The sequence below is a fragment of the Lolium perenne genome, chromosome 4, assembly GCF_019359855.2.
Source record: "Lolium perenne isolate Kyuss_39 chromosome 4, Kyuss_2.0, whole genome shotgun sequence".
In the NCBI taxonomy this organism is placed as follows: Eukaryota; Viridiplantae; Streptophyta; class Magnoliopsida; order Poales; family Poaceae; genus Lolium; species Lolium perenne.
Genome location: NC_067247.2, coordinates 395,226,433 through 395,298,521, shown reverse-complemented (window position 1 = coordinate 395,298,521; position 72,089 = coordinate 395,226,433). Strand labels below are relative to the sequence as shown.

General features: G+C 45.8%; 3 protein-coding genes across 3 annotated transcripts; all 3 read right to left on the bottom strand.

The window, feature by feature from the left end:
• Window positions 1-2,142: 2,142 nt before the first annotated feature.
• LOC127297654 (non-specific lipid-transfer protein 2G) lies at window positions 2,143-2,703 on the bottom strand. Its single transcript, XM_051327969.2, has one exon. The coding sequence runs from the start codon at window positions 2,583-2,585 to the stop codon at window positions 2,295-2,297; it is 291 nt and encodes a 96-aa protein (XP_051183929.1). The 5' UTR covers window positions 2,586-2,703; the 3' UTR covers window positions 2,143-2,294.
• A 33,337-nt stretch (window positions 2,704-36,040) lies between these two features.
• On the bottom strand, window positions 36,041-38,398 carry LOC127297655 (uncharacterized). Its single transcript, XM_051327970.1, has 4 exons — window positions 38,171-38,398; window positions 37,620-37,846; window positions 36,725-36,982; window positions 36,041-36,579 (listed from the first exon to the last, which is right to left on the bottom strand). The coding sequence occupies exons 1-4, from the start codon at window positions 38,349-38,351 to the stop codon at window positions 36,268-36,270; spliced, it is 978 nt and encodes a 325-aa protein (XP_051183930.1). The 5' UTR covers window positions 38,352-38,398; the 3' UTR covers window positions 36,041-36,267.
• A 445-nt stretch (window positions 38,399-38,843) lies between these two features.
• Window positions 38,844-46,907, bottom strand: LOC127349338 (uncharacterized). The gene is made up of 5 exons (XM_051375071.2): window positions 46,825-46,907; window positions 39,941-40,669; window positions 39,685-39,858; window positions 39,472-39,582; window positions 38,844-39,354 (listed from the first exon to the last, which is right to left on the bottom strand). Exons 1-5 carry the CDS (start codon window positions 46,905-46,907, stop codon window positions 39,021-39,023), a joined length of 1,431 nt encoding a protein of 476 aa, XP_051231031.2. The 3' UTR covers window positions 38,844-39,020.
• Window positions 46,908-72,089: the final 25,182 nt, after the last annotated feature.

Below are 72,089 nucleotides of genomic sequence, written 5' to 3'. Positions count from 1 at the left end.
TAGACAAGCTATTGTATCAGATTTTTTTTGTGATGGCTATAGCTGACTTGTCACAGGCTTATAGCCAGCTGCCCGGCGTTGCTACTGTCTTTGCTCTAATTAGGAGACTTGTCTCGGCATGATTAATCTAGGCCCTCTCACTGATCGATGTGTTTGCACGATTGGCGTATGACATATCAACATTTTGTTCCTACTAATCCACTGCTACATGAGCACACGTAGTATTATGAAATGAAAGGCAACCGTTCCTACATGTGCACTTGAAAGTATGCCCGCGGTGAACTTGAAAGCACGTCGGTGTTACACTTGGATGTACGTCACTCTATAACTTGAAAGCACGTTGGTGTTGGACTTGAAAGCATGTCGCTCTATATTCTAAAAGTATGTTGGTTTATAACTTGAAAGTACATTGGCGTCAGGGGCAGAGCTAGAGAAAAAGTTCACCTGATGCATCTCTCGAACAAAACACAAAAACTTCAAGGCTTGCACCCTTACAAGCTAAAATTGTGCCCACCCTGATGCACTTTTTTCATGAAAACCTGATGCACTTGCCTTGTAATTCTCATACTCACCAGGAAATTTTATCTTTACCCTGATGCATGTGCATACGGGTCAGCACAAACAGCTCCGCCCCTGGTTGGTGTTGAACTTGTATTCTGAAAGTAAGTTGGTGTATAATTTGAAAAGTACGTCGGTGTTGAACTTGAAAGTACCTCCTCTGTATTATGAAAGCATATTGGTGTTGAACTTTAAAGTACGCCGCTCTGTATTATGAAAGCACATCAGTATTGAATCTGAATGTATGTCGCTCTATATTTTGAAAGTACCTCGGTGTATCACTTGAAAGTATGTTGGTGTTGAACTTGAAAGTACATCGGCATTACACTTGGAAGTACGTCGCTCTGTATTCTGCAAATACGTTGGTGTTGAACTTGAAATTACGTCAGTGTTAAACTTAAAAGTACGTTGGTGTTGAACTTGAAAGTACGTTGGTGTTAAATTTGAAAGTACATCAATGTTACACTTAAAACTTGAAAGTACATCTTTTTTGAAAAGCACACCATGTAGATGTTGAAGTATACAACTATGCATTTTAAAAGTGAAGTACACCCGTGATACCCTATAGTCCTATACGTCATGTTATACTTGGAAGTACATCGCGTGTTGCATCTCATAGTAGACATCTCCATGCTATACCTTAGAAGTACACCCGTGCGGAAGTACACTCGTGTGGGGAAAGCTCCCAGTGCTAAGATGCTACACCAAGGTTTCAGGAAGATTGGCCTTTTACTAGTGGTACCCAAACGTCAGCTCTCTTTTATTATCCTTTAAAACATTGCTTTTTACCCGGCGTTGGCTGATAAGCGAATCGAGCCCATAGTGTTTCTAGACGGACATCCAAATCCAGCAACAGCAACTGCTTGCTTGCCTGCTTGGCCCAATAGACTGCTTAGCCCAATATATAAGAACAGAGGCGCTTGAAATCATAAACCAATAGGCTCAAAAAAGGCCATACTTACGCAGCCCAGGCATCCAGAGGGATAAGGTTTTGTTTATTCTGGAAGCGTTAAGGTATCTGAGTGACTAAGTCCTAGACGAGACGAGGCAGTAACTTATACTACTCGATGGATTCGCATATTCGTGTTTCTTTTTTGGTCCGTATGTATTTCGGTTTTGGGATGATGCGAATCCATCGAGTAAGACTTTTTTTAAAGTTAATTTTTTTTAAAATTAATTAAACTTTTAAAAAAATCGTTAACAAGGACAATACAAAATTAACACAGTTAGATGCACCATGAAATATATTTTTTACGTGATAACTATATGATTTTGTAGTTATTGATAATTTTTGGTAAAATTTTGATCAAACATCCCTTAGCTTGATTTTACTTAAAAGAATCAAGCCTTGCTTACTGGAACGGAGGTGGTATTTTTTTTTATTCAACTGACTTTTGGTACCTAGTGCAATCAGGTGTGTTTGGTTACTTTTGATTTTTAGACTTTCACGTAAGCCAAAAAAATTTGTTTGGCTTTAAGCTGGCCAAAAGAAGCAGAAAATAAGTCTAACCAAAACTAACCGAATAAGTACTAACAAAGATTCAACACAAATTAGATCAGGCAGAGGCGAGCTGTCAGACGACATAGCAAATCATCATTTTATTCCAACAATACGAGCATATAGCACTCACCACATGCGAGTACGCGCTCACTCACTCAGTCACTCAGCTAGGCTTGCTAATCTCGTCACAGACAGACGGATATAGCAAGAGTATGTGGGTGCTAGGCTCAGGCGCCTAGCAGGTTGGGACGGCGAGGTGGCAGGACTCGAGAGTCTTGCGGGCGTTGGGGCTCTTGATGTAGCGGCCGTAGGCGGGGTCCTTGGCGTACTGGCAGAAGCACCCCTGCTGCGCCTTCAGGTTCGCGCAGCACACGGTGGTCGGCGGCGCCCCGCCGGTGATCGCCGACACGCACACCGCCAGCTGCGACGCGTCGCACGCCGCGCGCGCCCCGCCCGGCGCCGCCGCAAGCACCACCAGCGCCAGCATCAGAGCCGCCAGCACCGCCTCCTTCCTCAGCACCGCCATGGCCGTCCTTGGTCTTCGCTCTCACTCACTCTCAAGTCTCAAGTTGTGGCGATGATGGAGTAGGAGTACTCTGCTGTGCTGTGCTGTGCTGTGATGGTGGTGACTGGTGAGGAGTGTACTGGGGCATTTATAGCCGGCCATGCTCCGAGCTCGTCCTCCTCCATGTGGCGACACGTACATGCGGCCGCCGACGCAGGTGGTGGGTCATTAATGCAGGGGCCGTCGACGGCGGACTGTACGAGGTACTGCTCATTAACGCTGTGGAATCTTTTTCTTTGTTACTCCTTAATGAGTAATAACTCAGCAGAGTTAATGTTCATGTGTAAAATTGCACTATCTCGTCGATCGCCAAGATTATGGTCAGCAAAGCTCGGATCGATCGCCGCGTGGTCGATGGATGGACGTGCTGCATTGAAATGGGGTAGGTGGAGGTCAGCCGGGTAGGTCGCCGGTGTTTGCTGCCGGCTGGCTCGCTGGACGGTAGCCAGAACTGGACAACGGCATTGAAGCGAATGATCCAAATTCACCCGCTCCTCTCGTCTGTTGCATCGCCCTGATGTTTTCTGTCCGTTGTTTCGACATGGACCTGAGGCGATCATGTCTGGCGCTGGCGGTGACTGAAGATAGCTGGCGCCGTGTGCACATCGCGAGCTCGGAGCGTGGCCGCCGTATAACAGATACTCACTCAGTGTGGAACTCAGGGTGGACGGTAGTCCTATGCTTCAGACCTGCACTTGCTGCCATTCTCAGAATAAATTGACACCCATCTTCGGAGCCTGCGATTTTTTTTTTTAAAGACCTTTGCGAAGGTCTGGGCTCTCTCTCCCTTCGGAGCCTGCGATTTTTTTTTAAAAGACCTTTGCGAAGGTCTGGGCTCTCTCTCCGTGTGATACGCTCGACGATATCTAAGAATCCGATGAACTGCTATAAAGTGAACTAAGCAGGAGTTCGATGATAGGTAGTGTGACTGAATGGCCCGTATCCTTGCCACTGTCCACACCGCGGTGCTTCTCAATGGGGTGCCCGACGATTGGATTCGGTGCCGAAACGGCCTTTGGCAAGGTGATCCGCTCTTCCCTTACCTCTTCGTCATCGTGGTGGATGTCCTCAAACGCCTCATCCGCAAAGCCTTTTCCGACAGCAAGTTGTCTGACCCCCTCTCCCCTACCACCTCGTGCCATGTGCCCCTGTCCTCCAATATGCTGACGACACGCTTATTATCTGCAAAGCTGATCTAGGAACAGCTTCTTTCCTAAAGGAGGTCCTAGATGACTTCGCTTCCGCGACTTGGCTGGCCATCAACTTCCATAAATCATGTTTCATCCCCATGCATGTTTCCCCTGCGGATGAACGCCTCATGGCATTCTCTCTTGGGTGCCCCATTTCCTCCTTCCCTCAACCCTATTTAGGGTTGCCCCTTTCCCCTACTAAACATCCTATCTCGGCCTACGCTCCTCTAATTTTGTCCTTTGATCGTCGTCTTTCGAGATGACGTTCTCTTCTTCTATCCTCGGGTGGGTGCCTGGTGTTATGTAATGTTGTGCTAAATAATCTTGCATCCTACTATATGTGCTCGTATTTGCTTCCACGGGGTGTGCTCGAAAGTATTGACAAAAGGCGTCGTGCTTTCCTCTGGACTGGCAAAGACTATTGCTCGGGTGCTCGTTATCTAATTTCTTGGGATAAAGTTTTTTTTGTCTAAACATGAGGATGACTTTGGCGTCAAGGATCTCCACGGTCAGAACAGGTGCTTCCTACTCAACTTTATTCATAAACTCCTCCAAACTGACACTCTCCCGTGGAAATATTGGTTTCAGCAACACTCAGGCAGGACCACAGCGATGTGAATTCTGCCCCTTCCTTCCTCGACAAAATAGTACGGGAATGCCTCCCGCTCTACTGCTTCGTCACCCGCGCCACTGTTGTGAGTGGCACCTCTACCGCCGGCTCGACAAGTGGCTTCCCGGCAAGCCACTCGCCGAGCGGTACCCTGCACTCTTCTTGCATGTCACCCGGCCGAATGCTATGGTGGCTGCGGCCATCTCGACTAGCCTCTCGCTCCAGCCCCGCCTGACTGGTGGAGCTGAGCGTGAGCTCAGTGTTTTCCAGTCCATCGTGGGCTCCACCACTCTGACCGACGGGCAGGATTTCCGCTGCATCGACTCGCCATCATCGTCTCCTCCGTTCAGCTCCAGGGAGGCATACCGCATGCTCCCCCAGTCTTGACCTCGACTTGTCTGCTTGCACTTCCCGGGGGGCTTAGGTTGCCCACCAAGGTATGGATCTTCGCGTACCTCGCCAACCTCGACAGGCTCATCACGCGAGCCAACCTCTTCTTCAGGAGTTGCGCGCCCTTTGATGTGTGCGTGGCCCGCCCCTTGCCCGAGATGGGGATGCACCTCTTCTTCAACTGTCCTCTTGCTTCCAAGGTGTGGAGCCCAAGGTAGTCAGAATCCCGATCATACTACCGGAATCCTACGATTTGACGATCTTACATCACCGTATCGATCCAAATCAAACTATGAATCCCAATCGCGTAGAATCCATGTTGAGTCCCGATCCAAACCATAGAATCCTTTACAATAATGTAGAATCTCGATCCCTTTTATGGATACCCGAGCCTCCATCCACGAAAAGGTCTGTCGCGTCCGCCATCGCAGAACCAATCTCGGGGGGTTCTGAAGCTCTTCCCAGCACCCTGCCGGAGGGGGAAATCATGACCGGAGGCATCTACATCATCATGCCCGCCTCCGAAGTGATTCGTGAGTAGTTCAACCCTGGACTATGGGTCCATAGCAATAGCTAGATGGTTGTCTTCTCCAATTTTTGCTTCATGTATATATCTTGTGAGCTGCCCTACATGATCAAGATCATCTTTATGTAATCCTACATGTTGTGTTTGCTGGGATCCAATGAATATTGTATACTATGTTGAGGTCGATTATATATTCATGTCATATGTTATTTGTGATCTTGCATTCTCTCTGTTGCTAGTGGCTATTATGGTCAAGTAGATGCTTGTGACTCCAAGAGGGGGTATTTATGCTCGATAGTAGGTTCATGCCTCTAGTTTTCTAGAAGAGTGACAATAACTTGTAAGATTGTATATGTGTTGTTGCTACTAGGGAGAAAACAACAATGTTTTATCCGAGGGTAATTTATTGTTTACTTTACACACATTGCTTAATGCGATAATTTGTTGCTTTCAACTTAATACTGCAAGGTTCGGACGATAACCGGAAGGTGGATTATTCGTCATAGACGCAGTTGGAATATGGTCTATGTATTATGTTGTAACGCCCAATCAAATCTCATAGTAATAATCTTGTCATGTATGATCGATATTCTATCAATTTCCTTGTTGTAATTTGTTCACCTAACATACTATTTATCTTTATGGAGAGACACCTCTAGTGAACCGTGGACCCCTCTTCGTTTCATTTACATTGATAAATTCATCTACTGCAATCATGTTCTGTTTACTTACTGCAAACATCTATTTCCACTCGATACGTCTAATCCTTTGTGTTCAGCAAACATGTGAGATTGACAACCTCACTGCAAATTGGGGCAAAGTACTTTGGTTGTGTTGTATGCAGGTTCCATGTTGTTGCTGATGTCGGTAGTGCGCCCTGACACTAGTTAGCTAACAACACCTTCAGAAGTCACTTCTTTGTCCTACATGTCTATTAAACATGGTTTCGTACTGAGGGAAAACTTGCTGTTGTGCTCATCACACCTCCTATTGGGGTTTCCCAACCGCTTCCACAACAACGCTCAGCAAGATTGTCTGCCGCCATCACCGGAGCACCATCAGGCTTCACCGACTCGGATTGGGCGGGAGACAAGGTTTATAGGAAGTCTACATTTGACGCTTGTCACTTCATTGGGAGATCTTTGGTGTGTTGGTACTCGAAGAAGACAAATTGTGTCTCCATCTCTACCGCGGAGGCCAAATATGTTGCCGCGGCGAGTAGTTGTGCTCAAATCTTATGTATGAGGCAAACCTTGCGGGATTATGGACTTGAGTATAGCAATGTTCCTCTTTTATGGGATAACGAGAGCGCCATCAAGTTCGCCTACAATCCGGTAATCCATGGCAAGACTAAGCACATTGAGATACGAAATCACTTCATTCGGGATCACATTGCTAGGGGCGATATTGTTCTATCTTTCATTGGCACCAAGGAGCAATTGGTAGACATCTTCACAAAGCCCTTGGATGAGAAGCGTTTCATCGAGTTGGGGCATGAACTAAATATCATAGATCCATAGAACTTTGCTTGACCATCATGCGCACATACCACTATTTAAATAATGTCTTGATGGAAAGCACGCATGAACACAAGGGGAGTGCGGTTTAAACTTATTAAGCTATCCCTCCCCCTGATGTCTACGGGTGCTTCTATTCTTGTAGACAGTGTTGGGCCTCCAAGAGCAGAGGTTTGTAGAACAGCAGCAAGTTTCCCTTAAGTGGATCACGCAAGGTTTGTCGATCTCAGGGAGGAAGAGATCAAAGATATCCCTCTCAAGCAACCCTGCAACCACAAAGCAAGAAGTCTCTTGTGTCCCCAACACACCTAATAGGTGCACTAGTTCGACGAATAGATAGTGAAATACAAGTGGTATGAATAAGTATGAGCAGTAGTAACGGCGCCAGAAAAGTGCTTTGCTGTCCAGGACTGGCGTGTGGTTGATGGTGATAATATTGCAGACAGTACAGATGCAGTAGAACAGTAAACAAGCAGCGATAGCAGTATTTAGGAACAAGGCCTAGGGATTATACTTTCACTAGTGGACACTCTCAACATTAATCACATAACAAAATAGATAAATGCTATACTCTACACTCTGTTGTTGGATGATGAACACCACTAATTGCGTAGGATTACACGAACCCTCAATGCCGGAGTTAACAAGCTCCACAATATTCGATATTCATGTTTAAATAACCTTAGAGTGCATGATAGATCAACACAACTACACCAAGTACTAACATAGCATGCACACTGTCACCATCACACTATGAAGGAGGCATAGATCACATCAATACTATCATAGCAATAATTAACTTCATAATCTACAAGAGATTACAATCATAACCTACGCCAGGTACTACATGATGCACACACTGTCACCTTTACACCGTGCAAGAGGAATAGAGTACTTTAATAACATCACTAGAGTAGCACATAGATTAATAGTGATACAAAACTCATATGAATCTCAATCATGTAAGGCAGCTCATGAGATCATTGTATTGAAGTACATAGGAGAGAGATTAACCACATAGCTACCGGTACAGCCCCTTAGCCTCGATGGAGAACTACTCCCTCCTCATGGGAGACAGCAGCGTTGATGAAGATGGCGGTGGAGATGGCAGCGGTGTCGATGGAGAAGCCTTTCGGGGGCACTTCCCCGTCCCGGCGGCGTGCCGGGACAGAGACTCCTGTCCACCCAGATCTTGGCTTCGCGATGGCGGCGGCTCTGGATGGTTTCTCGTACCGTGGTTTTTCCGTATCGAAGATTTAGGTCAGGAACCTTTATATAGGCGAAGAGGCGGCGTCAGAAGGTCAACGAGGCGACGACACAACAGGGGGCGCGGGCCCCCCCTTGGCCGCGCCAGGGTGTCATCTGGTGGCCCTGTGGCCCCCCTCTGGCGACTCTCGGGTGTTCTGGAAGCTTCGTGCAATCCTAAGATGCTGGGCGTTGATTTCGTCCGATTCCGAGAATATTTCCTTACTAGGATTTCTGAAACCAAAAACAGCAGAAAACAGCAACTGGCCCGTCGGCATCTCGTCAATAGGTTAGTGCCGGAAAATGCATAAATATGACATAAAGTATGCATAAAACATGTAGATATCATCAATAATGTGGCATGGAACATAAGAAATTATCGATACGTCGGAGACGTATCAGCATCCCCAAGCTTAGATTCTGCTCGTCCCGAGCAGGTAAACGATAACAAAGATAATTTCTGGAGTGACATGCCATCATAACCTTGATCATACTATTGTAAGCATATGTAATGAATGCAGCGATCAAAACAATGGTAAATGACATGAGTAAACAAATGAATCATATAGCAAAGACTTTTCATGAATAGTACTTCAAGACAAGCATCAATAAGTCTTGCATAAGAGTTAACTCATAAAGCAATAATTCAAAGTAAAGGTACTGAAGCAACACAAAGGAAGATTAAGTTTCAGCGGTTGCTTCCAACTTGTAACATGTATATCTCATGGATAATTGTCAATTTAAAGTAATATAACAAGTGCAATATGCAAGTATGTAGGAATCAATGCACATTTCACACAAGTGTTTGCTTCTTGAGATGGGGAGAAATAGGTGAACTGACTCAACATAAAAGTAAAAGAAAGGCCCTTCGCAGATGGAAGCATTGATTGCTATATTTGTGCTAGAGCTTTGATTTTGAAATCATAAAGAGAGTATAAAAGTAAAGTTTTGAGAGCTGTTTGTTGTTGTCAACGAATGGTAGTGGGCACTCTAACCCCCCTTGCCAGACAAACCTTCAAAGAGCGGCTCCCATTTTATTTTATTTTTGGGTGGCACTCCTTCCAACCTTTCTTTCACAAACCATGGCTAACCGAATCCTCGGGTGCCTGCCAACAATCTCATACCATGAAGGAGTGCCCTTTTATTTTAGTTTTATTATGATGACACTCCTCCCCACCTTTGCTTTCTCAAGCCATGGCTAACCGAATCCTTCGGGTGCCGTCCAACAATCACATACCATGGAGGAGTGTCTATTTTGGTTAATTAATTTGGGACTGGGAATCCCATTGCCAGCTCTTTTTGCAAAATTATTGGATAAGCGGATGAAGCCACTAGTCCATTGGTGAAAGTTGCCCAACAAGATTGAAAGATAAACACCACATACTTCCTCATGAGCTATAAAACATTGACACAAATAAGAGGTGATAAATTTTGAATTGTTTAAAGGTAGCACTCAAGCAATTTACTTTGGAATGGCGGAGAAATACCATGTAGTAGGTAGGTATGGTGGACATAAATGGCATAGTGGTTGGCTCAAGGATTTTGGATGCATGAGAAGTATTCCCTCTCGATACAAGGCTTAGGCTAGCAAGGTTATTTGAAACAAACACAAGGATGAACCGGTGCAGCAAAGCTTACATAAAAGACATATTGTAAACATTATAAGACTCTACACCGTCTTCCTTGTTGTTCAAACTCTTACTAGAAATTATCTAGACCTTAGAGAGACCAATTATGCAAACCAAATTTAGCAAGCTCTATATATTTCTTCATTAATAGGTGCAAAGTATATGATGCAAGAGCTTAAACATGAGCACAACAATTGCCAAGTATCAAATTATTCAAGACATTCTACCAATTACCACATATAGCATTTCCCGTTTCCTACCATATAACAATTAACGAAGCAGTTTCAACCTTCGCCATGAACATTAGAAGCTAAGAACACATGTGTTCATATGAACCAGCGGAGCGTGTCTCTCTCCCACACAAGCATTTATTCAAACAAAAACAAAAACAAAAGCAAACAGACGCTCCAAGTAAAGTACATAAGATGTGACCGAATAAAAATATAGTTTCAAGAAAAGGAACCTGATAATTTGTCGATGAAGAAGGGGATGCCTTGGGCATCCCCAAGCTTAGACGCTTGAGTCTTCTTAAAATATGCAGGGGTGAACCACCGGGGCATCCCCAAGCTTAGATCTTTCACTCTCCTTGATCATATTGTATCATCCTCCTCTCTTGACCCTTGAAAACTTCCTCCACACCAAACTCGAAACAAACTCATTAGAGGGTTAGTGCATAATCAAAAACTTACATGTTCAGAGGTGACACAATCATTCTTAACACTTCTGGACATTGCACAAAGCTTCTGAAAGTTAATGGAACAAAGAAATCCATCCAACATAGCAAAAGAGGCAATGCGAAATAAAAGGCAGAATCTGTCAAAACAGAACAGTCCGTAAAGACGAATTTCTAAGAGGCACCAGACTTGCTCAAATGAAAATTCTCAAATTCAATGAAAGTTGCGTACATATCTGAGGATCACTCACGTAAATTGGCAGAATTTTCTGAGTTACCTACAGAGAATTAGGCCCAGATTCGTGACAGCAAGAAATCTGTTTCTGCGCAGTAATCCAAATCTAGTATGAACCTTACTATCAAAGACTTTACTTGGCACAACAATGCAACAAAACTAAGATAAGGAGAGGTTGTTACAGTAGTAACAACTTCCAAGACTCAAATATAAAACAAAATTACTGTAGTAAAATAAACACATGGGTTATCTCCCAAGAAGTTCTTTCTTTATAGCCATTAAGATGGGCTCAGCAGTTTTAAATGATGCACTCGCAAGAAATAGTAGTTGAAGCAAAAGAGAGCATCAAGAGGCAAATTCAAAACATATTTAAGTCTAACATGCTTCCTATGAAAAGGAATCTTGTAATTAATCAAGTTCATGAGGCATAATGCAATAAGCATAGGAAGATAGAACAAGTGTAGCTTCAAAAATTTCAGCACATAGAGAGGTGTTTTAGTAACATGAAAATTTCTACAACCATATTTTCCTCTCTCATAATAAATTTCAGTAACATCATGAGCAAACTCAACAATATAACTATCACATAAAGCATTCTTATCATGAGTCTCATGCATAAAATTATTACTCTCCACATAAGCATACTCAATTTTATTAGTAATAGCGGGAGCAAATTCAACAAAGTAGCTATCATTATTATTCTCATCATCAAATATAGGAGGCATATTGTAATCATAATCAAATTTATCCTCCATAACAGGCGGCACCAAAAGACTACTATCATTATAATCATCATAAATAGGAGGCAAAGTATCATCAAAGAAAATTTTCTCCTCAATGCTTGGGGGACTAAAAAGATCATGCTCATCAAAGCCAGCTTCCCCAAGCTTAGAATTTTCCATAGCATTAGCAACAATAGTGTTCAAAGCATTCATATTAATAACATTCCCATTAGCATGCATATAAAGTTCCATGTGTTTTTTAATTCTCTCTTCAAACACATCATGTCCTAATTCAAGATAAAGTTCATAAAGATCTCTCATATTTTTGTTGTTTTCCATTATGCCTAACTAGTGTAAACAAGAAACAAAAAGATGCAATTGCAGGATCTAAAGGAAATAGCTTCGAGCACACACACAATGGCACCAGAAAAGTACTTAGTTACCTGGAACAGGAGTATGAGTGCCTTTTACCTTTCCTCCCCGGCAACGGTGCCAGAAAAGTGCTTGATGTCTACGGGTGCTTCTATTCTTGTAGACAGTGTTGGGCCTCCAAGAGCAGAGGTTTGTAGAACAGCAGCAAGTTTCCCTTAAGTGGATCACCCAAGGTTTATCGATCTCAGGGAGGAAGAGGTCAAAGATATCCCTCTCAAGCAACCCTGCAACCACAAAGCAAGAAGTCTCTTGTGTCCCCAACACACCTAATAGGTGCACTAGTTCGGCGAAGAGATAGTGAAATACAGGTGGTATGAATAAGTATGAGCAGTAGTAACAGCGCCAGAAAAGTGCTTTGGTGTCCAGGACTGGCGTGTGGTTGATGGTGGTAATATTGCAGACAGTACAGATGCAGTAGAACAGTAAACAAGCAGCGATAGCAGTATTTAGGAACAAGGCCTAGGGATTATACTTTCACTAGTGGACACTCTCAACATTGATCACATAACAAAATAGATAAATGCTATACTCTACACCCTGTTGTTGGACGATGAACACCACTAATTGCGTAGGATTACACGAACCCTCAATGCCGGAGTTAACAAGCTCCACAATATTCGATATTCATGTTTAAATAACCTTAGAGTGCATGATAGATCAACACAACTACACCAAGTACTAACATAGCATGCACACTGTCACCATCACACTATGAAGGAGGCATAGATCACATCAATACTATCATAGCAATAATTAACTTCATAATCTACAAGAGATTACAATCATAACCTACGCCAAGTACTACACGATGCACACACTGTCACCTTTACACCGTGCAGGAGGAATAGAGTACTTTAATAACATCACTAGAGTAGCACATAGAGTAATAGTGATACAAAACTCATATGAATCTCAATCATGTAAGGCAGCTCATGAGATCATTGTATTGAAGTACATAGGAGAGAGATTAACCACATAGCTACCGGTACAGCCCCTTAGCCTCGATGGAGAACTACTCCCTCCTCATGGGAGACAACAGCGTTGATGAAGATGGCGGTGGAGATGGCAGCGGTGTCGATGGAGAAGCCTTCCGGGGGCACTTCCCCGTCCCGGCGGCGTGCCGGGACAGAGACTCCTGTCCACCCAGATCTTGGCTTCGCGATGGCGGCGGCTCTGGATGGTTTCTTGTACCGTGGTTTTTCCGTATCGAAGATTTAGGTCAGGGACCTTTATATAGGCGAAGAGGCGGCGTCAGAAGGTCAACGAGGCGACGACACAACAGGGGGGCGCGGGCCCCCCTTGACCGCGCCAGGGTGTCATCCGTGGCCCCTGTGGCCCCCTCTCGGCGACTCTCGGGTGTTACGGAAGCTTCGTGCAATCCTAAGATGTTTGGCGTTGATTTCGTCCGATTCCGAGAATATTTCCTTAATAGGATTTCTGAAACCAAAACAAGCAGAACAAAGAAGCGGCCCTTCGGCATCTCGTCAATAGGTTAGTGCCGTAAAATGCATAAATATGACATAAAGTATGCATAAAACATGTAGATATCATCAATAATGTGGCATGGAACATAAGAAATTATCGATACGTCGGAGACGTATCACCCCCATAATGCATAGAGCAATCAAAAACATACTCTATTTTTCAATCAAGTGACTAATTAGCTTCATGTTGAGTCTTAGTTGTGAGTCCTAGATACATCTACGCGACCTCACGCTCTTATACTCTTACACGGTGGCCTTGGCCACCAACCTCCTCCTTGAGGAGTTTTTGTGTTCTCTTTGGTTCTTCTTGATTTTCTTTGAGTTTCTTTTGCTTCCGTTTGCATTTGTTTTTGGTTTTTGTTTGTGTCTATGTGAGATTCAACCAAGTTTGGCTTTTCATGTTGATTCTTGGAAGCCTGGTTGAGTAGTACCTTACCAGTTTCTTCATCTAATCCCAAGCCAATACCTACCTCTTGAGCCATTTCCATCTAAAAGCACAAGCCCACACCATAATCTGGGTTTCCTGAACTTTGGCAACTAGTTCTACCAGTGGCCAGGTCGGTACTACCGCCCATGTGCAGTGTCCTGATGACTGTCAGGATTTTGCCCGGGAGCGGTACTATCGCCTAAGATACTGGTTAATTACCAGGAAGAAGTACTACCGCTTTCGCAACCGGTACTACCGCTTCTGGCTTTGACTTAAGGTACCGGGTCGGGATTGATCTATCAAATCCCTCACTTTCTCCCACCCACCTCAAGTCAAAGGTGGCGCCCAAGCTTAATTAACTCGAGGAGACCAGCCCCGATCTCCTCCTCCTGCCATGCCCGGCCAAATCTCCTCCGTGGAGAAGCTTCCCCACCCTCTTCTCTGTCATGGCCTCCGGTATGAACTCGAACCTCCCTCTCTAGGGTTTGCTGGATTCCCTAGATGAATAGGCTAGGGTTTGTTAGAGTTCTTGGTGGAGATTCATCCTAGAAGGCTTTTCCATGTAGAGGGATACTAACTAGCAACATTATGTGAAATTTGTGCCTCAATGCCATGGACCAAAAACAAGATCTAGTGGTGCTGTGCTCGAGCGGTAGTACCGGTCATTCTTGACCGGTACTACCGGACCTGGTTGCGGTACTACCGCTTAGTGCAATTTCACTATTGTGGCCTCTTAGTGTCTGATACGTCTCCGACGTATCGATAATTTCTTGTGTTCCATGCCACATTATTGATGATATCTACATGTTTTATGCACACTTTATGTCATATTCGTGCATTTTCTGGAACTAACCTATTAACAAGATGCCGAAGTGCCAGTTGCTGTTTTCTGCTGTTTTTGGTTTCAGAAATCCTAGTAAAGAAATATTCTCGGAATTGGACGAAATCAACGCCCAGGTTCCTATTTTGCCCGGAAGCATCCAGAACACACGAGAACCGCCAGAGAGGGGGCACAGGCCCACCAAACCCTAGGCCGGCGCGGCCAAGGGGGGCCCGCGCCCCCCTATAGTGTGGCCACCCCTTCGACCTCCTGACGCCGCCTCTTCGCCTATATAAAGCCCCTGGACCTAAAACCTCGATACGAAAAAGCCACGGTACGAGAAACCATCCAGAGCCGCCGCCATCGCGAAGCCAAGATCTGGGGGACAGGAGTCTCTGTTCCGGCACACCGCCGGGACGGGGACGTGCCCCCGGAAGGCTCCTCCATCGACACCACCGCCATCTCCATCACCGCTGCTGTCTCCCTTGAGGAGGGAGTAGTTCTCCATCGAGGCTCGGGGCTGTACCGGTAGCTATGTGGTTAATCTCTCTCCTATGTACTTCAATACAATAATCTCATGAGCTGCCTTACATGATTGAGATTCATATGATGATGCTTGTAATCTAGATGTCGTTATGCTAGTCAAGTGAATTTTACTTATGTGATCTCCGGAGACTCCTTGTCCCACGTGTGTAAAGGTGACAGTGTGTGCACCGTGTGGGTCTCTTAGGCTATATTTCACAGAATACTTATTCACTGTTATGAATGGCATAGTGAAGTACTTATTTATATCTCTTTATGATTGCAATGTGTTTGTATCATAATTTATCTATGTGCTACTCTAGTGATGTTATTAAAGTAGTTTTATTCCTCCTGCACGGTGTAATGGTGACAGTGTGTGCATCCGTGTTAGTACTTGGCGTAGGCTATGATTATGATCTCTTGTAGATTATGAAGTTAACTATTGCTATGATAGTATTGATGTGATCTATGCCTCCTTTCTTAGCATGAAGGTGACAGTGTGCATGCTACGTTAGTACTTGGTTTAGTTGTGTTGATCTATCTTACACTCTAAGGTTATTTAAATATGAACATTGAATTGTGGAGCTTGTTAACTCCGGCATTGAGGGTTCGTGTAATCCTACGCAATGTGTTCATCATCCAACAAGAGAGTGTAGAGTATGCATTTATCTATTCTGTTATGTGATCAATGTTGAGAGTGTCCACTAGTGAAAGTATGATCCCTAGGCCTTGTTCCTAAATCGCTATCGCTGCTTGTTTCTTGTTTCTTTGCGTTACTACTGCTGCGTTACTACTGCTTGTTTACTGTCCTGGGCAAAGCACTTTTCTGGTGCCGTTGATACTGCTCATACTTATTCATACCACCTGTATTTCACTATCTCTTCGCCGAACTAGTGCACCTATTAGGTGTGTTGGGGACACAAGAGACTTCTTGCTTTGTGGTTGCAGGGTTGCATGAGAGGGATATCTTTGACCTCTTCCTCCCTGAGTTCGATAAACCTTGGGTGATCCACTTAAGGGAAAACTTGCTGCTGTTCTACAAACTCTGCTCTTGGAGGCCCAACACTGTCTACAGGAAAAGGAGGGGGCGTAGACATCAAGCTAATTTCTGGCACCGTTGCCGGGGAGGAAAGGTAAAAGGTACTCACACTCCGGATCTCGGCTACTAAGCTATTTTCCGGCGCATTGTAAGTACTCGAAGCTATTTCCTTTAGATCCTGCAATTGCATCTTTTTGTTTCTTGTTTACACTAGTTAGGCATAATGGAAAACAACAAAAATATGAGAGATCTTTATGAGCTTTATCTTGAATTAGGGCATGATGTGTTTGAAGAGAGAATTAAAAAACCCATGGAACTTTATATGCATGCTAATGGGAATGTTATTAATATGAATGCTTTGAACACTATTGTTGCTAATGCTATGGAAGATTCTAAGCTTGGGGAAGCTGGTTTTGATGAGTGATGACCCACAAATATAGGGGATCGCAACAGTCTTCGAGGGAAGTAAAACCCAATTTATTGATTCGACACAAGGGGAGACAAAGAACACTTGGAAGCCTTAACAGCGGAGTTGTCAATTCAGCTGCACCTGGAAAAAGACTTGCTCGCAAGAGTTTATCAGTAGTAACAGTTTTATAGCAATAGCAGTAGTGAAATAACAGCAGCAGAGTAACACATACAGCAGTAGTGATTTTAGTAAACAGCAGGATTAAAATACTGTAGGCACGGGGACGGATGACGGGCGTTGCATGGATGAGAGAAACTCATGTAACAATCATAGCAGGGCATTTGCAGATAATAATAAAACGGTGTCCAAGTACAAAGCAATCAATAGGCATGTGTTCCATATATAGTCATGCATGCTCGCAATGAGAAACTTGCACAACATCTTTTGTCCTACCAGCCGGTGGCAGCCGGGCCTCAAGGGAAACTACTGGATATTAAGGTACTCCTTTTAATAGAGTACCGGAGCAAAGCATTAACACTCCGTGAACACATGTGATCCTCACATCGCTACCATTCCCTCCAGTTGTCCCGATTTCTGTCACTTCGGGGCCATCGGTTCCGGACAGCGACATGTGTATACAACTTGCAGGTAAGATCAATAAACAATGAATATCATGATGAAACAATAACATGTTCAGATCTGAGATCATGGCACTCGGGCCCTAGTGACAAGCATTAAGCATAACAAGTTGCAACAATATCATCAAAGTACCAATTACGGACACTAGGCACTATGCCCTAACAATCTTATGCTATTACATGACCAATCTCATCCAATCCCTACCATCCCCTTCGGCCTACAGCGGGGGAATTACTCACACATGGATGGGGGAAACATGGCTGGTTGATGTAGAGGCATTGGCGGTGATGGCGGTGATGATCTCCTCCAATTCCCCGTCCCGGCGGAGTGCCAGAACGGAGACTTCTGGCTCCCGCGACGGAGTTTCGCGATGTGGCGGCGTTCTGGAGGGTTTCTGGCGACTTCGACTTCTCCCCGTGCGTTTTTAGGTCGAGGCCGATAAATAGTCCGAAGGAGGGCGTCGGAGGCCGGCCGAGGGGGCCACACCACATGGCCGCGCGGGCCCCCCTGGGCCGCGCCGCCCTATGGTGTGGGGCCCTCGGGCCTCCACCTGGTTTGTCCTTCTGGCTCCGTCAGTTCTCTGGGAAAATAGGGCCTTCTGCATAAATTCTGAGGATTTTCCCGAAAGTTGGATTTCTGCACAAAAACGAGACACCAGAACAGTTCTGCTGAAAACAGCGTTAGTCCGTGTTAGTTGCATCCAAAATACACAAATTAGAGGCAAAACAATAGCAAAAGTGTTCGGGAAAGTAGATACGTTTTGGACGTATCAACTCCCCCCAAGCTTAGCTCATTGCTTGTCCTCAAGCAATTCAGTTAACAACTGAGCGATAAAAGAACTTTCACGAACACATTTGCTCATATGATGTATATATTCTCATGCTATGGCTAATACTTAAGTAGTTCATAGTGAGATACATGCAAATAAGATCATCTAACAGCTATGTCAATCATGAAAAGGTACCAACAATTAATAATAAGCATCATGAATCATGTATGTAAGTAGGATTGCAATGTTCATAAGAGAGTATGATAAAGTGGTATCTCGCTTGCCTGTATTTGATTGGCAAAACATAAATGCCCGGGCACCTCTGGAGTTCATAGAAAGACTAGAAGTAGTGATTGTCAAAGATAAAAGCATCAAAGTTATACCACAATCAATCATATTTTGAGACAAGCATATTATACTAAGAATGACAGTTGTGCTCTCAAGATAGTGCTCAAAGAAATAATGGAGACACAACATAAAAGTAAAAGATTGACCCTTCGCAGAGGGAAGCAGGGATTAACATGCGCTAGAGCTTTTCATTTTTGAAATCAGGAGTAGAATCATTTTGAGAGGTGTTTGTTGTTGTCCACGAATGGTAATGGGTACACCAACTACCTCGCCAACCGGACTTCCAAGAGCGGCTCCCATGAATTATTGCATATTTATTTGGCACTCCTTCCAACCTTTCTTACACAAACCATGGCTAACCGAATCCTCGGGTGCCTGCCAACAATCTCATACCATGAAGGAGTGCCTTTTTATTTTAGTTTTATTATGATGATGACACTCCCCCCAACCTTTGCTTACACAAGCCATGGCTAACCGAATCCTTCGGGTGCCGTCCAACAATCACAAACCATGGAGGAGTGTCTATTTAAGTTAATTAATTTGGGACTGGGAATCCCATTGCCAGCTCTTTTTGCAAAATTATTGGATAAGCGGATGTGCCACTAGTCCATATGAGAGTCCGTCAAAAGTAAATGACAAGGTTGAAAGCTAAACACCACATACTTCCTCATGAGCTATGAAACATAAACACAAATTGAGAAGCATTTTGAAGGTTTTAAAGGTAGCGCATGAGAATTTACTTGGAATGGTTTGAAATGCCATGCATAGGTATTTATGGTGGACACTCTGGAATAACTTGGTTTTCATGTGTTTGGAAGCACGAGCAGCGTTCCCGCTCAGTACAAGTGAAGGCTAGCAATAGACTAGGGAGCGACAAATCAAGAGAGTAGTAACTGTCATAATCATGCTTGCGGCAAAATAAATTAATGGAGGCATAAAAGTGATACAAGAACTCTGAAGCAATATAGATCATCGAGGCTTAATTGACTTTTTGTTAAGTCATATGCATGCGTGAGCATGTGCCAAGTCGATATAAATGAATTATTCAGAGGAGGATACCACAATGCCATACTTACTTATGAATAAAACAATGCAAGCAAACATCCATGACATGCTACTCATATTAATAGATTGGAGCTAAACATGAGAGATCATAAACTACTAGACTTTCTCAAATAACATATACCTCACATGAACCAACTAAGCATGCTCACATGGATGAGTATATGTACAAAAATGAAAACAAATAGAGTTCATACCAGCCTCTCACCACAATCAGATTGTCGTAGATCGTCATTATTGCCTTTTCACTTGTGTAGCTTGGATAATATGAAATGAAAACCACGCTCTAGCCACCGAAGACCATTGAACTCATAAAGAACTTTACAAAATCAAAGAAGAACAGCAAATATTTTTGGTGTTTTCGAATTGCAAACAAGAACAAAAGGAAACAAGCAAACAAAGCAAAATCTTTTTGGGTTTTCTTATAGCAAACTAGTAATAGCAAATAAAGCGAAACAAATGCAAGAAACCAAAGCAAACAAATGGTGAAGAGGAACAACAAAAATATTTTTGGTCTTTTTATGTTTTGGGAAAGAAACAAAGCAAGAACAAGAAATAGCAAACTAAAAGAAACACAGAAAAGCGAGATGGCAGAAATCTGCCAAAACCTGACAGCAGTACAGAAATCGATTTTTACAAAAATCTTACGTTGCTCAGCTCGAAAAGTGTTGAACTAATGAAAGTTAGATAACAACCTGGGGAACCTGCACAAAAATTGGCAGCTCAAAATAACGTTCTGGTTGTGCGCACGAATTTTTCTAGTAACAGTCCAGAATCTGTTTTCAGGCAGCACTTCCCCAAATATCATCTTCCTCTCATTAGAAAACCACTCAAACGAACAAAACAAATATGTACAAGTATCCAGCAATCATAATATGCAAAGAATGAGTGATGCCGGTATACCTCCCCCCAAGCTTAGGCTTTTGGCCTAAGTGGAGTTCAATCCCATCGATCCCATGAGGTAATATCTCCGTAGTATGACGAAGATGGATCGTATTCCGGGTATGTGCTAGAAGAAGCACCGGGATACGTGACGGTGTAGTCGTGGGAGGCCTCGGCGTCCTCGGAGTCATGCTGCTGGGGGAAGTCTTGTATCTTCATATGTTCATCCACCTCCTCCTTAGTGTACGACCATGATTGCCTGTCAATACTGAACAAACCTGGTTGGGGAAGAGGAATTTCCTTCTCATCCCCATCAGAAAACAACATTCTATAGACCATATTATCTAAAGTAGAGTCAGCGGTAACAAAATGGTGACTCTTCATAGCAGCAATATCAAGTTTCCTAGGGGCCAATGGCACATCATTAGGATCAATAGGAAGCCTTAGATAAGTTAAAACACGCAGTGCAATAGTTCCTCCAAAAATAGGCCCTCTATTAGACAGGCGGCGAGCAATAAGAGAACCAAGGTGATAAGATGTCCGACCAGTAAGTGCAATATTCAAGAAAGCAAGATGGTAACTAGAAATATTGCTAGTGTTCTCCCTACCAAGAATGCTAGTAGCAATGTAATATGCAAAATACTTAATGGCGGGGAGTTGAATGTTCCTTATCTTGCCACGTTGAATGGTGCGACAATCATCATCGGTAATCCCTCGATAGAGCTCCAACAAGTCCCGGGGGTTGTCATCAATCCTACTTGCTGTACCTACAGGGGCAATATCCAATGCACGATAAAAATCTTCCAATCCCATAGTAACAGGATTACCATAGATCTTGAATGCAACTATCGGCTCATATTGCTTGTTGTGGAACTTGATGCTCTCGACGAAGATTTTGGTGAGCATGTAGTATTGCTCCCTTTCATCTTCCACATAGGTGGTTAAGCCCGCCCTGTTGACAAGGGTGAAGAAATCCTCCAATATCCCTGCATTCCTCAGAAAATCATAGCATGGAAAAGACGAAGCATTAGGAGCCCCGTTGTCCTCTTCGGGCGTGAAGCTAGGCGCGATGATATCCTCGTTGTACGATCGCCTAAGCCGGGTGGCGGCCCTAGAAGGCCTCCCGGTGCTGGTTGTTCCTTTCTTGAACAACTCTCCAAAGTTGAACTTCTTCATCTCTTCTCTGAAATTTTCAACAAACAATATAAAAATTTGATTTGGTGACATATAATTGAGGGAAACTACCATAGGAACTTGCTAGAGTACTAATCATGCATCAAAACTAGTTTCTACCACTTAGAACAAGCATGCAAGCTCACTAAACATGTTACCTACAGCAGCAAAATATTCAAGATATACTCAACCAAACAAAATTCTACTTGGATGGGTGGAGGAGTCACATACCAAGGAGCAAATGTGCCAAATTTCAGAAAGAAATCTGGGCTGAGCAAAGAGATCGAGAAATCTGGAGCTCTGGAGCAAAAACGCGAGTGAGAGGAACCTGGTACGAGTTTTTTCGGGAGAGAGAAGGTGCTGGGAGAAAGAGATGACAAAGTGGGGCAAGGAGGGGCCCACACCACAGGGTGGCGCGCCCACCTCCTTGGCCGCGCCGGCCTGTGGTGTGGCACCCTTTGGTGCCCCACAGGTCATCCTCTAGTGCTCCCAGGTGCCTCGTCGAAAAATAGGACCAACGGTATAATTTTTGTGAATTTTTGAAAACTTTGAAAAATGCACATTTCTTGGTATTAAGTTTATTATTACTGGCCAGGAAAAATTTTGAAATCTCCAATTAACTAAGGAACTTTGCAAATTAAAAATGCTACAGCAACTAGAGCATGTGGAGGAAGAAAGAGATGTTGTTTACCTCCTCTATGCATATAAAAAGTATTCGTTAACAAGGTTGATCAAGTCTTGCCACCAAATAAATTTTACATAGCATAAGAAGAAATAAACCTCAAATCAATCATGTTACCTTGAATTGTATTGATATGGATCCAATCACGAGAGTTTGATATTTCTTTAGGCTCATATATAGGACAATCAATAGTTCCCACTTTGATAGTTCTCACATTAGAAATAGTATTAACTCCACACGCTTTCTCAATCCTTTTGGGAAAATAAACGGTATGCTCCCTATCATCAACATTGAAAGTAACCTTTCCTTTATTGCAATCAATAACAGCCCCTGCGGTGTTAAGAAAAGGTCTCCCAAGAATAATAGACATATTATCATCTTCAGGCATTTCCAACACAACAAAATCAGTTAATATCAAGCAGTTAGTAGTAACTTGAACAGGAACATCCTCACATATACCAACAGGAATAGCAGTAGATTTATCAGCCATTTGCAAAGATATATCAGTAGGTATCAACTTATCTAAGTAAAGTCTCTTATAAAGAGAAAAAGTCATAACACTAACACCGGCTCCCAAGTCACATAGAGCAGTCTTAACATAATTATTCTTAATAGAACAAGGAATAGTAGGTATACCTGGGTCGCCCAACTTCTTTGGAAATTTGCCATTGAAAGAGTAATTAGCAAGCATAGTGGAAATTTCCTCATTGGGGATTTTCCTTTTGTTAGTAACAATATCTTTCATATACTTTGAATAAGGTGGCAATTTAATAGCATCAGTCAAAGGGATTTGCAAGAATAAAGGTTTCATCCAATCACAAAATTTATTATAGTGTTCTTCTTCCTTTGATTTTAGTTTCTTAGTAGGAAAAGGCATTTGCTTTTGCACCCAAGGTTCTCTTTCATTACCATGTTTCTCAGCAATAAAATCTTCTTTAGTGTACTTTTTATTTTTAGCATGCTTTTCAGGTTCTTCTTCAACCTCTTCTTTATCAGGAGTATCATTCTTATCATTATCTTTATCATGTTCATTACCACTTTCAGTTTCAGCATCAGAAATAGAAATACTATTAGGATCATTAGCAGGTTCAGAGGATTCTACAACATTTTTATGTTTCTTCTTCTTTTTCTTCTTAGAAGGAGCACTAGGTTCAATGCATTGAGAATCTTGTTCAATTCTTTTGGGATGCCCTTCAGGATATAGAGGATCCTGGGTAGAGACACCACCTCTAGTTGTTACTTCATAAGCATGTTTCTCTTTAGAATTATTCCCTAACAAGTCATTTTGCACTTTAGTGAGTTGATCAATTTGAGTTTGAATCATATGAAAATGTTTAACAAGCATCTTAACATCATTGGAGGTTCTCTCTACAATATCATGCAATTCACTAATAGCTCGAGAATTTTCCATTAAATGATTCTCTACTCTCATATTAAAATTTTCTTGCTTAACAATATAATTATCAAACTCATCTAAGCATTGTGCAGGAGGTTTCGAATATGGAATATCTTCCCTAGTAAAGCGTTGAAGGGAGTTTACCTCAATCATGGATGAAGGGGGAATTATCTCACATATATCTTCTATGGGAGGAAGATTCTTCACATCTTCAGATTTAATACCTTTCTCCTTGAGAGACTTCTTGGCTTCCCTCATATCTTCATCATTCAATTTAATTAAACCCCTCTTCTTCAATATTGGCGTTGGAGTTGGTTGAGGCGTAGTCCAATCATCATGATTCCGGCCTATTTTAGCCAATAATTCTTCAGCGTCGTCTGGAGTTCTTTTCCTGAAAACACAACCAGCACAACTATCCAGGTATGCCCTAGACTCAATGGTTAGTCCACTATAAAATATATCAAGTAAATCATGCTTTTCCAAATCATGATCAGGCCGAGCTCTAATAAGAGAGCAAAATCTCGCCCAAGCCTCAGGCAATTTCTCTCCATCCTCCTGGTCAAAATTATAAATTCTCTGCAAAGCAATATGTTGAGCACTAGCAGGAAAGTATTTACGGAAGAAAACATCAAGCAATTCTTTTGGACTTTTAATAGAATTAGGTAGCAAACTATTATACCAAGTTTTAGCGTCATCCTTTAATGAGAATGGAAAGATTTTAGCAACAAAGTAAGTACGCATCTTGACATCATCAGAAAACAAGCTACTTAGAGTAGATAACTCAGTCATGTGTTCAACAGCACTTTCTTTTTCAGTACCACAAAAGGGTGTTTTCTCAACAATAGCTATATGAGATAGATCAAGAGAAAAATCATAATCTTTATCCTTAATGTTTATGGGAGATGTGGCAAACTTAGGATCAGGAGACAGTTTATATCTAACAACATGTTCTGCAAGCAACTTTTTAATTTTTCTTGCATCAGTAGTAGCATTGCATTTTTCAATAAAATCATCATTAAGCTCCACATAATCTTCATCAGGATCATCACTAAAATAATCAAGTTCAGGTGAATTAACAGGTGTAGTAGCATTAGGAGTTTCAGTATTTTCAATTTGTCTAGACCTAGCAATTGTAGCATCTAGAAAAGATCCCAATGAACCACTATCATCAAGCACAACAGAAATATTATCAATATTATGAGAGTTTTCAGATTCAGCAGAAGTACCCGCATGTGAAGCATGTGGCGGTGAAACAAGTTTATCAATCACAGATGGTGAATCAAGTGTAGTGGAGGTACTCAGGATTGTACCTTTTCTTGTAGTGGATGGTAATATGGCGATCTTAGTATCGCGAGGTTTACCCATGATGGAGAATTTGCAGCGAACAATATTAATCCAAGTGAACTTCCAAATAAAGCTATGCTCCCCGGCAACGGCGCCAGAAAATAGTCTTGATGACCCACAAGTATAGGGGATCGCAACAGTCTTCGAGGGAAGTAAAACCCAATTTATTGATTCGACACAAGGGGAGACAAAGAACACTTGGAAGCCTTAACAGCGGAGTTGTCAATTCAGCTGCACCTGGAAAAAGACTTGCTCGCAAGAGTTTATCAAGAGTAAGCTTTATAGCAATAGCAGTAGTGAAATAACAGCAGCAGAGTAACACAGACAGCAGTAGTGATTTTAGTAAACAGCAGGATTAAAATACTGTAGGCATGGGGACGGATGACGGGCATTGCATGGATGAGAGAAACTCATGTAACAATCATAGCAGGGCATTTGCAGATAATAATAAAATGGTGTCCAAGTACAAAGCAATCAATAGGCATGTGTTCCATATATAGTCGTGCGTGCTCGCAATGAGAAACTTGCACAACATCTTTTGTCCTACCAGCCGGTGGCAGCCGGGCCTCAAGGGAAACTACTGGATATTAAGGTACTCCTTTTAATAGAGTACCGGAGCAAAGCATTAACACTCCGTGAACACATGTGATCCTCACATCGCTACCATTCCCTCCGGTTGTCCCGATTTGTCACTTGGGGCCATCGGTTCCGGACAGCGACATGTGTATACAACTTGCAGGTAAGATCAATAAACAATGAATATCATGATGAAACAATAACATGTTCAGATCTGAGATCATGGCACTCGGGCCCTAGTGACAAGCATTAAGCATAACAAGTTGCAACAATATCATCAAAGTACCAATTACGGACACTAGGCACTATGCCCTAACAATCTTATGCTATTACATGACCAATCTCATCCAATCCCTACCATCCCCTTCGGCCTACAGCGGGGGAATTACTCACACATGGATGGGGGAAACATGGCTGGTTGATGTAGAGGCGTTGGCGGTGATGGCGGTGATGATCTCCTCCAATTCCCCGTCCCGGCGGAGTGCCAGAACGGAGACTTCTGGCTCCCGCGACGGAGTTTCGCGATGTGGCGGCGTTCTGGAGGGTTTCTGGCGACTTCGACTTATCCCCGTGCGTTTTTAGGTCGAGGCCGATAAATAGTCCGAAGGAGGGCGTCGGAGGCCGGCCGAGGGGGCCACACCACATGGCCGCGCGGGCCCCCCCTGGGCCGCGCCGCCCTATGGTGTGGGGCCCTCGGGCCTCCACCTGGTTTGTCCTTCTGGCTCCGTCAGTTCTCTGGGAAAATAGGGCCTTCTGCATAAATTTCGAGGATTTTCCCGAAAGTTGGATTTCTGCACAAAAACGAGACACCAGAACAGTTCTGCTGAAAACAGCGTTAGTCCGTGTTAGTTGCATCCAAAATACACAAATTAGAGGCAAAACAATAGCAAAAGTGTTCGGGAAAGTAGATACGTTTTGGACGTATCAATGAGCATAATCTTTGTAGTCCCCCGGGCGTGGAGGAGAAAATTTACTTTGATGATACTTTGCCTCCTATTTATGATGATTATAATGATAGTAGTCTTTTGTTGCCACCTGTTATGGAGGATAAATTTGATTATGAATACAATATGCCTCCTATATTTGTTGATGAGAATAATAATGATAGCTACTTTGTTGAATTTGCTCCCACTACAACTAATAAAATTGATTATGCTTATGTGGAGAGTAATAATTTTATGCATGAGACTCATGATAAGAATGCTTTATGTGATAGTTATATTGTTGAGTTTGCTAATGTCACTACTGAAAGTTATTATGAGAGAGGAAAATATGGTTGTAGAAATTTTCATGTTACTAAAACACCTCTCTATGTACTGAAATTTTTGAAGCTACACTTGTTTTATCTTCCTATGCTTGTCACTTTGCTCTTCATGAACTTGTTTATTTACAAGATTCCTATGCATAGGAAGCATGTTAGACTTAAATGTGTTTTGAATTTGCCTCTTGATGCTCTCTTTTGCTTCAAATACTATTTCTTGCGAGTGCATCATTAAAACTGCTGAGCCCATCTTAACGGCTATAAAGAAAGAACTTCTTGGGAGATAACCCATGTGTTATTTTGCTACAGTACTTTGTTTTTATTTTGTGTCTTGGAAGTTGTTTACTACTGTAGCAACCTCTGCTTATCTTAGTTTTGTGTTTTGTTGTGCCAAGTGAAGCCTCTAATCGAAGGTTGATACTAGATTTGGATTTCTGCGCAGAAACAGATTTCTATCTGTCACGAATCTGGGCTGTTTTCTCTGTAGGTAACTCAGAAAAATATGCCAATTTACGTGCGTGTTCCTCAGATATGTACGCAACTTTCATTAGTTTTGAGTTTTCTGATCTGAGCAACGGAAGTATTTATTAAAAATTCGTCTTTACGGACTGTTCTGTTTTGACAGATTCTGCCTTTTATTTCGCATTGCTTCTTTCGCTGTGTTGGGTGGATTTCTTTGTTCCATTACCTTCCAGTAGCTTTGAGCAATGTCCAGAAGTGTTAAGAATGATTGTGTCACCTCTGAACATGTGAGTTTTTGATTATGTACTAACCCCTCTAATGAAGTTTATGAGAAGTTTGGTGTGAAGGAAGTTTTCAAGGGTCAAGAGAGGAGGATGATATACTATGATCAAGAAGAGTGAAAGCTCTAAGCTTGGGGATGCCCCGGTGGTTCATCCCTGCATATTTCAAGAAGACTCAAGCATCTAAGCATGGGGATGCCCAAGGCATCCCCTTCTTCATCGACAAATTATCAGGTTCCTTCTCTTGAAACTATATTTTTATTCGTTCACATCTTATGTGCTTTACTTGGAGCGTCTGTATGCTTTTATTTTTGTTTGTGTTTGAATAAATTGGATTACATCATGCTTGTGTGGGAGAGAGACACGCTCCGCTGTTGCATATGAACACATGTGTTCTTAGCTTTTAATTTTCATGGCGAAAGTTTCTTCTTCGTTAAATTGTTATATGGTTGGAATTGGAAAATGATACATGTAGTAATTGCTAAAATGTCTTGGATAATGTGATACTTGGCAATTGTTGTGCTCATGTTTAAGCTCTTGCATCATATACTTTGCACCTATTAATGAAGAAATACATAGAGCATGCTAAAATTTGGTTTGCATATTTGGTCTCTCTAAAGTCTAGATAATTTCTAGTGTTGAGTTTGAACAACAAGGAAGACGGTGTAGAGTCTTATAATGTTTTCAATATGTCTTTTATGTGAGTTTTGCTGCACCGCTTCATCCTTGTGTTTGTTTCAAATAACCTTGCTAGCCTAAACCTTGTATCGAGAGGGAATACTTCTCATGCATCCAAAATCCTTGAGCCAACCACTATGCCATTTGTGTCCACCATACCTACCTACTACATGGTATTTCTCCGCCATTCCAAAGTAAATTGCTTGAGTGCTACCTTTAAAATTCCATCATTCACCTTTACAATATATAGCTCATGGGACAAATAGCTTAAAAACTATCGTGGTATTGAATATGTACTTATGCACTTTATCTCTTATTAAGTTGCTCGTTGTGCGATAACCATGTTCCTGGGGACGCCATCAACTACTCTTTGTTGAATATCATGTGAGTTGCTATGCATGTTCGTCTTGTCTGAAGTAAGGGCGATCTACCACCTTATGGTTAGAGCGTGCATATTGTTAGAGAAGAACATTGGGCCGCTAACTAAAGCCATGATCCATGGTGGAAGTTTCAGTTTTGGACATATATCCTCAATCTCATGTGACAAAATTAATTGTTGCTACATGCTTATGCATAAAAGAGGAGTCCATTATCTGTTGTCTATGTTGTCCCGGTATGGATGTCTAAGTTGAGAATAATCAATAGCGAGAAATCCAATGCGAGCTTTCTCCTTAGACCTTTGTACAGGCGGCATAGAGGTACCCCTTTGTGATACTTGGTTAAAACATGTGCATTGCGATGATCCCGGTAGTCCAAGCTAATTAGGACAAGGTGCGGGCACTATTAGTATACTATGCATGAGGCTTGCAACTTGTAGGATATAATTTACATGATGCATATGCTTTATTACTACCGTTGACAAAATTGTTTCTTGTTTTCAAAACCAAAGCTCTAGCACAAATATAGCAATCGATGCTTTCCTCTTTGAAGGACCATTCTTTTAGTTTTATTGTTGAGTCAGTTCACCTATTTCTCTCCACCTCAAGAAGCAAACACTTGTGTGAACTTTGCATTGATTCTTACATACTTGCATATTGCACTTGTTATATTATTTTACATTGACAACTATCCATGAGATATACATGTTACAAGTTGAAAGCAACCGCTGAAACTTAATCTTCCTTTGTGTTGCTTCAATACCTCTACTTTGATTTATTGCTTTATGAGTTAACTCTTATGCAAGACTTATTGATGCTTGTCTTGAAGTACTATTCATGAAAAGTCTTTGCTATATGATTCATTTGTTTACTCATGTCATTCACCATTGTTTTGATCGCTGCATTCATTACATATGCTTACAATAGTATGATCAAGGTTATGATGGCATGTCACTCCAGAAATTATCTTTGTTATCGTTTTACCTGCTCGGGACGAGCAGAACTAAGCTTGGGGATGCTGATACGTCTCCGACGTATCGATAATTTCTTATGTTCCATGCCACATTATTGATGATATCTACATGTTTTATGCACACTTTATGTCATATTCGTGCATTTTCTGGAACTAACCTATTAACAAGATGCCGAAGTGCCGATTCTTTGTTTTGCTGTTTTTGGTTTCAGAAATCCTAGTAAAGAAATATTCTCGGAATTGGACGAAATCAACGCCCAGGTTCCTATTTTGCCCGGAAGCATCCAGAACACACGAGAACCGCCAGAGAGGGGGCACATGCCCACCAAACCCTAGGCCGGCGCGGCCAAGGGGGGGGCCCGCGCCCCCCTATAGTGTGGCCACCCCTTCGACCTCCTGACGCCGCCTCTTTGCCTATATAAAGCCCCTGGACCTAAAACCTCGATACGAAAAAGCCACGGTACGAGAAACCATCCAGAGCCACCGCCATCGCGAAGCCAAGATCTGGGGGACATGAGTCTCTGTTCCGGCACGCCGCCGGGACGGGGAAGTGCCCCCGGAAGGCTCCTCCATCGACACCACCGCCATCTCCATCACCGCTGCTGTCTCCCATGAGGAGGGAGTAGTTCTCCATCGAGGCTCGGGGCTGTACCGGTAGCTATGTGGTTAATCTCTCTCCTATGTACTTCAATACAATAATCTCATGAGCTGCCTTACATGATTGAGATTCATATGATGATGCTTGTAATCTAGATGTCGTTATGCTAGTCAAGTGAATTTTACTTATGTGATCTCCGGAGACTCCTTGTCCCACGTGTGTAAAGGTGACAGTGTGTGCACCGTGTGGGTCTCTTAGGCTATATTTCACAGAATACTTATTCACTGTTATGAATGGCATAGTGAAGTACTTATTTATATCTCTTTATGATTGCAATGTGTTTGTATCATAATTTATCTATGTGCTACTCTAGTGATGTTATTAAAGTAGTTTTATTCCTCCTGCACGGTGTAATGGTGACAGTGTGTGCATCCGTGTTAGTACTTGGCGTAGGCTATGATTATGATCTCTTGTAGATTATGAAGTTAACTATTGCTATGATAGTATTGATGTGATCTATGCCTCCTTTCTTAGCATGAAGGTGACAGTGTGCATGCTACATTAGTACTTGGTTTAGTTGTGTTGATCTATCTTACACTCTAAGGTTATTTAAATATGAACATTGAATTGTGGAGCTTGTTAACTCCGGCATTGAGGGTTCGTGTAATCCTACGCAATGTGTTCATCATCCAACAAGAGAGTGTAGAGTATGCATTTATCTATTCTGTTATGTGATCAATGTTGAGAGTGTCCACTAGTGAAAGTATGATCCCTAGGCCTTGTTCCTAAATACTGCTATCGCTGCTTGTTTACTGTTTTACTGCGTTACTACTGCTGCGTTACTACTGCTTGTTTACTGTCCTGGGCAAAGCACTTTTCTGGCGCCGTTGCTACTGCTCATACTTATTCGTACCACCTGTATTTCACTATCTCTTCGCCGAACTAGTGCACCTATTAGGTGTGTTGGGGACACAAGAGACTTCTTGCTTTGTGGTTGCAGGGTTGCATGAGAGGGATATCTTTGACCTCTTCCTCCCTGAGTTCGATAAACCTTGGGTGATCCACTTAAGGGAAAACTTGCTGCTGTTCTACAAACCTCTGCTCTTGGAGGCCCAACACTGTCTACAGGAAAATAAGGGGGCGTAGACATCAGTGTCCTTTGTGCTGCAACTCCAAGGCTTGTGCACTTAACCCGTATTTCCTCTACAACCTATGCTATTCACAGGTTCATCCAAGCCCCGTGGAGCTAAAGTGAGGAATCATCCCGTCCCTCATCGTCAAAGGGATGAAGAACAAGAAGAGATCATCTCTCCAAGGTCTACAAAGTGTCAACGAGCAGCTGCAGCCGCAGCTATGAAGAGAACCACCTCGGGACCCCTCAAGCGCATGAATGATCTCACCAAGAAGAAATTCTTGGATATCCATCGGGTCAATCCATACTTGGTTGAGAAGAATCATCGGCTGTGCCCCAACACCTACTTCTATCACCCAAATCAAGAGAGGATCTAGAATGAGGTCTATGGCAAGAAAGAGTTCAATTGCGGCCCCAATGTTCTATAAGCATGGAGAAGCTAGAATCGGAGCCCGAGTAATTTGGTGAATCACAAGAGATTTGTGAGGAGCTTGGACTTGTCCACTTGATGACGTTCACTCACGATTACTCCAGTGAGGTAATTTTCCAATTCTATGCCACGGTGGTGTTCCTTGAGGATGAGAATGGTGTCCGCTCTCTCAAATGGATGACGAAGGAGTATGTCTTGGAGGCCACACTGGAAGAGTTTGCGACGGGTATTGGTTACCAACTTACTCACAATGATATCAACTTCTTCTGGATTGATCTCCAACACAAGCCCATGAGCAAGGACAAGATAGTCAACCTCTACCTCCCCGGGCGTGCGCTTCGCGGCAGTGCATATGACCTCCTCCCTACCTATAACATCATGAACCGAATCTACCGCAACACCATCAACCCTAAGAACACCAATCATGATGAAGTTCACGGCTTCCCCGTCAATCTCCTTGTGCGCACTTAAGAGAACAAGTGTAGCGGCAAGAAATTGGATGTCATGGACTACATTTGGCATGAGATGCAAGATTGCGCCTTCCTCCGCAAGCTCCCCCAATATGCATCCTACATCATGAGGCTCATTTGCCTCAAGTGGGAGCAAGCTCGCCATGGAGACCTCCTCACTCAATGCGGACCGATCACCACTCACCGTGTGCGCAGCCCCGCCATCAAGAATGACTCACTGCCAAGGTATGGTCCCAAGGCTCCCAAGGACAAGGAAGAAGAGGAGGACGATAGGGACTCTTCGCCAAGCTCACCGCGCGCCTCAAGAAGTCCTTTCTCTTAAAGGAAGACCTCCAAGACAAGATGTATGATGCCCATATGCAAAACAAGAAGATTCATCAATGCCAAAAGGCCATGCTGACTCATTTTGGCATTCCTGTTTCCGATGGCTCCGATAACATCATCACCCCTCCCGAGGAGTGGAAATCCAAGCACAAGTGGACGAGCTCCGAAGACTCCATTCCCGAGCACAATTGGGAACACCCCTCTCCACCACCTCATGGCAAAGCTCAAGTTCAAGATGAAGACGGAGATGAAGAGGAAGGTGAAGAGGAGGACTTTGGAGATGATGAGGATTAGGAGGACGAGGAGGAGGATTGGGATGACGAGTGATATTCTTGGGACGCTAGCATGCTTTCTCTCCCTTTTTGGTGTTCCGATGCCAAAGGGGGAGAAGTTGTTCTATTAGGATGGGTATTTGCATGGGGATGCCAAGGGCTTGGTGCTTCGCTTTGGTCTTTTTGGCCTTGGCATCAATTTTATTCCTAGTTGTTCGATAAACTTTATTCGTGTTTGATACTTTGCTACTCTATTCGTGGATCTCCCGATTTGTAATAAGACTTACTATGGTAGCCTATGTTGGTTTTCGGTATTCATCTGTTGTGGATATACCATCTCTATGGAGGCATAATTGTTGGAGTTTGGGTTTTCTCAAGGCAAAGGTATGACTCATACACTCAAACTCCATGTATTGAAATATGGTTCTTCTATGTTGTGCATATGCTATATAGACATGTCAAATATCCTTGTTTCATATGTGTTTGGTTTGTATAATCTAGGGGGAGTTATGTCTCTAGATTTTGTGTATTTGTATTCAAATGCATATTCAAACTATGCACACATCTAGGGGGAGCTCCGTCTATTTATTACAAATCTAGGATCTTATCATAATATCTTGTGTTATATTGCAAATTCTTGTGTTGTCATCAAAGACGAAAAAAGGGGAGACTGAAAGAGCAAAATATATACCGCGTGTTTTGTGTGTTTGATAACAACACTAGAATAAATTTCACCATGTGCATAGTTTGCTTTGAATAGATTTGCAGGTGCACGATGCCCTCACTGAACGCATCAGGATCAGAAGACTCAAGCGTAGCTTATAGGTTTTATGGTTTTGTGTGTGTGTTGCAAGGTGATGTGGTTGGAGAGGAAAATAGGAAAAACCAGTTTCAGCTTGACCGGTACTACCGGTACCAAGAGCGGTAGTACAACTATCGCTATTGGTACCGGTCACCAGGACCGCAACAAGCTTTGCACGAGGGAAAAGCTCACAATATGTATTATGGTACCTTGACGGTACCTCGACCGGTAGTACCGCTCGCAAGCGGTACTTCCGACCAGGTACCGCTTTGGTACCGTAACTACAATCTACGAAACTACCGCCTTGGTACCGCAATGGTACTGGGAGGAATCCGGGACTCGCAGAGGCCCTACTGGTACCTGGACGGTACCGCAGTGGTAGTACCGCTTTGAGTTCCACGTGGAAGAACTGTGGGCTAATCTCGAACCCAGAACGGTAGTACTGCTTCCCAAAGCGGTAGTACCGGTCATGCGGAAACTGGACATAACGGTTGGATTCGGGGGGCCCTATAAAAGGGCCCTTCTTCTCCAGCTCGTTTAAACTCTTCGCTCTCTCCTCCATTGTTTCCGAGCTCAAAACCTTAAGGATCTCCCTCCTCATCCAACAAATCTTTCCCAAACTTTGAGGATTGGTGGAGGAGACCCCGATCTATAGTTCTACCAAGAGAGTTTTCACCAATACCATCTAGTCCTTAGTGGATCTTGGAGTTAGGGTTCCTATGGTGGGATCTTGGAAGAAGAGCTCCTATGGAGGCTAGCTTGGAGTTGTGCTATCCCCATAGGGTGTTGGGAGCCTCTGGTGTTGTGGAGCTCGCCCCACCTTGCGAAGGAACCGCCGCCTCGACCGGCTACTTAATTAGTGGAGAAGGGAAAGCTCCTTCGTGGGGCTTTCTCGAGGAACAAGGTGAGGCATTTGTGGCCGTTGAGCCTTCGTATTTCACACCTCCTCAACGCAGACGTACTCCCTCTTGTGGGAGGAACTGCGGGAAACAAATCGCGTCTCGTCTCCGCTACCCCGGTTGTCCCGACCCCTCTCTCTTACTATCTTGTTGGTTCCTTTACTTGTTGCATCGCATAGGCTCATAGTAGGATCACCCTCATCACTAAACTTGCCACCTTTACTTCCGCATCGCGCCTGAAATTGAAAAAGCTATAAAATTTGTGTAGCGACCATAGGAGAGGCGATCTAAGGACAAGGAGGAGGTGGAGGCGGCATTAGGTTTTCAGGAGGTGATGCTAGAGAGGAGAAAGAGAACACCCCAGTGAATCCAATCCCGTGCTTGTTATTCTCTTTGTTATAACCAACCTGGATTTCTCGTCATTCTTTAGAGGATCAAACTCTACGTTCTCACACTGCCCGTGACAGGAGTGCACACAAGTATATAATGACCATTGCTCCCTATGTTGAGGCCGTGACATGGTTGACAACATGCAAGCGAAAGATACCACTGGCAACCGTTAAACCGCCACCTTTGTCAATGATGTCCTCCAAATACATATACCCTCCAAAGGTGGCATCCATGATCATCGTGAACTAAGATCCTTTATTCAAATTTGCATGGATGATGTGCGACCAAATAAAGTAATCATCATTGATCAACGCGAGCCATTCCCTGCAAACCAAGCTCAAATATGCAACTGGCCATGCCAACATCCAAACCAATCCTATGTCCATGGTCATCACAAGGAAAACTCCACAATTGTATGACCCAGGGGCATGTAAGCGCTGAACCCTTTGGTATGCATGAACCCGTTGCCAACTTTTTCTCGATTCTCCACTGGTGCCAAGGACAAAGAGTCTATGTCCTATGAATCCGTATGTCGATGACAAAGACCTCGCAGGGATCGTACTATACTCGTGGATGTAATCAATGTAAATTTTCTGGTTTATCGATTAATCTGATGATGTCAGCATGAGCTGAAGTATTTCTTACATGCATGTGTGTGCTCTCCCTATAAGGGGACAACACCTAGAAACATGTCTCCCATGCATAGGGCAACCGATGCAGATCCTCAAGACATATTTTTCTTTCTGAGTTTCTTCTTCGTTTTTCTTGATTTATACTGGTTACTTATTGTTAAAATTTGTGAAGTATACTTGTTGTAAACAACTCAAAGATGACAAAATTTTGATGATCATCACAACATAATTTTTTTGAAAGATGTATTTAGTTTCCTATTCTTCTCTACCCAACAAAGAAAGAGACAAGTACAACGACACAACGATTTACCGGCAACGGTACCTTCCGGTGCCACATCTATCGTTAACTCCCTGCTTTGAGATTGGTGAGCCTTTTGGAATCTGTGTAATATAAAATTAATAATTGAAACATAAGTGAAACTTTTATGAAACTAAAGTGATACATGAAAAATGCTGTCAAACATTCTGATAAAAAGTGAAACTGATGTCGTCACTGTTGACATCACTTTGGTTTGTTTCACAATAATATTCGTGTTTCAATTATGTTTCCGATTTGTTTCATAATTTTGTGAGAGAGTTGGTCAGCACATGGTTGATGCCACTGCTGACATCACTCCGGTATGTGCAGTTGCTGTTAAAAAGAGCTTTTCGACAAGTACAATATATCACATGAGGCAGCCTCTCACCTCGCAACCAACCAATAACAAACCACATGACATATAGATAGATGATCATCCACAAAGGTACTTACTCCACACTGACGTGGACAGGAGGACCACAACTGTACTACTACTACCACACGCTCGTCCTTACTGAATTCAACATATAAACAGATCACACGGACAGAGGCTTGCACACACACAGATCATCCCCTGTTTATTCATACGCCATAACACGGAAACTAAAAAAAAAGGATATTTGTTTAGTTGTCCGGGATGAGCAGTATAGACCCTGAGGTCTTCCTGGCCTCGAGGTCGGCATGGGCGCGGGCCGCCTCGGACAATGGGTACGTGTGGTTCACGCGGATGCGCAGCACCCCGCTGGCCAGGTTGGCAAACACCTCACCTGCCGACTGGAGCAGCTCATCGCGGGTGCCCGTGTAGGTCAACATGCTGGCCGTTGTCAGGAACAGCGACTTGGGAGACAGGTCGCTGATCAAAATTGGATCGGGTGAACCTGAGGACTCCCCGAACGACACCAGGTAACCATGGACAGCCAAGGATTCCAAAGAAACCTACATACAGAAACAGATATATTGGGTGTCACTCACTATTAAAAATGTTATGCAATTAGCACTTCTTTGCAAAGTATCATTGAGAACATGTACTACAAGTTTGCAATTGAATTGAACATTCAAGGACCTACCACACCAGCCTTACCTTGTATGTATCCTTTCCAACAGAATCATAGACCACATCTACACCTTTTCCGTCTGTGATCTCCTTGACTCTCGCCACGACATCTTCCTTGATGGAAATGATCACATGGTGACATCCATCTTGAGCCGCATGCACAGCTTTCTCTTCGTTAGAGACGGTTCCGATGACCGTGGCCCCAAGTGCGTTCGCCCACTGACAAAGGAGCGAACCAACTCCACCAGCAGCGGCATGGAGCAGAATAGTGTGTCCAGGCCCAACCTGCATGGTAATCATTAACGAATATGTAGTCAAGTTCCCTGCCATGGCAATGAGGTAAATCTTGAAGTAATGTTAAGCCCTGAGCATATATTTAATATACACAAAGAAATAACATGGCATTGTTGAATGTAATTGATTAGTGTCTTCCATCAAATCAGTATTTTTTACTTTTTCCAAACTCTTTATCTAATAAAAGGCCGTGTGCATCGTCACGATGCAGAAGCCGGGGTACACCCCCATTTCGAAAAAAAATGATCAAATCAGTATTTTGTTGAACTGTCTAGAGCATGCATTTCACATGGCATCGGAGGTACACGATCTTGGGTTCAAATCCTAGCCACCGCGGTATTTAAAATAAATATTTGCAGCCTCCCCAATAAAATATCTAACCATACACGTCTAAGCTCCATGCGAGACCCAAAAGGATAGAAGTACATTTTTGAAGCTATATGCTAGCTACCAGCAAGAAAATTGAAATACTATCATACTAGATTGCATATAATAACAAATAGATGCATGCGTATATAGCATGCTACCCATGAGATATATGCTGAGACCGAACGGAGTGGTTATTTGAATGAAGCAACTTACAAACGGGTGGTGAGAAACGCGAGGAAACAAGAAGGCTGGATTATACCTTAAATACACGGCGGATCAAAACATGGACAGTCATCCCCTTGAGCAAGATAGCAGCCACAGTGTTACGATTGATTGAAGACGGGACAGGGACGGCGACACTGGCCGGTATGATCTGTTCTTCAGCGTAGGAACCCATAGGCATGCCGGCGTACGCGACAACGTCCCCGACTTTCATGCCAGTGATGCCAGGCCCTACGGCGGTCACCACGCCAACAGCTTCCATACCTGGATCACAGATCATGAAGCTTAGACCGTAGAACTGAAACATCAGTACAAGCAACACTCCAATTGTCTGTAGTATATGTCTGGCATGATAAATTGATAATACGACGGGCATCAGTTTTGGAGCAATAAACTGAACTGAAATATTTTGGACCTATGATCAGTAGTACTCTGTACGTAGTGTTTGCTAGCATTTACTAAACCTCAAGCTAGGTACCGGGCAAGTGTTTCTTCAATTTTACAGGCGTTACTCTCGGAAGCACCATCAGTTCAGTACTTCAGTTGAACAATGTAATTTCTTTTTAAGTCTGCGTTGCTCTGCTGTACCGGGTGTGAAGGGGAGGGGCGCGGAGTAGACCCCCTTGCGGAAGTAGACGTCGATGAAGTTGACGCCGACGGCGGTGTTCTTCACCCGGATCTCCCCGTCTTTGGGCTCCCCCACATGCACCTCCTCCCATCGCATCGCGTCGGGGCCGCCCACCTCGTGGACCCTAATGGCCTTCACCATCTCCGCTGGAGTGTCGAGGGTGGAGGAGCTGAGGCGGCAGGGAGCAGGAGGAGCACTGGTGGAAAAAAGGGCTTTGGTCGCGGTTGGCAACTGCCATTAGTCGCGGTGGCGCAACCGCGACCAAAGCTGCGCGACTAAAGGCCCCCCCCTTTAGTCGCGGTTCCTTACGAACCGCGACTAAAGGCCCGTCCACGTGGGCCGCAGGCGAGCGCCAGGGCGGAGGACCTTTAGTCGCGGTTCTTCTGGCCAGCCGCGACTAAAGGCCTCCGCAGGGTTTAGGGTTTTAGCCCCCCTCCCCCTAAATCTGGTTTCTTTTTAATTTGTATTATTTTATTTCTTTTGGGTTTTAATTCTGAAGGAGTTTCACATATTTAGGCCAACCGCGACTAAAGGCCTCCGCAGGGTTTAGGGTTTTAGCCCCCCTCCCCCTAAATCTGGTTTCTTTTTAATTTGTATTATTTTATTTCTTTTGGGTTTTAATTTTGAAGGAGTTTCACATATTCTACGGTACTGTATACATACATGCATATGAATGTACAATTTCAAACAAATTTGAAATTAGAACCAAAAAGAATTCAAGAGGAATATACAATATATATTCAATATCGGATGACCATATACAATATATATTCAATATCGGATGACCATATACAATTTTGAACAAGTTAGTTACAAATTCTGGTGCATATAAAGTTCTACGTCATCGTAATAGTGTTCTCCTTTAGGATCGATGACTTCCCTCGCCAACCATCCAGCTAGTTCCTCTTGAAGTGGTCGGAAGCGAGCTTCTGGACTAAGCGTCTTCCGGAGGTTATTCCTCAGGATGTTGTTCTCACACGTCTGGTCCCGCTCATTGCAGTATCTCCGGATCCTCTCACAAACATAGTATCCACATAGGTTGGTCCCCGGTGGCTGAGTATCCCCAGTCGTCCGCACTGCCATTTTAAAATGTAGCTCTTTTTTGAATTCACCGACCTTGGTATCTACGAACCGTCTCCAAACCCTACGAGGCAAAGAAAATTAAATAAACAAGAGAGTTATTAATTAGTTACTTGATATTAGGAAATGATGAACGAAATAGGCCGATCGATATAGAGCGCAAATGAATGAAAATAATTACTTTTGCATCATTTTTCTCATGTCGCCCCAAAGCGCCGGATCCATATTCAGAGAGTCGTGGACGAGAACTGAGGAGGTCTGAACTTTAATTACCATAAGAATCCAGTGGAACCTGCGGACACGATACATGCACAGTCATGCATAACTCATCGATTAGCCACATACCATGCATGGAGTAAACAAAAGAGAATGTGCTCAAGACAGAAACACTCACCCAAAATGGTAAGGAAATAGAATATCACTTTTCTGTTGCTGTTTTCTAATAAACCGCCACAGGTCATCCTCCACGTCGGCGGGGTGGTGTTCTAACACATGTGAATTAACGATGTGTGGGTCAATGAACCCAACATCATGGATGTTCCTTATTCGCATTTCCCGCTTCTTCATTCTGCATAATAGCGTACACAACAAGATAGTTAGGACAGTGCAGGCAATGAACGAGATGGGGTAGAAATTAATAAATCACTTACAGAACGTAGCAACTGATGATAGATTTGTCGAGGTCGCGCAGATTGAACAGCTGGAACAATTCACTCAGAGGAATTTGTACCCAGTAATGTTTGAAGTGATGCTCATATCTAACTTCCGCATAGATATAGTCTTTGGCGTTTTTATGTTTTATGTAACCCTTGTACCAATTTAGCAGACCTAGCATTTGTCGAGGTAGATCCCCTTCCTGCGCAGGCTCGACGAGAGGGCCATTCTTCACATATGTAAATACTACGTCCTTCATTGGCGCCTCATCAAGGCCTAGCAGTGCACGAAGAGTGATACCTAACTCGGCCGCTTGTTCTCTGGCACTCGTTACAGTCAATCCATGTGCTGCCGCAGCTGCTATGATATCGGGGGCATCCGGATCGGCGGCTTGCACTATGAGCGGGGCGATCGATTGTTTACTTTGTTCCCCGAGCTGGGCAACTTCTTTCCCCCTTTCTAATTTTGACTCGGCCTCGTCCTTCACGGCTTTCTTCTCCGCCAACTCTTTCCTGTTCTTGAACGCGAGTGCTTGCCTACGAAGTTCACGTAAATAGTCGTCAGGCAGATTCTTCGCGGCTTGGGACGGTGTGTTCAAAAATGACTTAGCCCACTGCTTTTCCTTGTCAGAATATACTGGCTTGGGCTCGCCCTCTATTTTCTTCTTGACGCCCGCCTTCCATTTCTCTAAATCAGCAGCCGCGCCCGCCTCGACTTCCTCGGCACTACTTTCCCAAGGCCTCGTGGGGAGAGGCTTCAGTGATACCTCCGGTACCTTTGTTTTCTTAGGTACGTAAGGGTCCGGGTTAATAACCCAGGACTGCTTCTGCTTCTTCGCCGGAGGTGGATTGGGGGGCGGTACCGGTGTCTGATCACCCGCCGGACGAGGACTGGGGGGCGGCGGCGTGGGCTGACGTGAATGAGGTGTATTAGGTGAAGCACCACCGCCACCGTCACCGCCACCGCCACCGTCACCGCCACCGCCACCGCCACCGTCACCGCCACCGCCACCACCACCACCGTACGGGGGTGGACTTGTTGGCGCCTCGCCTGGAAACTTGATAAATTTCTTCGCCATAGAATGAATCGGCGCTTGACATCTCCAAGTCTTTTCACCCCTTCAGGTGTAGCAATGTCAATGTCCAGGTCCTCAAACCGTTGGACTATCTCCTCCACCGTCACACGAGCATAGCCATCTTGAATGGGGTTGTTGTGGTGGAGTGCTCCAGGTGGTAAAGCACTGCCGATGGCTACCTTCATGGACATGTTCCCGATAGGATAATACAGATGACATGCTTTCATCTCCTTTATATCGTCCACGGGGTAGCGAGGAGGCTCCGGTGCAGTAATTTCGACCACCAGAGGCTCCGGTGCAGTAATTTCTATCGTCGGTGCACCAGCCGGTGAGGCCTCCGTGGAAGCCACGCTGCTTCTTCTCTGCTGGCTTCCGAGATCCATTGGATGATCTTCAGCATGCTGCGCCCGAGCTGCATCTCTTTCGGCGACTAGTACACTCACGGTTTTCTTCATCACATCCATTTCAGTTACCAACTTCGCCACAACATCTGCATCCCGATCCATCTTTCTCTTACGGCTTCTGTAACCGTACGGGTCATCGTTCCGGGGAACCCTATTTTCCACGGAATGGGCCCCATGCCTCGTATACGTCCTCCGTGTTCAGGATTCCCGAGGGCTTTTGTCGTGGCGTCGTTCTCTCTGTTGAACCTGATCCTCCCTCTTGAGCCTCCTCATTGCCTCAATAAGCTTTTGGGTGGGTGTAATTATTTTGCCCGATAAACACACTCCCCTGTCTCCGGGTTCAGCGATCCCCCATGCCCGTACCACCAGCTTTTGGCCCTTGGGTCCCATCCCTCCGTACCTGGACGGATTCCTCGCGCCCTCAGCTCGTTCTCCATCTTCTCCCACTTAGGCTGCCAAAAGCGATACCCTCCTGGCCCCATTTTATGATTGTACTCCTTCTTGGCCGCATTTTCCTTATTTTTTCTCGATAGTTCAAGGAATCGCTCCGATTTCTTTTGCTTCACAAATTCTGGCCAATCATGTTGCAGTTTCTCATATTGTCCTATGAAATCCGGAGTCTTGCCCTGGTTGACAAAGTCATGGGCTAGATTTTGCTTGTATTTCCGGAATGCGTTGGCCATCCTAGAAAGAGCGAACTGTTTGACTAGCTTGCGCCTCTCCTTGTTTTCCGCAATCTTGTTACCCTCCTCATCGTATTTGCGGTATTCCGGAGGTAGAACGAAATGTTCCATAAGCTTGTTGAAGCAATCTTTTTTTTCTCTCTTATCGACAAAAGTGAAACCAACACGTGCCTTCTTTGGCTCATTCCACTCCTGGCGGGTGATCGAGACGTTGTCTCTAACAACGGCTCCGCATTGGCTGACAAACTTGGTGGCGTTCTTGCTGGGCTCCAGCGGCCTGCCGGTTGCTTCATCGACAACATCGATGGTGCATGTTTCTCCTGCTTTCATCGTCTTGGTTGCGCCACGCTTTGACGACGTACTCGATTTTTCGACGATCCGCCGAGGGCTAAAATAAGAAAGAGAGTCGCGCGCGTTAGTACACACACATTTATTCAAATCGCTTAGTTGTATCACCGTACGCTCAATATGTATATATATATATATACCTCGGCGCCGGAGGTGGTTGCTACTTCCAATTGAAGATCGTCGTTTATCGACGTTTCTTCGGCATCATCTGCTTGCTGACGGCGCCCTTCATCTTCACACTCAAGGTTCAGATAAGAAGAGATATCATCTTCTTCTTCTCCGGTCGGCACATATGGAATATCGCCTTTTATGATGCCGAACATATGGTCTTCAGCGTCCGGATCATAGTTGTCCAGAATCGGGTCAGCTCTATCGTCCGCCATATGTCAGTCCTGAAAACATGTAGTCAAAACAAATTAATTAAGTGAAGAAGGGGTGGTGGCGGTGGCAAAAGGGCGGTGGCAAAAAGGAGGGGGCCGGCGAGCTGGAAGGGGTTGGGAGAGGGTGTCGCGGAAGAGCGCGAGACGGGGCGGTAGACGACGGCGTCACGGAGAGGGAGGCGTATGCGGAGGGGGCGACGAGGGGCTCGCTCCCCCCTCAGTATACGCGCGCGGTGGCGGTGGTGAAAGGGCGGTGGCGAAAGGGCGGTGGCGGTGCCGAGGACACATAACCCTCGCGCGGTGGTTAAGTTATGTGTCCTCGGCGCCCTAGTGCGTGTGTGTGGCACGCCGTCCTAATGCGTGTGTGTGGCGCGCGCCCCCGGCCGGCCTTCGGGCCTCCGTCTCCCCCCTAGATCTAGTACGTGTTCAAAAAAGATGACCTTCTCTTCTTTGGTCAGAGCGTAGCTGGCACGACCTTGAAACCGTTCCGGATGCTGGTCATCAGGGTCTTTCAAACTTTGCTGGTCCTGCCGTGCTTCCTTTGTATCATTTGACTTCCCATACACGCCCAAGAAGCTTAGGATGTTCACGCAAATATTCTTCGTAACGTGCATCACGTCGATTGCAGAGCGGACTTCTAGGACTTTCCAATATTCTAGCTCCCAGAATATAGATTTCTTCTTCCACATGGCTACGTGCCCGTCAGCTCCCTTCGGAACTGATTGTCCGCCAGGACCCTTTCCAAAGATGACTTTCAAACCCTTGACCATATCAAATACCTCAGCACCAGTGTGTTCCGCAGGCTTCGGCCGGTGATCTGCCTTGCCGTTGTAATGCTTGCCTTTCTTTCTTACTGGATGACCTTTCGGAAGAAATCGACGATGCCCAAGGTACACGTTCTTCTTACAATTTGGCAAATGTACACTTTCAGTCTCATGTAAGCAGTGCGTGCATGCATTGTATCCCTTATTTGACAGTCCCGAAAGGTTACTAAGAGCAGGCCAATCGTTGATGGTTACGAAAAGCAACGCTCGTAGGTCAAATTCCTCTTCTTTGTGCTCATCCCACACACGGACACCAGGTCTGCCCCACAGCTGTAAAAGTTCATCAACTAATGGCCTTAGGTACACATCGATGTCGTTGCCGGGTTGCTTCGGACCTTGGATGAGCACTGGCATCATAATGAACTTCCGCTTCATGCACAACCAAGGAGGAAGGTTGTAGATGCATAGAGTCACGGGCCAGGTACTATGGCTGGAGCTCTGCTCGCCAAAGGATTCATGCCATCCGTACTTAGACCAAATCTTATGTTCCTTGCGTCAGCTGCAAAATCTTTGAACTCTCTGTCGATCTTTCTCCATTGCGTTCCATCTGCGGGGTGTCTCAACTCCCCGTCCGACTTACGGTCCTCTTTGTGCCATCGCAACAACTTGGCATGCTCTTTGTTCCTGAACAGACGTTTCAACCGTGGTATTATAGGAGCATACCACATCACCTTGGCGGGAACCCTCTTCCTGGGTTTCTCGCCCTCAACATCGTCACCAGGGTCATCGCCTCTGATCTTATAACGCAATGCAGTGCATACTGGGCATTCATTCAAATTCTCGTATTCACCGCGGTAGAGGATGCAGTCGTTGATGCATGCATGTATCTTCAGAACCTCTAAACCTAGAGGGCAGACAACCTTCTTTGCTTCGTACGTAGTGGCGGGCAACTCGTTATTCTTTGGAAACATATTCTTCAACATTTTCAGCAAGTTTTCAAATGCCGAGTCAGCTACACCTGCCTGTGCCTTCCATCTCAGCAAATCCAGTGTGCAGCCCAGCTTTTTCAGACCATCATCGCATCCGGTACAGCGCCTTCACCTGATCCTCTAACATGCGATCCAAATTCTCCCTCTCTTTTTCAGTTTCGCAGCGTCTCCGTGCATCAGCAATGGTCCGACCAAGATCATCAACGGGATCATCACGTGCCTCTTCTTCACCTTCCCCTTCACCTTCCCCTTCACCTTCAGCATCCTCCATGAAAGTATCACCGAAATGAGCAAGATAGCTTTCATCGATGAAATCATCCCCTTCTTCATCTTCTTCCATTATAACCCCTCTTTCTCCATGCTTGGTCCAACAATTATAGCTTGGCATGAAACCGTGCCGAAGCAGGTGCATGTGAACATCTCTTGAGGAAGAGTAACCCTTCTGATTCTTACATTTAACACATGGACAGATAACAAAACCCTCCTGCTTGTTCGCATTAGCCACTACGAGGAAATCTTTCAAACCCGCACTGAACTCGCCGGAGAGTCGGTTACCGTACATCCATTGTCGATTCATCTGCATTATTATAATATAAAATATATAATTAACCATCATGCATTTGTTAAACTAACTAGCTACAAACAATATAAATTAAACAATGAACTACACACACATGCACATTTTATCAACGACACATCAAAGGTTCAAGTTGCTAACCGCGATCGAGGAGGAAAAAATAAATGAGAAAGCTCAAGTGTGGCTCCAACACTTCATATCATGTTTGTTTCATGCTCTTGGGGCATTTCATCAAACACCTTATGTGCATAAGAGGAACCAAAAGCAAACCTAACACCCACTTGTGAGCTTGTGAAGAGAATGGCACCAAATGGCTAAGTGTTGGCTGCTGGATGGGTATATATAGGGGAGGGGCTTTAGTCCCGGTTGGCCTGGCCAACCGCGACTAAAGGCCTTCGGGCACCTTTAGTCGCGGTTGGCCTGGCCAACCGCGACTAAAGACCCCCCACGTGCACCGGCTGGCCACCGAGCGCCCTGGGCCCAGGCCTTTGGTCGCGGTTCTCCTCCCGAACCGCGACTAAAGGTACCATTTGTCGCGGATCCTGCAGCATCGCGACTTATGGGGCTCACCCGAAGCCTGTTTTTCCACCAGTGGAGGTCACCAGTTGAGGTTGAGGGTGGAAAGGAGAGGAGCGGCAGGAGGGTATAAGAAGGAGGGAGATCGAGTCTGACTCTGATGATGAGAGCATGGGCGTCATGGATTACGAGTTTTCACGACGCCGACCTCCCCGTCTATTCTTTGACCATCCTTGTAAATGTGAATTTGATAAGCATTGACAGCTGCACCACATTACAGAACATCGGTCAACGGACGACTTTGTTGCAAACTTCAACTATTCACAGAGTCGCGACTCATATGTCACTCTCAATTGCAGAAAATGCACTGCCCGACTTCAACTCCAGAAGCGATCTTCGTCATCTGAAAGTTCTAAAATACTGCGTTCGAAACGGCCGTTGTGTCGCTCTCATGAGGGCGATCAGAACCCTAGCGCCGCCATCCCGCCTTCTCGGGAGTGCGACTGGGTAATCTGGTCCCTGTTCAATTTGGTTGGGAAAATGTATCAAAGCACTTTAAAGGGGAAAAAATCACTAAGGATTGACAGATGATATCGCCATAGCATGGCTTATCTTTCTGTCCCGTTGCTTCTAAGTCTATATGACCAGCTGGCATGGTCATCCATGGTCAAGACTGTGAGCCTACATGTTCGAACCTATGTGAGACATGTCTGAAACACTTCTAAACACTGATCGTCAGCGGGACACGTTCTCAAGATTTGTGAAACCAAAAGAGCAAGTTTGGAAGTTTTGTGAAACCACATGCCATTGGGTGCTGTTATTTTTCCGCTTTCGTGGTCGTTATTTTTTCTCCTTTTCAGGTCGGGTGGTTAGCTCGAGTTGGAGGCTACCCCGTAACCCGAGTTCCAGTCTCATCTTACACGGATTTGCTGCTCACAACTTCTCTATAAGAACATGCCCTGGGAGCTACTGTCCATGGTCTCGTTTTGTTTCCTTCTCTTCCCCACGTGCGCTCGTTCACGCAGTCAACCATAAACGACACCGCCACCACCCCTCCTCCCACCTCCAGTTCGGCCGCTCCCACCCCCATATTGTACCGACTACCTATCCCTTCCTCTCCAGTCCTGGACACCTCCAGCCCTACCTCCTGTGCCGGCCACTCCTCCCCTCATTCCAGTTCACCGCATCCCGGCCGCCACTCCCCTTGTCTGAGACGTTGTTCCCCATCAAGTGTCGCGATGATGCCTCCCACTTCGCGGAGGTGCTGCTTTGGAGGGCCAGCCATGAGGCACTCCTTTGCTTCAGTGGAGGAGCAGCGACCTCGCCTACGACAGCTATTGGAGGCAGATCCGGGAGCGTATTGTGGCAGTGGAAAGAGGAACATCCAGCCATCGATGGTGGTGAAAATTAGCAAGAGCAAGCAATTCCATGGCAGTAGGCGATTTCACGGAAGAAGCCAACACTACTAGGAAACAGCCTATAGCCGCAAACGCTATTGCCGACGCGCCAAAAAAGGTGCCCGCCGGTGCTAAATACTACCGGTGCACCAGAAAAAGGTGCCCGCCAGTGCTAAATACTATCGGCGCACCATGTTTCGGGCACGCCGGTGATGCCCAAATACTGCCGGGGCAGCAAAAAAGTAGCGCGCCGGGGACAAGGTTTGAATAGATCCGGGCCAGATCGAAAAACCGATGCCCCTTACAACAGGCGCACCAACATGGTGGTGCCCAGGAGGTAAGTGGAGCTCATGTGTTATGTGATCTAGTTTTAAGAAAAATTAACAAACATGAATTTCGAAATTTTTTTTTTTTGCAAAATGGCTTCCATGTTTCAGTAAAATGGGATTTCTGGTTGGATACGACCTCCAACGGGAAAACAAATTATAGAAAAATGCCACATCTGATTTCAACATCCTTCTTCCATTTAGACAATTTTTAGATTCCTCAATTTCAAAAAGGAAAAAAGAGTTTTTTTTCAGGTTTTAGAGAAAGTTGCAAAAAATAAAAATAAAATAGTGCGCCGGTGGTAACCTAGCTAGGGTAAATAGTCCAACGGCGACTCGCCTTCTCTCTCTTCTCCCCACTTCTTTTCACTTATCCTTCTCCTTCTCTTCTTCTCCTCCTCCTCCTCCTCATCCTTCTCTCCTCCTCCTCCTCCTCCTCCTCATCCTCTCTTGCTCCTCCCTACTCCTTTGTATCCATCCATCCCGTGCGCACCTCCTCAAGATACTTGTCGGCGAAGAAGCTCCTCTCACTCCGGTGACCACCCTCCGGTGATCTTCTCCACGACCACCTCCTCTCACTCCAGCGAGCCCTCTCCGACGAGCTTCTCCGCGACCACCTCCTCTCACTCTGGCGACTACCTACTCTCTAGCCTTCAACGAAGACGCCCACGACCATGCAAATGACCACGCCATGCATCTCCCACTAAAGTCGACTTAGATCTCGATCTAGATCATCCTTTTTTTTGAATCCTAGCAAATATACCGCCAGCGCACTAGGCTGGTGCGCCGGCGATAAATCAAGTTACTGCCAGTGCACCAGATGGTGCGTTGGCGATAGGACGTTACCACCAGCATGTTCTAACAAACGGGGTCTGGTGCTTCGGCGATAAGCCAAATAGGTGCCCCGACAATAGCATGTTTCCTAGTAGTGTGAGCGGGTAGTAAAGGCGTGATCTAGATACCCCCCACCGCTGATTTCCTCCGCACCTGAATTCCCTAACCGCACACCGGCACGTCACTCTCACTAGCAATGGAGGTGGCGTTGCTGACTGGCATGGTGGTTGTGGCAGCTGCCAAGTAGGTTGCATGAGCTTGTCGCGACAACGACCTTTGTGAAGGATGCAGCGACTGCCAAGGAGGTGGTTGGGCGACATCGACTTCGCGGTGTTATATGCTACAAAGGCGATGATGAGAGGGGAGGCGGGAGCCGCGAAAGTGATCGATGTGGTGGCGGCAATGCAAAGCTTCCAAGAAGCGTATGTTCCATCTAGTTTAAAAAACAAGATCCACCAGGGAGTGAGGACGTCGGTTCATCAGCAGCCTCCCAAACCACCTCCTCGGTATTGTCATCTCTCTTCTCGCCACCAAGGAAGGTGTTCGTATGCAGGCCGTCTCTCACCGATGGCTTCGGCTTTGGTGCTCCGCACCCTACAACCTCATGGTGGACCGTTGTAAGGGTACATTGGCCCTATGCGTGATTTTGGTAAATAATGACAATCCCTATTCAGTAATCCTTTCATTAGGTTTATATGAAGGGATATTCCGTAGGTAATGCTTGTAGTCCATTTGTTTGATTCAAGTGAGGATGCCACGAAGGTAAAGATTTAATAACTTGAGCTTTTCCATCAAGATCATTGATTTGAAGAGATAAATATGATATGATCAAGAAGAAGAAATAAAGATGGAGTTCTTGTGTGGAACTAAACTTAGCGATTATCTAGCTTATGTGTTTACAATGGATGATCAAACTAGGTGGACCATTGAGTAAATCTCGGTGCTACGACAATGGTTAAATTAACGAAAAGGGATGTGCTACGTGCCCCCTATGCCTCAGTCATATGGTTCTACCAATAAGTTGTGTTGTGTACACGACATAATATGACCCAAGTTCTTAGACAGAAGAACATATTCCAAAGTGATTCCTGAGAATGTCACTGAACACGAGTTAACTATATTTTTCAGTGTCTACTGAGAACTGAGAATAGATTTCTCATCTGTAAAGGATAGTAAACTTAACCATAAATGTTACGCTAGTGCAAATTGTGGCACTAACCTAGAAGATTGGAGATCCCATACCAATAAAGCCTTAAGTTGAAAGAAGAATGGCAAGATATCTGATATGGGGTGGCTTTTGGACACCTCCTCCTCAAGACCGACATGCCCTCCTCGTGGCTCAATGACACGAGCTCGGGCCAAAGCCATACACCAAGAGGTCAATTCGCTCCTTTTCACGTATACATTTGATACCGCATTGGAACTTCCGCCCCAACCGGAACTTCCTCCCCCAGAGGCCGGAACTTCCGCCTATACGCGTTTCAGCATGAAACTGCATGTGTTTAGCTTTGACTTACCCCTTCGGCCCTTCTACTATAAATAGCCTTGTTGGCTTAGATCTAGGGTTACACTTGTTTTGAGATTAGATATGAGCTTTGCTCCTTCCTATGGGAAACCCCTCCAGATCTGAATCTATGGAGTGTATCACGAATCTTCTGAGGAATTGGTCTCTTCCATTCTAGGAATTCTAGTGTTTGTGGATCTTTTGCTTCCTGCAATTCTATCTATTTACACTCTTTTCCTCTTTGGAAATCTACCAATTGCTTGCCAATCTTTTGTGAGGAATTCTACTCCTTGTGGGTCTTTGCCTTGCAATTCTATTGGGTTGGTGTATCGGGCCGACGAAGAACAATCTTCGATCCCCTCCGCTTTCCACCCGTGTTCTTCGTGTTCCTCACCCCGTCCGCCAAATCCGTGAAGATCGGGACTCCCCTAGGGTTCAACCCTTATCAACATCGAAGTTGCACACAATGCGATGTTGATTAAATCTATTTTTGATAGTTTGGCTGAGAAAGTTTGAGTTTCAGCTGAGTGTGTTTTCTAGTGTACATGACTATGTGAAAGTCCAGTTGAGCGAACAAATATCATTTTAAACATATAAAAACAAAGTCTCACTCTACTGCCAAACATATACTACAACATTATCATGTGATGATGGAATAATGACGAATAAGGTGACATTAACAATTTGCAAAGAACATACAGATCTGAATGGTCCAGACCGTTAACAAAAAGCATGATTAGTAACAAATGCAACTAGATTATTTGTACTCTAGTGCAAGTGGTAGACTGTTGGAGATATGCCGTAGAAGCAAATAATAATGAGTGTTTTATTATCATATCTCATTAGTTCATAACAATTTTTATGCCATATTATAACTTTATTAATCGGAAACATCGTGTGGTATGTAAACAAACCAGAGCCCCTAGTGGGCCTGTGTGCAAACTAGATCATTGGTCAACCGACAATTGAGGTTTCCCGATCATGGACATTTATGTCAATTGACAATAGGATCATATCATTGATTGAATTATATGCTGGACATACCCAATATAAGTATTGTAACATAGTCAAGTTACAAAGTTCATCGTTGCGTCAATCATGGAAACTTAGTAAGTAACTCCTTAGGCCGTGAGATCATATCTAATCACTATCACTGGAGGCTATCTTGACTGCATCAGCCGTCACACCGTAGCAGGATGATCATAAAGGTGTCTCTCAGGTATTCTGAATGGGTATGTTGAGGCGTATGTATCAAGATCAGGATTTGTTCATCCGCGTGACAGGAAGATTGTAGGGATTCGTAGCATAGAAAACAAAAAAATTCCTACCGCGAGAACGAAATCCAAGCCAAGATGCAATCTAGTAGACGGTAGCAACGAGGGGATAACGAGACTAACCCTTGAAGATTTCCAAAGCCTACGAGATTCGTTGTTGCAGAAGATTATCACTTGCCGCTTTCAAAAGCGCGTAGAAGATCTTGACGGCGCCACAATCGGGCAGCACCTCCGTACTCGGTCACACGTTCGGTGTTGATGAAGACGTCCTTCTCCCCGTTCCAGCAGGCAGCGGAAGTAGTAGATCCTCCTTGGAATCCCGGCAGCACGACGGCGTGGTGGCAGTGGTGGTGGAGTTCTCCGACGGAGCTTCGCTAAGCGTATGCGGGAGAGGTGGTGGAGGAGGGCGGCTAGGGTTTGGGGAGAGGGGGGGCGCCGGCCACTATAGGGGGCGGCCAAGACTTTGGTGTGTCCGGCCCCCTCCCCTTGCTCCTCATTATATAGGTGGAACCCCCAAGTGTTGGACTACAAGTCTTCGAATAAGACCCCAACCCAAAAACTTCCATATGGTGGGAAACCTACCCAAGGAGGGACTCCCACTCAAGGTGGGATTCCCACCTTCCCTTGGAAAGGGGGTGGCCGGCCACCTATGGTGGAAGTCCACCTGGGACTCCACCCCCTTAGGGTTGGCCGGCCATGCTAGTTGGAGTCCCTTCGGGACTCCGCCTTCCATAGTGATTTCTTCCGGACTTTTCTAGAACCTTCTAGAACCTTCCATAAATGCACCGGATCATTTTCAAACTTATAAAAATGACTTCCTATATATGAATCTTATTCTCCGGACCATTCCGGAACTCCTCGTGATGTCCTGGATCCCATCCGAGAGTCCGAACAAAACTTCGAACTCCATTCCATATTCCATATCTACTTAAACGACATCAAACCTTAAGTGTGTCACCCTACGGTTCGCGAACTATGCAGACATGGTTGAGACCTCTCTCCAACCAATAAACAATAGAGGGATCTGTAGATCCATAATGGCTCCCACATATTCAACGATGACTTAGTGATCGAATGAACCATTCACATACAATACCGATTCCCTTTGTCACGCGATATTTTACTTGTCCGAGGTTTGATCATCGGTATCTCTATACCTTGTTCAACCTCGTCTCCTGACAAGTACTCTTTACTCGTACCGTGGTATGTTGTCTCTTATGAACCATTCATATGCTTGCAAGCTAATTAGACGACATTCCACCGAGAGGGCCCAGAGTATATCTATCCGTCATCAGGATGAACAAATCCCACTGTTGATCCATATGCCTCAACTCATACTTTCCGGATACTTAATCCCACCTTTATAACCACCCATTTACGCATGGCGTTTGATGTAATCAAAGTACCTTTTCGGTATAAGTGATTTACATGATCTCATGGTCGAAAGGATTAGGTAACTATGTATCGAAAGCTTATAGCAAATGAACTAAATGACGTGATCTTATGCTACGCTTAATTGGGTGTGTCCATTACATCATTCACATAATGATATAACTTTGTTATTAATAACATCCAATGTTCATGATCATGAAACTATGATCATCTATTAATCAACAAGCTAGTTATACAAGAGGCTTACTAGGGACTCCTTGTTGTTTACATAACACACATGTATCAGTGTTTCGGTTAATACAATTATAGCATGATATATAAACATTTATCATAAACACAAAGATATATAATAACCACTTTATTATTGCCTCTTGGGCATATCTCCAACAGTCTCCCACTTGCACTAGAGTTAATAATCTAGATTACATTGTAAGGTACCTAACACCCATGGCATTCTGGTGTTGGTCATGCTTTGCCCTAGGGAGAGCTTTAGTCAACGGATCTGCTACATTCAGATCAGTGTGTACTTTGCAAATCTTTACTTCTCCATCTTCGATGTATTCTCGAATCGAATGATGATGCAGCTTGATATGCTTCAGCCTCTTGTGTGACCTTGGTTCTTGTGCATTGGCGATGGCACCCATGTTGTCACAATAGATGACTAGTGGGTCCAATGCACTAGGAACCACACCAAGCTTAACAATGAACCTCTTCATCCATACCGCTTCTGATGAAGCCTCTGAACCGTTATGTATTCCGATTCTGTTGAAGACTTTGCCACCGTGCACTGCTTTGAGCTACTCCAGCTTACTGCAGCACCATTCAATATAAACATGTACCCAGACTGAGACTTAGAGTCATCAGGATCAGTGTTCCAACTTGCATCGGTGTAACTGGTTACAACGAGCTCTTGGTCACCTCCATAACAAAGAAACATATCCTTAGTTCTTTTCAAGTACTTCAGGATATTCTTGACCGCTGTCCAGTGTTCCATTCCTGGATCACTTTGATATCTGTTAGTCAAACTAACAGCATGTGCTATATCCGGTCTAGTACACAGCATGGCATACATGATAGAGCCCACTACCGAGGCATAGGGAATCTGATTCATCCTTTCTCTTTCTTCTGCCGTAGCCGGACCTTGAGTTTTACTCAAGACCTTACCTGGCAACATAGGTAAGAACCCTTTCTTACTTTCATCCATTCTAAACTTCTTTAGAATCTTGTCTATGTATGTACTCTGTGAAAGCCCTATTAGGTGTCTTGATCTATCTCTATAAATCTTGATGCCTAAAATGTACGATGCTTCACCAAGGTCTTTCATTGAAAACACTTATTCAAATAACCATTACACTGCTTAATAGTTCTATATCATTCCCAATCAATAATATGTCATCTACATATAATATCAGGAATGCTACAGAGCTCCCACTCACTTTCTTGTAAATACAGGCCTCTCCATGACACTGTATAAACCCGAAGTCTTTGATCACCTTATCAAAGCGTCGGTTCCAACTTCTGGATGCTTGCTTCAGTCCATAAATTGAACGCTGAAGTTTGCACACCTTGTCAGCATTTTTAGGATCGACAAAACCTTTGGGTTGTACCATATACAACTCTTCTCAATGTCTCCATTACGGAACGCCGTTTTGACATCCATCTGCCAAATCTCGTAATCGAAAAATGCAGCTATTGCTAACAAAATCCTCACAGACTTTAGCTTCGCTACAGGTGAGAAAGTCTCATCGTAGTCAACACCTTGAATTTATCGGAAACCCTTTGCGACAAGTCGAGCTTTATAGACAGTAATATTACCATCAGCACCTGTTTTTCTCTTGAAGATCCATTTATTCTCGACAGCCTTGCGGCTATCAGGTAAGTCTACCAAAGTCCACACTTTGTTATCATACATGGATCCCATTTCGGATTTCATGGCTTCTTGCCATTTGTTGGAATCTGGGCTCATCATCGCTTCTTCATACGTCGCAGGGTCTTCATCATTGTTGTCCACAATCATGACATTTAGACAAGGATCAAACCAATCAGGAGTGGTACGTTCCCTTGTCGATATGCGAGGTTCAGTAGCTATCTCACTTGAAGTTTAATGATCATTATCATTATCTTTCTCTGTCACCGGTGCAGGCGACACAGGAACATTTTCCGGTGCTGCGCTACTCTGATCAATGAGAGAAGGTTCAGTAACCTCGTCGAGTTCTACTTTTCTTCCAGTCACTTCTTTAGTGAGAAATTCTTTCTCAAGAAAAGTTCCGTTCTTAGCAACAAAGATTTTGCCTTCGGATCTGTGATAGAAAGTATACCCTATAGTTTCCTTAGGGTATCCTATGAAGATGCATTTGTCCGCTTTGGGTTCTAGCTTGTCCGGTTGTAACTTTTTTACATAGGCTTCGCAACCCCAAACTTTAAGGAACGGCAGCTTAGGTTTCTTATTAAACCATAATTCATCGGTGTCGTTTCAACGGATTTAGATGGTGTCCTATTTAAAGTGAATGCAGCTGTCTCTAATGCATAACTCCAAAACGATAACGGCAAATCAGTAAGAGACATCATAGAACGAGCCATATCTAAGAGAGTTCGATTACGACGTTCGGACACACCATTTCGTTGTGGTGTTCCCGGCGGTGTCAACTGTGAAAGTATTCCACATTTCTTTAAATGCATGCTAAACTCATAACTCAAATATTCGCCTCCGTGATCAGATCATAGAAAGTTAATCTTCTTGTTACGTTGATTTTCTACTTCACTTTGGAATTCCTTAAACTTCTCGAAAGTTTCGGATTTATGTTTCATGAAATAGATATACCCATATCTACTCAGATCATCTGTGAAGGTTAGAACATAACGATAACCACCGCGCGAGGCTACACTCATTGGTCCGCACACATCGGTATGTATGATTTCCAATAAGTCTGTAGCTCGCTCCATAATACCAGAGAATGGAGTCTTAGTCATTTTTCCCATTAGACATGCTTTGAATCTATCAAGTGACTCAAAGTCAAGTGACTCAAGTAATCCATCGGAATGGAGTTTCTTCATGTGTTTCACTCCAATATGACCAAGACGACAGTGCCACATATAAGTAGAATTATCATTCAATTTAATTCGCTTAGCATCAATGTTATGAACATGTGTATCACTACTATCGAGACTTAATAGAAATAAACCATTCTTCTCAGGCGCGTGACCATTAAAGATATTATTCATAAAAATAGAACAACCATTATTCTCAGACTTGAATGAATAACCGTCTTGCGTTAAACAAGATCCAGATATAATGTTCATGCTCAACGCAGGCACTAAATAACAATTATTGAGGTTTAAAACTAATCTCGAAGGTAGATGTAGAGGGAGCGTGCCGACAGCGATCACATCGACCTTGGATCCATTTCCAACGCGCATCGTCACTTCATCCCTCGATAGGCTCCGTTTATTCCGTAGTTCCTGTTTCGAGTTGCAAATGTGAGCAACCGAACCAGTATCAAATACCCAGGCACTAGAACGAGAACCAGTAAGATAAACATCTATAACATGTATATCAGATATACCTTTCTTATTCTTGACAAGGCCGCTCTTCAGATCAGCCAAATACTTGGAGCAATTACGATTCCAGTGTCCCTTCTCCTTGCAGTAGTAACACTCATCATCAGGCTTAGGGCCAGTCTTAGGTTTCACAGGAGGCGCGACAGCTTTCTTGCCGCCCTTCTTGAATTTTCCCTTAGACTTGCCCTGTTTCTTGAAACTGGTGGTCTTGTTGACCATCAACACTTGGTGCTCTTTATTTATCTCAATCTCAGCAGATTTCAGCATGGAGAAGAGTTCAGGTAACTCTTTGTTCATGTTCTGCATATTGTAGTTCATCACAAAGTTCTTGTAACTAGGTGGCAGTGATTGAAGGATACGATTAATCCCCAGTCTGTTAGGAATCACTATTCCCAAGTCACTGAGTTTCTTCGCATGCCCGGTCATGGCGAGCATGTGCTCACTAACGGATCTGCCCTCTTCCATCATGCAACTGAAGAAGTGTTTCGATGCTTCATAGCATTCCACGGCCGCATGAGTTTCAAAGATAGCTTTCAGCTCATTGACCAACTCATGTGGATCATGGTGCTCAAAACGTTTTTGAACATCGGCTTCTAGACTGCATAGGATGGCACACTGAACTTGAGAGTACCGAGTTTTCCGAGTCTCATAAACATTCTTTACTTCATCGGTTTCAGTTTCTGCAGGAGGATCACCTAGCGGTGCATCGAGCACATATTGCAGGTTTCCACCAGCGAGGAAAATCCTCACATGACGGAACCAGTCGGTGAAGTTGCTACCACTGCTCTTAAGCTTTTCTTTCTCTAGGAACTGGTTAAAATTAATTGATGGGGACGCCATAATCTACAACATATATTTGCAATAGTTTAGACTAAGTTTATGACAAATTGAGTTCAAATTTTAATTCAACAAAATTAAAAATCTAGGTGAACTCCCACTCAAAACAATATCCCTCGAATTTTCTTAGTGATCACACGAACCAAATCTACCTACCTACAAACATGAACCACAACGGTGATACTAGTGTTGTCAATAGAAGAGTAAATTGAATCTTCACTATAGTAGGAGAGATAGACAACCGCAAAGCCACTTCTGCAATACTAGTTGCATGTCGAGCGTGGAGCAAATCTCATGAACGTGGTCATGTAAAGTTAACCCGAGCCGCTTCATCCCACTATGCCACAAAGATGCAAAGTACTCAAACTAAATACAACAAAGCATCAACACCCACAAAACAATTGTGTTCTACTCGTGCAACCAATCTATGCATAGACACGGCTCTGATACCACTATAGGGATTCGTAGCATAGAAAACAAAAAATTTCCTACCGCGAGAATGAAATCCAAGCCAAGATGCAATCTAGTAGACGGTAGCAACGAGGGGATAACGAGACTAACCCTTGATGATTTCCAAAGCCTACGAGATTAGATCTCGTTGTTGCAGAAGATGATCACTTGCCGCTTTCAAAAGCGCGTAGAAGATCTTGACAGTGCCACAATCGGGCAGCACCTCCGTACTCGCTCACACTTTCGGTGTTCATGAAGACGTCCTTCTCCCTGTTCCAGCGGGCAGTGGAGGTAGTAGATCCTCCTTGGAATCCCGGCAACACGACGGCGTGGTGGCGGTGGTGGTGGAGTTCTCCGGCGGAGCTTCGCTAAGCGTATGCGTGAGAGGTGGTGGAGGAGGGCGGCTAGGGTTTGGGGAGAGGGGGACACCGGCCACTATAGGGGGCGGCCAAGGCTTTGGTGTGTCCGGCACCCTCCCCTTGCTCCTCATTATATAGGTGGAACCCCGAAGTGTTGGACTACAAGTCTTCGAATAAGACCCCAACCCAAAAACTTCCATATGGTGGAAAACCTACCCAAGGAGGGACTCCCACCCAAGGTGGGATTCCCACCTTCCCTTGGAAGGGGGTGGCCGGCCACCTATGGTGGAGTCCACTTGGGACTCCACCCCCTTAGGGTTGGCCGGCCATGCTAGGTGGAGTCCCTTCGGGACTCCGCCTTCCATAGTGATTTCTTCCGGACTTTTCTAGAACCTTCTAGAACCTTCCATAAATGCACCGGATCATTTTCAAACTTATAAAATGACTTCCTATATATGAATCTTATTCTCCGGACCATACCGGAACTCCTCGTGATGTCCTGGATCCCATCCGAGACTCCGAACAAAACTTCGAACTCCATTCCATATTCCATATCTACTTAAACGACATCAAACCTTAAGTGTGTCACCCTACGGTTCGCGAACTATGCAGACATGGTTGAGACCTCTCTCCGACCAATAACCAATAGCGGGATCTGGAGATCCATAATGGCTCCCACATATTCAACGATGACTTATTGATCGAAGGAACCATTCACATACAATACCGATTCCCTTTGTCACGCGATATTTTACTTGTCTGAGGTTTGATCATCGGTATCTCTATACCTAGTTCAACCTTGTCTCCTGAGAAGTACACTTTACTCGTACCGTGGTATGTTGTCTCTTATGAACCATTCATATGCTTGCAAGCTAATTAGACGACATTCCACCGAGAGGGCCCAGAGTATATCTATCCGTCATCGGGATGGACAAATCCCACTGTTGATCCATATTCCTCAACTCATACTTTCCGGATACTTAATCCCACCTTTATAACCACCCATTTACGCATGGCGTTTGATGTAATCAAAGTACCTTTCCGGTATAAGTGATTTACATGATCTCATGGTCGAAAGGATTAGGTAACTATGTATCGAAAGCTTATAGCAAATGAACTAAATGACGTGATCTTATGCTACGCTTAATTGGGTGTGTCCATTACATCATTCACATAATGATATAACTTTGTTATTAATAACATCCAATGTTCATGATCATGAAACTATGATCATCTATTAATCAACAAGCTAGTTATACAAGAGGCTTACTAGGGACTCCTTGTTGTTTACATAACACACATGTATCAATGTTTCGGTTAATACAATTATAGCATGGTATATAAACATTTATCATAAACACAAAGATATATAATAACCACTTTATTATTGCCTCTTGGGCATATCTCCAACAAAGATACGCTGGACCCACTCGGTGATATTACATCCATAGAGGTGCTGCTAGTTGTGGCGCCTGTCGTCATGCAAGGATCAACACAACACTGAGGTCGGCTACGATGTAGGACTAAATCGGCCACGTTTCCCGGAGGAATGTTAACTATTTTTCTCTACAAGGGCACATCACCAAAATCTCCCCATTCCACAATTACTCCTTGATGTATTTTGGCAGTTGGAGTACCATAGTTAGAAAATTATTCTGTTCAGTTGCGAACCCCTTCAGCATGCCATAGACGATGGTGTTGATCGCCAAAACCCACCGGCGGGCAGCGGCCTGTCAACACGGTAGAGCCGGGAAGAGCCTAGAGCTGCGGCTGGCTGAGACCCCTCCGAGCGACGGCCCGCAATGCTCTTCTGGTCACACGCGGCGATGCGAAGTGCAAGGGCGTGCCACCTGACCTATACCTGGTCAGGAAGGTGATGGGGATGCCTCGCTTAGTTCCTGCATGGCATACACGTAAACATTAAATCAGAGCCTCGATCGGCTCTCAGGCTATCCTGTGAATCGGCTCAAAGAGCCGATCCACCCATGATCCGTACGGGGTGCACGAATACCTGGTGATCCTGCTTGATCAAGATAAAGCTAATGAGATCTACGACGATTTAGGGTTTTCACCGCATAATCGGATCATCCTACTCCAGGTTGGGCCTCGCGGCCACGCACGGTGCTCGTAAGCCGATCCTAAACAAGGCCACACAACCAACGTGACGTTGATCATCGGAACATCCTGTTTAGGACTTGCGAACGCCACCCTACGTGCCACTGGATCCTCCCCCCCTTCGTAAGGCCTAACTATTGCAGATATTAAACTAATCCTTGCGGAGCAAGGAGCAATCGTAACGGATCAGATCTACTAGATGATGAACAAGCAGGGTGCCGCCCCCACGCCTGAGATAGGCGTGAGGGCGGCTAGACATGCGAGGGTTGCACTACGTAAGCATGTTTATACGAAGAGCTATGCTAACCCTAACACATCTATGATAACTACGTTGCCCGCCATCAAAGACGCTTCAAGATGCAACGCATGAACAACGTGGGGCTTGTGCTGCCTAGATCGCAAGATGCGATCTAGGCAGCATGTCGCTTACCTGATTGAAACCCTCGAGACGAAGGAGTTGGCGATGCGCCGAGATTGGTTTGTTTTTGGGGTGAACGTTGTGTTGTTGTTTATTCCACAAACCCTAGATACATATTTATAGTCCAGCGGACTTTCTAATTCGGACGTGCACCTAACCGTGCACGAGTAAAACTCTAACTTTTAATCTAAAGATACGATCCACTAAATTACAGATACAATGGGCAATTCAGCCCAACTTCGTGCATAAGGCCAATTCTTGTTTTTCCTTCCATGTATATCTTCAAGTCTTTCTCAATCGTGGCCCACCTCCGACTCGGTCAAATTCTGGTGATAACACATGCCCCCCTGGTTTTGGAATTGGTAATTCCAAAATCACTCTGTTTTCCTTCGTCGGGTCATGTCGTGGCAGAACCGTCGCAGTATCCTTCATCATGATGCCCTGCCTCCTCAACTTCTCCGCGTGATCTGGCAGTTTTTTTTTTCTTAGGCACCACTTCCTCGGAAACTGCTGTGGCATTGAATTTCCACTATATCTCCTTTTATTTAACCGCTACGCATAGTTCTCCTCCGTATCTCCATCGCACTAGCACTCCAAAAGCCCTCCTGCCACCATGTCTTCTTCCTCCTCTGCTCCATCGGGTCCTTCCAGCCAGTCCTCCGCATCCCGTGAGCCGACGCCGGAGTATAATCCGGCAGAGGTCCATGCAGCGAACATCCGCCGCGCCATTGCGGCCGGGAGGAGTCGACCACGACTTCTCCATCTGGTCCGAGGACGACCAGTCCTCGACGGACGGGAGAGCGACCTCCGCTTCCTTGCCGTTGGGGCAACGGAGGAGGAGAGCGGCGACGACAGCCTTCTCCTGCGACTTCACCTCTTCCGGGAGTAGGAGGAGCACGACGAGGAGGAGCAGGACCACGACGATAGCTCCTCCGACCAGCCGCAGGCCAAGCGGTTCTGCCCTTGGCCGGGCAATCTTAAGCGACCCGACAGCCGACGAGGACGCCGCCGACGAAGAGGATGAAGACAACGAGGACCCGGTCGGCGGCCATTGGAGCGACGACGAGCCCGCCGGGAGCAGCGCGCCGACAGCGGCGGCGACGACGGCGACGACGAGGGCAGTGATGGCCCGTAGACAGGACCTCTAGAATAGGGCCAGTAGTAGTAGATGGGGCAATGTATCCCCTAGTACTTCCTTTTGAGAGCAATCAGCTCTTTTATGTAAGAAATCTAATCAATGAAGAACTTTCCCCAATTTGATCTTGCCGATTTCCTTTGAGTTTAATTTAGCCGATTCCTCCTTCTACTGACCTTGCCGATTCGCCCCCTTTGCCAATGCGTAATGAGCCGATAGTACCACACCGGTTCTTTGAATTTCACCCTTCCCTTCCTCAACTGATGCAGGATCTTTTCAGGAAAGCCTTTGAACTTTCTAACCAAACCCAAAAATCCTCTTCAGTACTCATCATCGTGAAGAAGGTTGCAATGAAGGATCAGCCGATAGTATCCCCAATCGGCTCTTTAAACAGAGCAAAAGAGAGCATCCACCAGGCCTGCTGCCCCCCGAGCCTTACTCGAGGCGAGAATGTTAGAGAGAATGCGCCAAAGCCGATCCCTTTTCTTCCTCCGTTAGCCGATAATCTTTCGTCCTAAAGATTAGAAATCCTTGACAACGGGGTTCAGGAACCCGGATCGGCTCGAAGTGGCTGAAGAAGTTTCCATTGTTTTACTCACTCGAGGCAACAGAAGGTACCACCGTTGGCCTGGATCTGGTGGAGACTCGATAGACATTGCATAATTTCTGCTAAAGTCGATGGTTTTTTTTTTTTTACTGGCCGATTTTCTCCCATCAGCCCCCAGTATTCATTGCACACATGTACCCCTGCATCTGTTCCAGTATTCAGGTGCCCCCCGAGCCGAATCTGCCAAATGATTGCAGATATCGGCTTTCTGGGTAAGCCAGGGCACTGCACTTGTACGCCGTCTTCGCAAAGATTCATGCTGACTTCCATCTGCCGACGCGGCCGCTGCCCAGTAGATCGTTGCTGACCATAAACAGAATATGTGCAGAAGATAATTTTGGCCGGTTGCGGGAATCGGCCTCCACATTGCTTGCTCGATGAAGGTTTTGTAATGTTCCTCCATAAAATTTTTGGGGCCGATCACAAGGATCAGCCTCGCACGGTTTGCTCATTGGTTTAATCTTGCTACTTGGTTAGGCTGGATAAAACCAACCCAACCTCTGACTTGATGCGCCTGCTGTCATCCACCTTGAGAGCATCGTATAATCGTGGAGCATTAAGCTCTGTCGGCAAGACGAGCACCATGTTTGTGCCAGCCGATGTTTCATCACCGGCTTTCTTTTGCTTGGGACGCCACTCCATCCTCCGTGGACGACCCTCTTCATTCAGGGCTCGCTGAACCTTTGCAGCCAGATCAGGCCGTGCCTTCCTCAGCGTATGCAAGTATAACCTTTCGGCTTCCTCCAGGCCGCGCAACCGCTGAACCCTGCGTTTCTGTGAACGGCTGAGTCCGTCAGGGCACCACCTTGGACGGTGGTACCTGTCTTCTTCTTCTTCTAGTCCCTCGTCTTCTGAATCCTCAAGATCTGCCCAACGAGGTGACTCAGCGCGTTTGCTTGGTGGTGGGAGAGGCCCTAAGCGCTCAAACACAGACACGTTGGCTGCCTCCTTCTTCTTCTTGTTGCATTCTGGGCAATTGCCGATTGTGGGCAATCGGCTCATTCCTGAATCCCAGCAGGTGTCCGAAGAAAGGGCAATCCCGGTGTGCGGCGTTGTCTTCTTGCTCCCTTGGCCTGTCCGTGGCACGGCGCTCGTGCTCCTCCTCATCGCGATCCTGCCGACGATGTCTTCTGGCTTCTCTAGCCAGACGATCTCCTTCATCATCATAGTTGGACCGTCGGCGTTGGTCATACTGACTCACATATTTGTTGAGGAGGTGATCAGAGAGAGGTCGCTGATATCTTATGTTCTTCACTTCTCCCTCTGTGACGTAGCGCTTGCCATCATGATGGAGCCGATCGCGTGGAGCGGCCTCTTCTGTGTCCTTGCTATGAGAGCAGCTGCCCTCATCTCCATCTTTGCCAGAGTGGTTCCCAGGCCCTACCATGTTGACGCTGAACGTGGGACCTGGCTGGCAGCCCTCGGGGTAGATGACTTCTACCATATTAACGGCGGGGAAGGGATGGGTGTCTACCTTCATGGCGTATTGGTTGAAAATTAAACGCCCCTTCTCTATCGCCGCTTGGATGTGCTGACGCCACACCCTGCAGTCGTTGGTGGCATGGGAAAGCGAGTTGTGGAATTTGCAGTACGGCTTTCCGTTTAGCTCTTGCGCCGTAGGGAACTTGAGACCTTCAGGAATCGTCAACTGTTTCTCCTTAAGCAGGAGGTCGAAGATTTGTTCAGTCTTGGTCACGTCAAAATCAAATCCCCTGGGCGGCCCTGGTGGTTTTACCCATTTGCAGGATACGGGAGTTCCTCCCCGAGTCCACTCAGCCACCGCTATTTCTTGGTCTCCCGCAGGCACTTCACCTTCCTCTGTATCGACCATGACTACTGCACGCTTGAACTTGTCTTGGTACAGGTCTGGGTGGCGCTGTTCATATGCTGATAGTTTCTGAACCATGTGCGCCAGCGAGGGATAATCTGCTTGGGAGGCCATGTCCTTGAGCTGTGTTGCAAGGCCAGCTACTGCCAGTTCGACTGCTTCCTTTTTAGTTATACGAACCGAATAACATCGGTTCCTGAGATTCCTGAAGCGCTGGATGTACTCTGTCACCGTTTCTCCGCGCTTCTGACGTAGTTGTGCTAGATCGGCAATGCTAGACTCGGAAGCTTCTGAATGGTATTGCGTATGGAACTGTTCTTCCAATTGCTTCCAAGACTGGATGGAGTTTGCCGGCAAAGAGGTATACCATCCAAAAGCCGATCCTGTGAGGGACTGTGAAAAGAGCCTCACGCGTAGCTGATCCGACACTGAAGCCGGTCCTAGTTGCGCCAAATATCGGCCGATGTGCTCGATGGAGCTGGAGCCATCCGATCCACTGAATTTGGAGAAGTCAGGGAGCCGATATTTAGGTGGCAGCGGGATCATCTCGTACTCGTCGGGGTACGGCTTGGAATAGCCGATTGCCCTCCTTTTCGGCATAATGCCGAACTGGTCTCTCAGTATGGTACTGATCTGATCCACCGTCTTGGCCGGGAGATGTATTCTGAAGATTCGCCGGGGTGGCGTACTTAGCCAGCCATGTTTGCTTTTCCAGCTCTGAGCCAACTGCAGGAGCTGGGCTCGGGAGTTTCGTCGGGGTGGCGTACTTAGTTAGCCACGTCTGCTTCTCAAGCTCTGTTGCTGACGTTCCTCCTGTTTGCGCCGGAGTCCCTGACGTTGTGGCCTGGTTTGAGAGTGGCCAGTTGCCACAATCTGGCACATACGTGCATGCATATCCTTGAGGGATCTCCTTGGGCGCCTCAGCCAAGAACTGGTAGTCACTAGGGTCACCACCGATCTTGTAAACGACGAATGCCGGTGTAGCCGGCACTTCAGCTGGTGCTGCCAACGCGTATGGCAGCGGTGGACGGGACTGGAGTGGCAACTCTCCTTGGTGCGTCCCGAGAGCTGGTCCTGACGGCGAGTACTGGTGGCTCATGATCTCCTGGATCACGCGCAGAGCGAGACGCTCCAACACGTTGACCAAGTTTTCAGAGTGGCGGTGTAGCGAGTGAGCCACCAAGTAGTTGATCTCCTGCCGAAGGGCCCTGGTGCGTTCCTCCGACGGGGCAGAGAGATCTATCCCATCGAGTGCACCTTGTGGTGAGAACCCCTTCCATCTGATGCCATGGGTACGGGTTCTCTGAAAAGAGCCGATGAGGTCGGCTTCGAGGGTGGCCTTGATCTCGTCATGTTTCTTCTTGAGCTCGGCGAGCAGCTCCTCGTAGGTGACTGGCGTGCGTGCGTCCGCCGCCATCTCAGATGTAGATGGCGATGTGGTTGATGTAGATGATTGTCCCACCGGGCGTGCCAGAATGTGTTGATCGCCAAAACCCACCGGCGGGCAGCGGCCTGTCAACACGGTAGAGCCGGGAAGAGCCTAGAGCTGCGGCTGGCTGAGACCCCTCCGAGCGACGGCCCGCAATGCTCTTCTGGTCACACGCGGCGATGCGAAGTGCAAGGGCGTGCCACCTGACCTATACCTGGTCAGGAAGGTGATGGGGATGCCTCGCTTAGTTCCTGCATGGCATACACGTAAACATTAAATCAGAGCCTCGATCGGCTCTCAGGCTATCCTGTGAATCGGCTCAAAGAGCCGATCCACCCATGATCCGTACGGGGTGCACGAATACCTGGTGATCCTGCTTGATCAAGATAAAGCTAATGAGATCTACGACGATTTAGGGTTTTCACCGCATAATCGGATCATCCTACTCCAGGTTGGGCCTCGCGGCCACGCACGGTGCTCGTAAGCCGATCCTAAACAAGGCCACACAACCAACGTGACGTTGATCATCGGAACATCCTGTTTAGGACTTGCGAACGCCACCCTACGTGCCGCTGGATCCTCCCCCCCTTCGTAAGGCCTAACTATTGCAGATATTAAACTAATCCTTGCGGAGCAAGGAGCAATCGTAACGGATCAGATCTACTAGATGATGAACAAGCAGGGTGCCGCCCCCACGCCTGAGATAGGCGTGAGGGCGGCTAGACATGCGAGGGTTGCACTACGTAAGCATGTTTATACGAAGAGCTATGCTAACCCTAACACATCTATGATAACTACGTTGCCCGCCATCAAAGACGCTTCAGTACGGGCAACGCATGAACAACGTGGGGCTTGTGCTGCCTAGATCGCAAGATGCGATCTAGGCAGCATGTCGCTTACCTGATTGAAACCCTCGAGACGAAGGAGTTGGCGATGCGCCGAGATTGGTTTGTTTTTGGGGTGAACGTTGTGTTGTTGTTTATTCCACAAACCCTAGATACATATTTATAGTCCAGCGGACTTTCTAATTCGGACGTGCACCTAACCGTGCACGAGTAAAACTCTAACTTTTAATCTAAAGATACGATCCACTAAATTACAGATACAATGGGCAATTCAGCCCAACTTCGTGCATAAGGCCAATTCTTGTTTTTCCTTCCATGTATATCTTCAAGTCTTTCTCAATCGTGGCCCACCTCCGACTCGGTCAAATTCTGGTGATAACAGATGGTGCCATGTAGAGGATGAAGGATTGATGGTGACAAGTGCATGCTTGGAGGACCCCGGTGAGACAAAAACTAGAGGATATAAGACACCATGACAAGGTGTTATCACCAGAATTTGACCGAGTCAGAGGTGGGCCGCGATCAAGATGGATTTGGAGAATATACATGGAAGAAATATATGGATCGGCCTTTATATGCAAAGTGTGGGCTAGTTGGCCTGTGTATCTGTAACATATTAGGATACGTGTCGGTTAGTTAGAGTTTTACCCGTGCACGGTTAGGTGCACGCCTAAATTAGAAAGTCCCCTGGACTATAAATATGTATCTAGGGTTTATGAAATAAACAACAACCAACGTTCAACCAACAAATCAATCTCGGCGCATCGCCAACTCCTTCGTCTCGAGGGTTTCTACCGGTAAGCAACATGCTGCCTAGATCGCATCTTGCGATCTAGGCAGCACAAGCTCCACGTTGTTCATGCGTTGCTCGTACTGAAGCCTTTTTGATGGCGAGCAACGTAGTTATCATAGATGTGTTAGGGTTAGCATAGTTCTTCGTATAAACATGCTATCGTAGTGCAACCCTTGCATGTCTAGCCGCCCTTACACCTATCTTAGGTGTAGGGGCGGCACCCCGCTTGATCATTATTTAGTAGATCTGATCCGTTACGGTTGCTCCTTGTTCTGCAAGGATTAGTTTAATATCTGCCATAGTTAGGCCTTACAAAGGGTTGGAGGATCCAGCGGCACGTAGGGTGTCGTTCGTTAGTCCTAGGCAGGATGTTCCGGGGATCAACCTCGTGTTGGTTTTTAGGCCCTATCTAGGATCGGCTTACGATCACCGTGCGTGGCCGCGAGGCCCAATCGTGAGTAGGATGATCCGATTATGCGGTGAAAACCCTAAATCGTCGTAGATCTCATTAGCTTTATCTTGATCAAGCAGGACCACCATATATTCGTGCACCCCGTGCGAATCATGGGTGGATCGGCTCCTTGAGCCGATTCACAGGATAACCTGAGAGCCGATCGAGGCTCGTATTTAATGTTTACGTGTATGCCATGCAGGAAACTAAGCGAGGCATCTCCATCACCTTCCTGACCAGGTATAGGTCAGGTGGCACGCCCTTGCATCAGCATCGGACGTGTGTACCAGAAGGCTTTGCGGGCCGTCGCTCGGAGGGACCTCGGCCAGCCGCAGCCCTAGGTTGTTCCCGGCTCTACGGTGTTGCCCGTCGCTGCCCGCCGGTGGGTTTTGGCAGCAACACATTCTGGCACGCCCGGTGGGACGAGCTTCGACATCAACCACCTCGCCATCTACATCTGAGATGGCGGACGGCACTCCAGTCACGTACGAGGATCTGACCGACGAGCTCAAGAAGAAGTATGACGAGATCAAAGTCATCCTCGAAGCCGACCTCATCGGCTCTTTCCACAGAACCCGTTCACATGGCATCAGGTGGAAGGGGTTCTCGCCTAATGGTGCACTAGATGGGATAGACCTCTCTGCCCCGTCGGAAGAACGCACCAGTCCCTGCGGCGGGAGATCAACTACTTGGTGGCTCACTCGCTACACCGCCACTGAGAACCTGGTCAACACGTTGGAGCGTGTCGCTCTTCGCGTGATCCAGAGATCATGAGGCACCGCACTCGCCGTCAGGACCAGCTCTCGGGACGCATCAAGGAGAGTTGCCACTCCAGTCCCGTCCACCGCTGCCATTTGCGTTGGCAGCACCAGAAGTGCCGGCTTCACCGGCATTCGTCGTCTACAAGATCGGTGGTGACCCTAGTGACTACCAGTTCTTGCCTGAGGCGCCTAAGGAGATCCCTCACGGGTACACGTGCACGTATGTGCCAGATTGCGGTAACTGGGCGCTCACAAACCAGGCCACAACATCAGGGACTTCTGGGAAAACAGGAGGGACGTCAGCAACAGATCTTGAGAAGCAGACGTGGCTAACTAAGTACGCCACCCCGACGAACCTCCAGAGCTCAGCTCCTGCAGTTGGCTCAGAGCTGGAAAAGCAAACATGGCTGGCTAAGTATGCCACCCCGGCGAATCTTCGTAGTTCAACTCCCGCAGCCAAGACAGCGGATCAGATCGTACCATATCGAGAGATCAGTTCGGCATGGTGCCGAAAAGGAGGGCAATCGGCTATTCCAAGCCGTACCCCGACGACTACGAGATGATCCCGCTACCACCTAAATATCGGCTCCCTGATTTCTCCAAATTCAGTGGATCAGATGGTTCCAGCTCCATCGAGCACGTAGGCCGATATTTGGCACAACTAGGACCGGCCTCAGTGTCGGATCAACTACGCGTGAGGCTCTTCTCACAGTCCCTCACGGGATCGGCTTTCGGGTGGTACACCTCGTTGCCACCAGACTCCATCCGGACTTGGAAGCAGTTGGAAGAGCAGTTCCATATGCAGTACCATTCAGAGGCTTCCGAGTCCGGCATTGCCGATCTAGCACAACTACATCAGAAGCGTGGAGAAACTGTGACAGAATACATCCAGCGCTTCAGGAATCTTAGGAACCGATGTTATTCGGTTCGTATAACTGAAAAGGAAGCAGTCGAGTTGGCAGTAGCGGGCCTCGCAACACCGCTCAAGGACATGGCCTCCCAAGCAGACTATCCCTCACTGGCGCACATGGTTCAGAAACTGTCGGCATATGAACAGCGCCACCCGGACCTGTACCAGGACAAATTCAAGCGTGCAGTAGTCCTGGTCGATGCAGAGGAAGACGAAGTTTCTGCGGGAGATCAAGAGGTAGCAGTGGCTGAATGGACTCGGGGGGGAACCCCCGTGTCCTGCAAATGGGTAAAGCCACCAGGCCCGCCCAGGGGGTTTGATTTTGATGTGACCAAAACTGAGCAAATCTTCGACCTCCTGCTCAAGGAGAAGCAGTTGACGATTCCTGAAGGTCTCAAATTCCCCACGGTACAAGAGCTGAACGGAAAGCCATACTGCAAATGGCATAACTCGCTCTCCCATGCCACCAACGACTGCAGGGTGTGGCGTCAGCACATCCAAGCGGCGATAGAAAAAGGGCGTCTGATTTTCAACCAGTACGCCATGAAGGTCGACACCCAGCCCTTCCCCGCCGTTAACATGGTAGAATGCACTTACCCTGAAGGTTGCCAGCCAGGGTCCTCGTTCAGCATCAACATGGTAGGACCTGGGCATCACTCTGGCAAAGATGGAGACGAGGGCAGCTGCTCTCGTAGCAAGGACACAGAGGAGGCCGCTCCACGCGATCGGCTCCGTCATGATGGCAAGCGCTACGTCACAGAGGGAGAAGTGAAGAACATGAGATATCAGCGACCCCTCTCTGATCACCTCCTCAACAAGTATGTGAGTCAGTATGACCAACGCCGACGATCCAGCGATGATGATGAAAGAGATCGTCTGGCTAGAGAAGCCAGAAGACATCGTCGGCATGATCGCGATGAGGAGGAGCACGGGCGCCGTGCCACAGAAAAATCAAGGGAGCAAGACGACAACGACAGGCACTGGGACTGCCCCTTCTTCAGACACTGCTGGGATTCAGGAATGAGCCGATTGCCCACAATCGGCAATTGCCCAGAATGCAACCAGAAGAAGAAGGTGGCAGCCAACGTGTCCGTGTTCAAGCGCTTAGGGCCTCTCCCGCCACAAAGCAAACGCGCTGAGTCCCCTCGGTGGGCAGAACTCGAGGATTCAGAAGACGAGGGACAAGAAGAAGAAGATAGGTACCACCGGCCAAGGTGGTGCCCTGATGGACTCAGCCGTTCACAAAAGCGCAGGGTTCAGCGTTTGCGCGGTCTGGAGGAAGCCGAAAGGGTATACTTGCATACGCTAAGGAAGGCACGACCTGATCTGGCTGCAAAAGTTCAGCGAACCCTGGATGAAGAGGGCCGTCCACGAAAAATGGAGTGGCGCCCCAAGCAAAGGAAAGCCGATGATGAAACATCGGCTGGCACAAACATGGTGTTCATCCTCCCTTCGGAGTTCAGTGCTCCAGGATTAGACGAGGCACCTGTGGCACAACTTGACTGCGGCCCACGGCCGGTTATCTTTGAGAAGCCACGAGAAAGAAGCTACAGACATCTGAAGGCCCTGTACTTGCGAGGTTATATCGATGGGAGGCCTGTAAATAAGATGCTGGTGGACACCGGAGCGGCAGTCAACATCATGCCGTACTCTATGCTACGTCGGCTGGGACGCTCTAGCTCAGATCTAATCAAGACCAACGTGACATTGAGCGATTTCAACGGCCAAGCGTCTGACGCACAAGGTGTTCTGAACGTGGATCTAACCGTAGGAAGGAAAACTATCCCTACAACGTTCTTCATCGTCGATAGCACGAGCACTTATGCTGTGCTGCTAGGAAGGGATTGGATCCACGCCAACTGCTGCATTCCCTCCACGATGCACCAATGCATAATACAGTGGGATGGAGATGAGGTAGAGGTCGTCCAGGCCGATGACTCAGCCAAAATTTCAATGGCTGGCATGAACGCATGGGAAGCAGCAGGCCAAGAACCCCTCTCAGGTATCAATTTGGACGACTGCGAGCGCATCGACGTGACGAAGGGAAGGGTTAAGCTGGTTTTATCCACTGGTCTGACCATGTAGCTGAAGCAAAGCGATGAGCAAACGTGGCAACGCTGATCCTTGTGATCGGCCCCAAAAATCTATGAAGGGACGTTACAGAACCTTCAGTCAGCGCTTCAATCAATATGGAGGCCGATCCCAGCAATCGGCCAAAATTATCCTCACCACATGTTCTGCTTGTGTTCGTCTTTGATCCTACCGGAGCCGACGTACGAATTACAGAGCCGATATCTGCCATTCCCTGACAGATTCGGCCCGGGGGGCACCTAAACACGATGAACATGGAACAGGTGCAGGAGAACATGCGTGCAGTAAAAATATTGGGGCCAATAGGAGAAAATCGGCCAGTAAAAAAAAATTGATGCCGATGCGCAGCCATCGACTCTAGTACAATTATACGAGGTTTACCGGATCTCCACCAAGTCCAGTTCAGCTGTGGGGCCTTCTGCTTCTTTGCGGGAGTAAAAACAATGAGAACTTCTTCAGCTGCTTCGAGCCGATCCGGGTTCCTGAACCTTCTTGTCGAGGATTTCCAACCTTTGATACTAGTTCAGCCGTGTTGACAGAAGGGGTATATCGGCTTTCTAAGGAAGAAAGGTGATCGGCTTTGGCGCATCCTCTCTGACATTCTCGCCTCGAGTAAGGCTCGGGGGGCAGCAGGCCTGGTAGATGCTCTGTTCATGAGCCGATTGGGGTACCATCGGCTGATCTTTCGTCGCAACCTTCTTCACAGATGATGAGTGTTAAAGAAGACCATTAGGTTTGGTTGGAAGAATTCAAAGGCTTCCCTGAAGATTCTACATTATCCACCAGATTTCAAGATCATCAGTTGAAGAATGGAAGGGTGAATTTTAAAAGGACCGATGCGTTGCTATCGGCTCATTACGCGTTGGCAAAGGGGACAAATCGGCAAGGTCGGTATGAGAGGAAATCGGCTAAATTAAGCTCAAAGGAAATCGGCAAAATCAAATTGGGAAAAGTTCTTCATTGATAGGCGAGATTTCTTACATAAAGAGCTGATTGCTCTCAAAAGGAAGTACTAGGGGATACATTGCCCCATCTACTGCTACTGGCCCTATACTAGAGGTCCTATCTACGGGCCATCACTGCCCTCGTCATCGC

Excerpts from the sequence above, each read along its gene's own strand:
- LOC127297655 (XM_051327970.1), bottom strand. The coding sequence starts at position 38,351 with ATGGTGAAGGCCATTAGGGTCCACGAGGTGGGCGGCCCCGACGCGATG. Across the intron at positions 37,847-38,170 it reads GCCCCTCCCCTTCACACCCG|GTATGGAAGCTGTTGGCGTG; the intron begins GTACAGCAGAGC and ends TCTGTGATCCAG. Across the intron at positions 36,983-37,619 it reads TGATCCGCCGTGTATTTAAG|GTTGGGCCTGGACACACTAT; the intron begins GTATAATCCAGC and ends ATTACCATGCAG.
- LOC127349338 (XM_051375071.2), bottom strand. The coding sequence starts at position 46,907 with ATGGGGAACAACGTCTCAGACAAGGGGAGTGGCGGCCGGGATGCGGTG. Across the intron at positions 40,670-46,824 it reads AGGAGTGGCCGGCACAGGAG|TGCCGAGGAAGTCGAGGCGG; the intron begins GTAGGGCTGGAG and ends TTGGGAAAGTAG. Across the intron at positions 39,355-39,471 it reads ATGAGAAAAATGATGCAAAA|GGTTTGGAGACGGTTCGTAG; the intron begins GTAATTATTTTC and ends TTTGCCTCGTAG.
- LOC127297654 (XM_051327969.2), bottom strand. The coding sequence starts at position 2,585 with ATGGCGGTGCTGAGGAAGGAGGCGGTGCTGGCGGCTCTGATGCTGGCG.